General features: G+C 37.1%; 1 protein-coding gene across 1 annotated transcript; it reads left to right on the top strand.

Moving 5' to 3' along the window:
• Positions 1–15,947: 15,947 nt before the first annotated feature.
• On the top strand, positions 15,948–69,872 carry LOC140136914 (DNA (cytosine-5)-methyltransferase PliMCI-like). The gene is given in 39 exon segments (XM_072158566.1): positions 15,948–16,110; positions 22,824–22,872; positions 28,120–28,181; positions 28,829–28,874; positions 29,481–29,885; positions 29,888–30,135; positions 30,622–30,795; positions 32,458–32,524; positions 33,192–33,275; positions 33,512–33,621; positions 33,979–34,097; positions 34,826–34,918; positions 36,077–36,144; positions 36,146–36,241; positions 40,561–40,638; positions 41,041–41,144; positions 42,531–42,699; positions 43,259–43,356; positions 44,892–45,021; positions 47,376–47,459; positions 48,338–48,462; positions 49,349–49,454; positions 50,652–50,876; positions 51,964–52,022; positions 54,144–54,270; positions 54,975–55,074; positions 55,077–55,205; positions 56,014–56,132; positions 56,489–56,560; positions 57,311–57,440; positions 58,224–58,375; positions 58,900–59,028; positions 61,799–61,945; positions 63,065–63,382; positions 63,955–64,042; positions 64,045–64,120; positions 65,383–65,623; positions 66,719–66,835; positions 67,212–69,872. Coding segments are annotated over 39 exon segments (5,004 nt in total). The 5' UTR covers positions 15,948–16,057; the 3' UTR covers positions 67,419–69,872.
• Positions 69,873–72,089: the final 2,217 nt, after the last annotated feature.

The raw sequence follows: 72,089 nt of genomic DNA, 5'->3' as shown, positions 1-72,089 counted from the left end.
TTCTAATTGTGATAAATTCTGAAATATGGTCATGGGAAGTACATGAATGTTGTTATTGTCTAAGATTAAATATTTCAGTGTGTCCAGATCTGTTAATGCATGTGGCTGAATGTCATTTAAACTGGTGTTAGCAAATGATAGACCCAAGACAGTTGGTTCATAGACAATTAAATCTGCACTGGTCTTATTAGTACTGTCTGTAATGCACAAATACCGCCATTCTCGATAACCTAATGTACATATGCAAGACAAAAGACACTCACATTCACACTTGATAATGTGAGCAGTCACTTTAATAAAGAAAGGTCTGATTCTATATGCCTCATGCTGTTCCTCCTGCCTGACAAGATTTTTATATATAGTTAAATCACACACAGCAACGTTAGCAGTTAAACTTTCAAAACAAGTTGACATATTTACATCTTTAGCACGTACCTCAAGCAATATCTCAGTGTTCTGAAAATGGAATCTGAACTCGCTTCCACTGATAGCTACCATGCATGGAACATAGTCATCTGACACTAAAGCATATTGACCTGCACACTGCTGGGTTTCATTTCCTAACATTTCTATATAGAAATAAGAGTATACAGTGTTCAGACCTGAATGTAACATTTTGACAGAAAGAGCTGTACTAATTCCAGTAGTAACCAACACACTGCATTTGTGTGGACCAGTAAATGCTTTGAGATTGATGGGATTGGTTGAGACTACTAGAGGTTGATCAATGTCACATGCATCAGTAACACTGAGGACAGCGGTAGATGAAGGTGTGATTTCTTGTGTATTTATGCCAGGGGCAGCAGGAGATATGGTTGCAGAAACAAAATCATCATTTTCAGTAGAATACGATGAAGGTAAATTTGTTGATTTGGTTTTATCATTTTGTTTCAAAACAGAGGAATCGTAAACATCAGATTGTTTTGACTGGTATTCTGTTTGAGTGACAAACTCTGGCATCATGATTGTGCTAGTTTCCAGAGAAGTTGTGTTTTCATTGTCAAGGGTTCCTTCACAGTTAACATTTATGAACAAAATCATGAAAACAAGTGTGAGGAATTCTCGCTTGTGAACAATTTTTTCAAGCTGACGGTGACGGTGTGGGAGCATTATAATATATGGTGAATTTATAACAATTTAGTAAAAAGAATTTGTTGTTGTAAGGCGTATTATGTAATTCAAGTTTAGTTATGATCTGTTAGATATAAGTGACACAAACTAGCTCAGAAATTTAAAAAAAACTTACTGCATAAAAGTCTCCTTCAAATAAAAACAAAATTTGACTTACAAGTACTTGTATTATGATTTCTGAACAACAGTACATATAAAAATACACCATATACTTGAAAAGAACCTCATGAATATTCAAAAGCTATAAATGCTGGAGTGTGCAGGACTTGGCTTTGGCATTGGTGCTCAGTAATCTTGAAACCCAGGCTCGTTCTTTAGTTCACAGCTGTGGAAGAAACAAAAGGAAACAGACAGAGTGATTCATTAATGAATGCATTAATTACTCAAAGTCAGTATCACCCTCATATTTATGCTGGTTTCATACTTTCTGCCGCTTGCCGCAGAGTGGCGTAACGCTTCATCAACGTTGAGCGGCAGCGGCATGACTCTGAATTTTGTTCTCCGTATTTTGTTCTCATACGTCAGAGTGGCACCGCTCTCAGTTGATTTGAATTTGGCGGCAAAATGGTGGAGTGATCGATATATCGGCTTGTCGCTGGTCACCGCTAGCGTTTCTGGTGCAACTGCGCAGTGAAGTAAAATCACCTTCAGAGCAGCAAAGCGGCAAGAAAGTATGAAACCAGAATTAGACTATATGAGAAGAAGAATTAAAGGGACAATCACAGATCCGTCCTCCGTCAATCTACACTATTCCCCACACATTTCATTTTGTCTGCACTTAAAAATAATTACTAATGCTACACTGCAAGGAATAAGCTAGAAAGCATAGGAAATTCCATACAAATTCAATAAGTGATGTGATCTTACAGAGAGACATAACCTTTCAGTTTTCTTCATATTGAGCAGTGTTTGTAAACACTGGCGAGGGTCTGGCACTTATATTGATAAGAGAACACAATGCATATGACCACTTTCCATATTCAATAGCCATATAATTGCCCCCAATAGAACTGTGCACATGTTACTGAAAAAGCATAGATATTTTAGAAAATGATATGTGTAAACACTACAAATGTGACATCCTTTGCAGGTCAGTGTCATCTTAGTATCATATCTCTCTCTCTCTCTATGTGCCATATCCAGTGACGTGGGGCGACCATGGAATGCCAATCCGTCTTGTTCTTTGCCAATATCAACAACAGTTAATGAATTAGCATGGGTCAGTGTCATCTTAATCAACTAGCTGAATACACCATTTTCCACCCTGATGTGGCTGCTGTTGAGGCAGCTGTTTCGCTCACATATCTATGCGGCATCTTTAAGCATGTGCGTGTGTACACCATTGCTTTGAGCAACGTGCACATATCCCGAGTATATTTGGACAGGTGCCATGCGCCTAGTGAAATGTGCACTGATGTCACTGTCATATCTGGGTGAAAACAGCTAATGAAATGAGCAGATATATCACTGCCACATCAGGGTGAAAAATGGTATTGTGATCCAAGTATAACTTCAGCACCATGCCGTTTTTAGAATCAATTCCACAGCTCTCACTAATTATACAAACAAACATAAAACTTACATTTTGTCTATTTTGTCTTCTTGTTGAATTGTTTCCAGGGAGGAGCACTATCACAAGTCAGGAAATTCTCTCTCTGTATAGAAAATAATAATAACAAGCACACTAAATAATTTGACCCAATGAACACAGTTTGATGTATACTAAAAGTCATAGAAAGAAAGAAAGAAAGAAAGAAAGAAAGAAAGAAAGAAAGAAAGAAAGAAAGAAAGAAAGAAAGAAAGAAAGAAAGAAAGAAAGAAAGAAAGAAAGAAAGAAAGAAGGAAGGAAGGAAGGAAGGAAGGGAAGGAAGGAAGGAAGGAAGGAAGGAAGGAAGGAAGGAAGGAAGGAAGAAAGAAAGAAAGAAAGAAAGAAAGAAAGAAAGAAAGAAAGAAAGAAAGAAAGAAAGAAAGAAAGAAAGAAAGAAAGAAAGAAAGAAAGAAAGAAAGAAAGAAAGAAAGAAAGAAAGAAAGAAAGAAAGAAAGAAAGAAAGAAAGAAAGAAAAGAAAAGAAAAGAAAAGAAAGAAAGAATTGATGAATGTTGATTTCCCCCACCCCATGACACTGATGACAGGCACAATGTTGATGAAGGAATGATGCAGTAATGCTGCAATATTATACTTAACCCTACATGTACTCTAAAAGGTAAAACAAAGTATAGCTAAACACAACGGATTGATGAGAGGGCACACAAGCAATTGAATTAAAATATCACAATGATTTGATCTGTTTCAGCAAAATCGGCATTCCTACATTACAGTTGACCTGATCTTCAGCTTTGAGGAAAAAAATGTTATGAAATACAATAAAAAGACACTTTTGTCATTACTTGAAAATCATACTTTTAATTTTCAAAAGTCATATATTGTGCAAATAAGTTTTGTCTCTTTTTAAAAATAAATTATACATTATTTCCCTGGAAAGGGTCATTATGTAATTTGATATAATGAGTTAATTTGATAGAGTAACCATGGTAACTTGTTTGGATTTAATCACTTAATTTGATTGAGTAACTGACACCATGACACTAGAGAAAACAAAGTAGAATATTCTACAAAAACCGGACCTTGACAGCCGCAAAAGCATTATGATTTCAATGACTTTTAAATGCTACATTGTACCAAGGAAGAGTTGTACTGATTTTTTCTTTAAAGCAGCACCAAAAAAAAAAAAAAAGCATGTATGCTTGATTCAAGTATACCCGCTGAGGTAAAAAGTGTCAGTTGCATTGGCTGGTAGCTGCAGACACACCCTTGCCTGAATCTACCTTTTAGCTTGGGTTGGGCTTGGATGTGCCTGGGTGGTGTAACACTGTTTTGTACACTATGTATGACTGCCGGAGATACAAATTATACATCCGTGCCACAGGGCCCCCACAAAGTTGGGGTGGAGAGGCATGGTTCCTCACAACCAAAAAAATCAAAATATGGTGCCACCAATGTATTCAATGATTGCATCAGGGTTAACCAGAGGGGTGTGCTGACCGTGCTCGTATGTCATATTTTTTGCACCGCACTGCCCCTCAATTGTGAAAGTTTAGTACCACACTAGAGTAAGAATTTTACTTGAATGAACACAGCAGAACACGATCATATTTCACAGGACAAAATGTGGGCGGGTGAAAATATTGATCAAACCAATCAAAATATATTCTCGGAAATACCAACCAATCAGGCACAAGTTGGATTCACTTCCGCTTCATGCAGTTTATACAGACATTTGTGCTGTCTTCATTCAAATACAATTCTTACTTTAGCTGCAGGTATAACTTAGGAACTTAATGGATCTGTACTTACCAGGAATTTTCTACTTGCTTTTGAGTCCCACTAAGTCTTATTTGTAACTCCACGTCAGCTGACGTGTCTACGATGAACAACTTCTTTCCTGTGAGAGAGAAAAACAATAGCTATTTTGTTCCTTGATTTTAGTTTAATTAACAACTAAGTACATTTATTATCCCGACTATGTTTGGATGGTCTAGAGACCAAATCTCATTATCAGATGTGCTACAAAACATGATACAGTTCATTGCTCATAAACTATGTATTACACACAGCTAAAAAGTGAAGTATTATCCAAATTACAACACTATGTCTTGGATTAATTTAAAATTTGATACTACTATTTAAAAGATTGGTGACAGTCTATGTACAATTTTAAAACAACCTTTTATCAGTCCAGAAAATTGCAGGGCAAAACTAATATGGATACACCATTTTTATCATATTTACAGTTTACAGAGGGGCCTACATGTTAAAAAGGCACAATATTTTGCTAAATCAGTATTTAACTTAGATCTGTACTTACCAAATGTTCTACTTGCTTTTGAGTCCCAATAATGCCAATCTGTAACTCTCCAATGTCTAAGATCAGATGAGCAACTCCTTTCCTGTGAGAGAAAACGAAACATTACTAATGATAATATTTCACTTTTTTGCTATGTATTAATTGTATACTAGGCGGTTACCCGTATTTCGCGGTTCTCGGCTGTCATGGTTATTGGCTTCTTAACCGTAGGTCTGACGAACAGGTCACCGTGGAAACTTTTTTTGTTAGTCCAAGGTCCACCCACCCACCAAGTTTGAGCTCAATGGGAGCAATTTGAAATTGTTACCTTTCTTGACCTATGACCTCTTAACCGTAGGTCTGACGAAAAGGTCACCATGGAAACTTTTGTTTGTTAGTCCAAGGTCCACCCACCCACCAAGTTTGAGCTCCATATAAAGGGCAGCAAATTTTTACCTTTGTTGACCTATGACCTCTTAACCGTAGGTCTGACGAAAAGGTTACCGTGGAAACTTTTGTTTGTTAGTCCAAGGTCCACCCACCCACCAAGTTTGAGCTCCATAGGGGCAGTTTGAAATTTTACCTTTGTTGACCTATGACCTCTTAACCATAGGTCTGACGAAAAGGTCACCGTGGAAACTTTTGTTTGTTAGTCCAAGGTCCACCCACCCACCAAGTTTGAGCTCAATGGGAGCAATTTGAAATTGTTACCTTTCTTGACCTATGACCTCTTAACCGTGGGTCTGACTGAAAAGGTCACCGTGGAAACTTTTGTTTGTTAGTCCAAGGTCCACCCACCCACCAAGTTTGAGCTCCATAGGGGCAGTTTGAAATTTTTACCTTTGTTGACCTATGACCTCTTAACCGTAGGTCTGACGAAAAGGTCACCGTGGAAACTTTTGTTTGATAGTCCAAGGTCAACACAATGGCATGGCTAGATTTGCCATTTAAAGTATTTGAAATTTGACTTCAATTGAACTTGACCCCGTCCTTGACCTTTGACCTTAAAAAATATAAACTCGTTCTTCCTCATACCAAGCTGCACCCACCCACCAAGTTTGAGCCCCGTATGACCTACGGTGGCCTCACATTAGCAGTCGCAGACAGACAGACAAACAGACAGAGAATAGCGTATTATTATATAGATATGAGCAATGAAGTCTTTTCATGTTTTGTAGCACATTTGAAAATTAGATTGGTCCCTACCTCTCAACAACTTAGGATACCTCATACAGTAATTAACTAAAATTAATTAGCCATTTAATTTTAGTTAATTACAAATTAATTTTTACAGTTTGAGCCTACATATCCACACCACACAAGAAAGCACAATCACTGTATCAGTCATTTGCTAAATCAGAAAATCTAAAAAATCATTGAAAATTTGATTTTTTTGCATAAAGAGTATCTTGTGCTAACATACCATGCAAGAGATGAGACTAAATACAACCTTATTCGCCACTTGCACGGTTCCGCCATTATGCACTATGTGCGGGGAGAGCCTCGAACTGGCAGCATACATGAATGGGAATTGAACCAGTCATAACATTCTGTGTAAGGTTACGTAATTCTTCCTTTCATGGATGCTGCCAGTTCGAGGCTCTCCCCGCATATAGTGCATAATGGCGGAACCGTGCAAGTGGCGAATAGAGAGGTAATATTGTAACACTACTATGCACCACACCCATACCTACATGTATCCGGGGGCGTGGAGAGAAGGATTTTTCCTCAGCAGACCTGGATACCAATATGGAACACACTTGGCCATTAATGATTGGCTAACGCCACACAACTTAATAATGGAAGCCTACGTCATCCTAACAATGTACTCTTGAAATGCTGATTGGGTAATGGCATATGATCACGCAAAGAGCATAAATTAAACAAAGTAGGCATACCCTTTCTCCCTGGGCTTTCTCCCTTTGCTGAGGACAAGTTGCTTTGTGCTACAAAAAATCTTCCAGAATATTAACAAAATGATTTTCTACTTTAGAAATAGTAACAAAATTTTATCAGACTGTTCATAAGCTAACATGGTAGAAATTATATGGAAATTGAATACTCCACTCAATCTTTATGTTGTATTAGATTTATATAAAAAGTACATTTTAAAAATTATATAGTTGCTTTTGTTTTGAGATCCAGCAAACAACATACAAGAAATTTGTCTCTAATTGTATGGACAAAAAATAAAAATCATCACAAATCAAAAAACTTGCAAAGTTAATTCACAAAAACAGGCAAAATGTTTACTTACTCAAACTGGATGGTCTAGATGACTTGCTGTCCTTTGGATCCAGAATCAAAAGAGATCTCACTTCAAAACAAAATGCTGTAGAGTTTAGAGTGTACTATTTTTATTGTATTTTATGGTGATTTGATGTACCACTTTGATGCTGAATGATTCCCAAAATTAAACGATTGGAGTGATGCATTGGTGTCTTGTCATCATGAAGAGGAGAGATGCGACTGATCACCCACCTACCGACACCAGTATTTATGTGTAACCTAACACCTGGCGCCCAATCCTGTCATTGGCTATTCCTGTTGAAATCCATACCCCCTATGGAAGACATGACATTAATCTTCCACACAGGGAGTGTGAATTTCAAATGGAGTAACCCATTCAGGTAACTCCATTACTCCATTTGAAGTTCACACTCCCTGTGTGGAAGATTAAAGTCATGTCTTCCATAGGGGGTGTATAGATTTCAATTGGAATGGCCCAATCCAGGCACCATGTAATCTGTGAAAATTATTCCCTTGTTGGAATCACTGTTTATTAATTTTGGGCAATCTGGGAAGACACTCACCCACACATACGGTACTGCAAATAGTCCAGACCCTATAGTTGAAACCCACAATTTCACATTTTTTGTGGGGTTTTTTCATCAAAATTCTGACATAGGAAGAGCTTATTTAAAAAAAAAAAAGCATTTTCAGCTGTGCATTGTGATTGTGTGCGATTTTTTTTTTCAATGTTTCAAAAGGTACATGTTACTGAGTATGCAGTTGTCCAACCAGTGGTGGCACAAGGGGGGGGGGTGTTGCCGTTTGAAAACTTCTTAGGCCAAACAATTTTTCGCGCCCCAAAATTACGTCAAGGTTTCTCATATGAATTTCAGAAACCTGTTCTAAAGAAATCACTTCCAGCGACTTCCCCCAGACTCTTTTGGGTATTATTTTCATTTAACCCAGCTGCCTAAAGACCCTACTTTGACTACAAACCCACCCACCCCACCCTATTTTGTGTACCACCCCCGGTAGACGATGACAGCATGTTATTATTAATTGGATTTGGACGCTTGAAACAATACACCGGAAATTTGTTGCATTTACATGCTAAAGTTTTTCACCATGACCACCATTCAATTAGCTTATTAAAAATGATCTTGTTACAAGTAATTTTACCCTTGTTTTTGTTTCGTGATGATGGTATCAACACTAAAGCTGAGTTTATACTCCATCGCTGAGCGACGAGCAATTGGTTTCTAGCAAATGAAGTATTGCGCTTTTTGTTGCGTCGGGCAATGCATGCTACCTCATTGGTTAAATACCAATCGCTCATCGCTCAGCGATGGATTATAAATTCTGCTTAAAAGTCACTGGTAATTTGATGAGTTTTCATGCTACAGTTTGTCAGATCATAAAGCTAGCTAGTAGTCAGATTTATAGCAAGATGCAGTTAATCATAATATTACATGTAACTTTACACTTGTTTGTGTTTTATTCTAGAAGCAACACTATAACTCTTTGTCAAAGTCAAAAGAAGTCTCTGACAATCACAACATTATGCCTAATAATTAATGGGTTTTTAGCGGATTCTTCTGGACAAAGTACCCAAGAATGAGACATGTAGACTGTAAGACCGCCCCTTGCCTACTGATGGCTCTGAAAAAGAGTCGTTCACTGAAGACTGCCCCTTGTCTACAGAAAACAAGCAGACCTCGCCTATCTGCTAAATTTGCCCCTTGTCAACAGAGAACATTCAGAACATGTACTGTATATACTGTAATAGAAGTATATACGGCTTACCAGGAACGATTTGGTCACTCATGTACCCATTTTTTTTGTTATTTTTCTTATTTGCTCCCTTACTTTGTTACCGTGAAGCAAAAACACATGTACTGTACAGAACATAGGCGTGAAGATCCGGGGTAAAACCATTGCAAACACTTTCTTCAAGCTAGGGGTAGGGCTTTGGGGAAATAACAAAAATATTAGGGGCCTACCCGTTATGATAATGTTGACAAAACTTTTGCAATTTACAATTTTACGCAGAAATGAATGGTTAATTTTTAGCAAATTAGCAAATACTAAGGGCCTCACCAAATTTTGCAAGGAAGTTTGGACAATATACATGTTATTTATTTTACTTGGCCTTAATATTTCACCATGATTGATAAAAAAATTTAGCATGTGGTACACCAAGTTTGAATTTTGCCAAAAGATGCTATCTTGGCACTCACTTCCTCGTAATGCGTTGGGAATCCGAATGTATTTCTTGTTATTTGTCGAAAATGTGTCGAAAATGTGCCAAATAGCATTTCAGATTTGGGTTGCAGTTTAGGAATTTATGTTCTAGATTAACATGTAAATTGTATATTTGAAAGATAAAGTCATAAAAAAACATTGATAAAAAAGTACAGTAGTGTGGGCACGGCATAAACCCCAAATTTGTGTGGGTATGTCTCCCGGCTTGAATGAATGATATTGAATTGATGTCCCAATATTGATGTTCCAATATATTGGACAGTGGACTGCGGAACTCAGTCTTCAGTGAGAGTCAATCATACGTCACTGTTCAGACTAAAGGTTGTCACAAACAAACGCCTGTATGTTTGTGTCACAAACAAACGCCTGTATCATCAGTTTGCATGTGCAATTGTGCATGTGTGATGTCTGAGCAACCTCGGATATTACTGGAACTATACCATTCAGCAAATTACTTCAGCAGTGTTTGTCTGCTGTCTAATTATCGCGTAAAAAGAACTAGGTCATGCATTGCTCCGGGGTACTCAAGTTTGGTTTTGGTAGGGACGTGCCATTGAGAATTTGAAAGTGGACCCATAAATATACCAATTTTTCAAGAAATTTGGACCCATTGATATACCAAAAGTCAAAATTTTCGGCCGAATTTAACCCAAATTGTCTTAGTTTTTACAAAATTTTGGGGAAAATTTGGAAAATTTTGGCTAGATTAAGGAAAAATTGGGCCATTTTCCGAAAAAATTGAGAAAATTTTGAAAAAAGGACCCATTCATATGGTCATTTTCACAGTAAAGGGTGTAACTTTTGATTTTTTGGGTCAAAATTTCAAACCACTTCAATATGTTTCTGTTTACTGTAATCATGCATAGAAGCAACTCAAATTCCAGTAAAATAATGTTTCAAGGCTTAAACCTTTTGATTTCTGATAAAAAATGGACATTTCCATAACATTTTGGTTAAAATCTAAGAAAAAATGTATTTTACATAAGCTCAGAAAATTATGACATGAAAGCTGGAATACATGTGAAATCCCATTCCAAAGTAAGTCAACAGATATAAGTTAAATTTTATACCATGTTTTGCTATGTTTGTAATTGCAATTTTGAAAATTTTTAACATCAAGGGTCATTTGCAATGGAAATTTCCCAATCTTAAAAATATTTTTAAGTTTTAATTGGGTTCCTAAAATAATTTGAATGTCTAACTTCATGTACAAATACTACTTGATGAAAGGAACCTCCCAGCCAAGTTTCACAGAAATTGGAGTTATTTTTAGAATTGGCAATTCAAGCGATTTGTGTTTCGGAGGCTTCAGTTAACAACACAGGTGATCATAAAAGTAAAATATTTGGCTAACTACTACAAGTTGACATGAAAAATAGGTAAAAAATATCACAATTACTAATTTTCATGCTTTGCTTCTAAGTATTGAATTTCAGTTGTGACAAAAATTAAATTATCACAGCAAGTCATTTTTATTGTTTCGGAGGCTTCATGTTAACAATGGTTAAACATTGCAGAAGTATTTTTTTTGAAAACAACACTGTTGGGATCATCTAAGCTGTTATTTTCTTGTGTGTATTGCAGGGTTCCCGTTAAGGATTTAAAAATGTGCGTCATGTGTGACGCAAGTTTGCTGACAAGGTTGAAAAAACTTGCGTCCAGACATATTTTTGTAAAGGCCCATCTGAAATTCACGATCAATCATACCGGAAACGCCATGGAATTTCATGATCAGAACGGCAGCCCCTTGTTGCTAACACACATACCCGTACCCCGGGTCTAAACTTCATCAAATGTTGATTGTTAAAATAAAATAAAAGTGCATTTTCGCTGTGATATTCCAACTCCAGTCGCTATGATAATTTTTCTAATTTCTGTGTCAGTTTTGGTCGGAAACGTGGTCAGAAACAGCTGCAAAAACATGCGCAAATTTTCGTACTTTTACTTCCGGGTTTCTTTAATTTTAAAACGGGTTGTTGATGCTATAAAAGCTAAAACACGCGCTGCCACAAATAATATAAAAAAAGGTTATCATTTGGATTTTGTCTTTAAAATTGCTTTTATTCATCGTAACAATAATACTAATAAAGGAAACATAGATTATTTATGAGAAAATAAACTTAAAACATTAAAAACTGAATATTGTCAGCTTGTGATAAATAATTAAATAAACGTCATCAATCCAGCAAGCTTTGTAAACAAAGCATCAATGGGGACTTTCCCATCAAACAGCGATCGTACGGAAAGCTTGCAAAAAGTGCACGATTTCCTGACGTTGCATTTACAAATATTGCAGAATTTACTACAATTCTTAAGCAGGTGGGTCAAAATTTTGGGGCTTTTATTATCTTAAAAATATAAAAGAATAAAAATGTCTTATTTTTATCATCAATTAATGATTAAATTTCGAAGTTTTGTCTGCGTCCACATGCATGTGATATGGACGCAAAATACTTGATTAGCCATGTGAACTTGCGTCCAAATTTGTAAAATACGCGTCTGGACGCAATGACGCACACTAACGGGAAGCCTGGTGTATTGAATCAATGATTCTATGTGGCAGATATTGTAGATTTATAGCATGTTAACTTTTTCACCCATTTGTTAAGTATGGTGTTTTTTGCATGTGAAGCCTCCGAAACAGGCTTTTTGGGTATCAGTATATTTTTCAAACATTAACCATAACATCAACAATTTTTTAAATTTATGACATTCTGCACATATCAAGTAACAATTACAATGCAGATAACAGTATGAAACACCAATTTAGATATGCATAGATGATAATTAATCTTATTGTTGTTTCGGAGGCTTCATTTGTTTCGGAGGCTTCAATTGTTAACGGAAAGTTTGTATTGGGTCCCATTTTCAAACGGTGATATATATCTCCACAATTTAAAAAGAAGTGATTTGAAGATCTACTTTGCTACATTTTGATAAATAGATTGGATGAGCTCTTTTATTTATATTTGCCCAAGCTTGCTGAACAGTTTGTTTCGGAGGCTTCAAAAAGTTAACGGAAAACGGCTCTTTGAAGTCAAGATTTTATAAAAATTTTGAAAGCTTGCAAATCGACTAATTTTGTTACCCATTTCAAGTTAAGATATCAACTGTTATGAATCAAGAAGAAGTGAAGAAATAACCAAGAATTATGAACCAAAGTTATACCCACAAAGTTTGTTAACAATTGTTAACGGAAAATGAAGCCTCAAACGACAAATCTCAAGTCCGATTCTCAAAAATACAGGGCTGTTCACAATTAAATCTAATGTGGCAGTGTTTACTGAACATATGACCGTATTTCAGGATAAGAAAAATTATCCATGAACTAACTGAAGAAAACGCAGGTTTTACAAAAATGTTACTGTTTTTATAGTTTTTCAAAATGGCAATATTAGGTACATTTAAGCCTGCTAAAACTGAACGCAATAACTCCTGAAGATGATTATGCTACCCAAGGTAGCTGCTAACTAGATGACTTATGTGGCCAAAAATCATGGAATTCTATGGCTTTATTAGAAAACTACGGATCAAAATGTTAAAAATCCAAAGTTACACCCTTTCCATATACCAAAATAGGCTTTGAAAAAGGGGTCATTGATATACCAAGAGGCTGAAAATGCTACCCATATTTGAGGCACGTCCCCGTATGGTCATCTGTACTGAGTACCCCCGGGCATTGCTACACAACTTGGTTTAATGTGCATTCACATACACACTTAGCCGTCCGGTACGAAGAAATCGTTGCTCAAAAATGATTGCAAATTACACATTTGTAATCATTTTCACCACAAAATATGATATGAAAACACAGGTGAGCGATATATGAATATATGGGGAGGTGAAACAGGTTGATAATTATTGTCAATATTAATATTTTGCGACATTTAAAATTAAAATAATTAACACTGAAGACACCCTATGGCACCTAACTTGAGAACAAGTCCTCAAACGTTTGAAATTTGTACATGTAGTTACTACAAGTACAACTGGTAACGTGCATGCTTTGAATTGATGTTTCCTTCAACACGCTGCCATACGGTAACATATAACAGTCTTATACGATGGACAGATAGTATCAGTTTGTGACTGAGGACAACGTTTAATTTCCTTGTACTACTGTAGGAAAGTGCTATGACATGACAAACCGTGAAAACGGTTTTCAGTTTTGGCTTTCTTTACTCAAGGGCTTTAATTTCTTCTTCTTCTTCCTTATAAGTGCCTCCCTCATATGTATGAGTATTATCGCACTGCGTACAGACAAGTTGTACAATTTTATTTTTTACTCTGGAACCTAGAGTAGATGAGTGTATTTTGAAGTACAGTCAACATGACCGGGATGATCCCCTGCTCTTTTCGAATAGCCTGTGACGTTCTTTAACGTGCACACTACATTAATGTGAGAAAATATGCATGTACACGGACCGACAGCTTAAAGTGCCCTCCGAAGCACTAAGCAAGTAGAGTGAAGTGTCTTGCTCAAGGACACAAAGAGCCGGACCTGGGATTCGAACCCTTGACCCTTGGGTTCACAGTCCTATGCCATAGCCTATGCCTTAACCGCTAGGCTATATAAAATGATGCAGTTTGATGGCAAATTTGAATTCACCTTTCATACCTACATGTACACTATCAGTCACAAAGTCCTGATCAGTGTCAGTGATAGGCATGTACATACATTGTATCATGTATCATTTTGTGTATGCATTGCAATTGCAATTCAATTTGAATAAGCTTAGGCTAATGAAAGTTGACTCCCAGTTTCCCGTTACCCGACTCCGGTCAGAAAAAAATGCCGATCAAATATTTCATTATTTTCCATTATTTCATTATTTCACATTTTTCAAGTTTTTAAGAAAAAAGGATAGTTTTAATGTCATCTTTCACGTCCGACACGTATTTTAAGCACTTTTACGCCGACCCTGACCGGCCCGAATAGTCTTTGCAAACGCTGGGTTAAACTACGTGGTAAAATGGCGATATCGTAGGGCGCATTTACTGGAGACTAGGAATTCCCTGCATCTAAGTTTCTCCTACCACTAAATGGATAGACCGAACACAAAGAGAGGCAGCCAAGTTCAAGGGAACCAGCGTATGAACAAATATGAAAGCATTTCTACCGTGCACTATGTAGCGCTATTATAGACAACATCAAAATAAATAAAATAAACAAAATTTGAAGTCAAATTTATTCTGCTTTTCTTACAAATATTTATGTATTTAATAAAATAAACTTATAAATAAAATGATTTATTTGTCAATTTCTTGCATGGTTGTTTTATTATTAACACGTGCACCCTGTGATGATTTTTACCAGCAACCTCCAGTTTGTGCAAGTAGACAAACTAATTTCCGTATAAATATTGCTTCCAAAGATGTGCTAGTGGAGAGTAAGTTTGGTTTGTAAAAAGTAGTGTGCAATAGAACACACAGACACAGTGTATTTATATGGAAAAGTGGTTCTCCAAAGACTATCATGGACTTCTGGTGCTTTCATATATATATGTTGCACAACCTATAGGTTAATTTGAAGATTCCAAAGAAGATGTGCTTAATTAAAATTTGTTTTGAAGTGAAGCATGGTCATTACTAACCAAGGCTTATATTAACCAGGCACCCAGGCTATTTTTACCCCATGGTTGCCAAGTTTTGGCTCCTGGTGTGTCCAATATTTTACACTACAACTATAGGACCAGGAGCCATCTTTGGGAGAAGAAGCTCATTTTAGCTCCTGGTCCATGCATACTTAATATAAGGCCTGTTACTAACTATACTTTATTATTTTATTTGGGCCTCAAAACATAGCATTCCGTAATTAACTTTGCACCGATAATGAAAGTTTGAAAATAATGAATAATGAATAATGAAACAGTCACCTACCCAGTCATGAAAAACTATGTAACGGGAAACTGGGGATCAACTTTCATTAGCCTTATAAAAAAAAAAAATTAAAAAGCCAAAAAGTTAAACTTATTAAACAAGTACGTACCTGCACGGCCAGTCAACAGTACCCTTTCAGAATTAATAATCAGATCTTACACTGATATAGAAAAATAAACAATACTTGGATAAACATGTAAATTCTTATATTTTACTTACGGAATTTTATTCCAGCCGCCACTCTTGCACACAAAAAGGTCATCTTATAGCCTGATCAAAGCTGGTCAAAGGTTATGTTATTGTCGGACTATCACCGATTCTAAATTTTGCAAAGGAAGAAATTAAAATTGTGTTCAATATTTTGCATTCAATTTCTGATATAAAAATATTTTTGAGTGATAAAAATTGAAAAATCAAAGAAATACATATTAATTTGATGACTTTGAATGAAGTTTCTTTCGATTTTTATAACATTGTAAAGACTGTTGTCTTATTATTTTCACGGTGGTTGTTTCTACACCCCTATAAAACGTACAGTGTTCCAAAACATCCGCTGAAAGTCCGTCAGATTTGGCGCGAAATGTGCGCATGTTGTTCCCTCTTCCGGTTCTCTACGATCATTCTCCAGCGCAGTGTCGTGCAGTAGGCTGTTGATCTGACAAACATTTTACTGCATTAGGCGTTGTTGAACTGAATTTACCCTTCAAAATGCCATCCCGCGTCGTCGAGAAAGCTGACATCCCATCCAAGGTTTTGGACAGGTGAGAATTTCATATTAAAAATAAATATCATTCAATTCATTTACATTTTGAAATGAATGAATTGACATGCATACTCATGTACTTCATCATGTTCATGACTTATCATACTACACACACATGACGTGACACAACAATAGTAATAATATAATGCACATTATTCATGTTATTTAAATGTTTTATTAAAATAAATTTTAAAAGCTTAAGCTTTTCCATATAAATCAGTACATGAGCAGTGATGATCAAATGCAGCAAACCTTTGACGAGCGCTATGACTGTCCAGCGAGGTCATGTCACACTTCCGGTGTGACATGTCCAGAACTCCCATACATTTTCGTAAGCGACAGACAAATTGCAGAACAGCGTGCCAATTTAAGCTTCCTGTAATATCTATTGCACATAACATACGAAGTCACAAACTTACAAACTTGAATATGAACTTCAAATACAGCAGACCAGCTCATTGAGCTGTTGGCGATCTTTTCTTTTAGACCACCCGAGTTATATAAGGTTAAAATTACAATTTTACCAAATTAAACTTTCACAACAAGGTTAAACATGTTCTTAGCTAGGAAACAGGACGGTTCGCACCCTTTCAATTTCGGACCCGTGCACTTTCGCCCCCTTTCAATTTCGCACCCGTGCACTTTCGCCCCTTTTTAAACCGCTGGGTAATGTGCTGCTGTTGATTGATGATGCACGATCGATCGCTTCAACTCCCGGCGGTACAGTGGGGTGTTCTATGTGTATAGTATTGGTTGACTTTTGAGTGTTGATTGTCTGTGTTTGCAGTACCGGTACTGGGTTCAGCGTGTACAAAAGCAAATAGTATGTTGATGGACTCTCCGGTTCGATTGAATTTAATAGGCCTATATTATTACGATATATTAAATGTGCTTCGACTAAAGATTGGTATTCATTATGTTTTTGATTTGTTATTTTGTTTTACTTAGGCCTATTTTATTTTATTTCATTTCTATTTTATTTTATTTTAAGCCTATTAATTATTTTAATTTATTATTATTATTATTATTATTATATTAATTATTATTATATTATTGTTATTAGAATTATGTTACCTTATTAGTACTTTATAATAGGCTATATAATTTAGTATTCAATTATTTATGGCCTATAAGGCCCTTCACAATTAATTCTTAGTTTCCTGTTTCAAGTTTGAAAATAAAGGATGAGGCGACTTTTAATTATTAATTATCTATTGATTAATAATTATCTATTACTTTCTTTATTTTGAAAATGTGGTCGTGACTATTATCAACAGTCCATTTGGTCATTTTGACTAAGACTACGGATTTAATTATTTTACCTTTATAATTGATTTTGACATTAATATTAGTAGGGGACTCTACAATGTTCTTGTTTTATATTCATAATCAAAGTTGAGATGATCAAAGTCAGATATTAGCAAATAAAAGTAATTAAAAAGTCAATTAAAAGGTGAAAATACCTTAATAAAAATAAAATAATTAAATATTTTTCCATTCTTGATTTTGGACGCGCGAGGGAAACAGGAAACTAAGGATCAATTGTAATTGGCCTAAAGTATAAAATTTATAGGGCCTAATATTGATATGGCCAAAAATATGATGGCTTATAATTTATCATTTTATCCCATCTTTATGTTGCCGAATTGATCTTCTTTGACATGACACTAATGGAAAAAAAATATTTAGCAAATTTCTCAAAGACAAATGCGCACAAGCAAAACAAATGCCTGCAGCAGCTTTGCGATAATGCTGTGCCGACTTTCACCACCTTTCTTCACCATGAGTATTACCTGCCACTAGTACGCCGAAAGCGCCGGGCGTGACATGGGTTCAATCAATGCAATGGTAGCCTACGGTGACTAGGCAGTAGCACGCATATATTCGCCCCAGAACACACCCGTACCGGATCGATTGCTTGACAAGTCTCCGGACCACGCGGCCGCGTGATTGTATAAAGTGTGACTCCTTCAACCCATTATGTAATGAATGACTAACGCGAAAGCGCCGGGTATGGTGTGGGTCCAATCAATGGTAGGGTACCGTAAACAGACACGCAAAAGTGCCATATGCCTCTTGACGTACGATCGTAAAATATTATTAATCAGGAAAGTTTTCTGTTCGTTTTAATGAGAGATGTAAATAATGAACCAAATGTTTTAACTTTTATGTCTTTTAATGAATGATGTATTTTGTCTGTGTTCTTAATTAATTTAATATATATTTCTACAAGTGTTACGTAAATTGTATAAAACAAAGAAATGTCAATACTTTTAATGAATTTTGATATATTTGATGTATGATTTTTTGATGTTTATGCATTTTTATGTTTTTAAAAAAATCTTACATATATAGGGCTTATGTATAAATTCTACAAATTGTTATGTATATTGTTTTTATGACACAGAGCCCCTGTAATAGCAGATTTATCTGAAAGGTAGCCCTGTATAAATATGGTTTTAATAAATAACATAAAGTAAATAAACAAATTTGTGGAAAAAATGCTATCCAATTCTGCATTGTAAATGATTGACATTTATGTGTTCATGATTCATTTTGTTTACTGGCCTGTCAATCACGGACTCATTATGACGATGCTTTATTAACACCACGGCACATCTTATATCTTAATCTGCTTAATATGCCGACAATTTTAAGGCGGGATGTTTGAACTCAAGATGTCAATAATGTAATATAGCATCTATTTCTTAGATAATAAAGATCGTGTAAAGGAGATGAATTTCTTTCTTTATTTTTCTTTTCTTTTTCCTTTTTTTTCGTTTTTATAGTGCCTTTTTTCTTCTTTTTTTTTAATCAAGAAAGCTGCTTTGTCTTTTGAACCCTGTTTTGTTTTTGGATGTTGCTGCACATAATAAACAGTTTTAAACAATCAATTTATTTCTATCAATTAGATTTGTTCAGTTCATCTTAATTTCTTTGGATTTCGTTTTTTCTTTCCCTGTCTTTCCTTTCTTTCTTTTTTTTCGTTTGCATGATCAGGCTGTAGGGGTCGGACGCATAAATGACATCTATCTTAAAGGAGTATTTCGTGATCCTAGTATCATCATTTTATGACATTTTTTAGTAGACATGGTAGATATGCTTGAAAAATCTTATTCCCAAAATTTCAGTTGATTCCGATTTTGCATTATGCGAGTTATGCATGACTATGTACTGCTCCATAGGCCACTGTTGTAATTTCGTTCTGGTACACCAGAACGTAATTCAAAATTGACGATATTTTTGCTAGACAAATTAAATCTGCAAGAATTATTTTTTGGACATAAACATTATGTAGCCAGAGGTTTCCAGTGGTATAAAAATCATTTTTTGGAGAAAAGTGAGGGCTAATAATAATAATAATAATAATAATAATAATAATAAAATAACTTTATTTATACACGGTAAAACATGTTCAATACAATATTGATCTTCCACATGTCCGTGTGGATATTAAAACATTACTAAAATATAAAATATAAAAGTTTGTTAAAAGATAATTATAATGCAAAAATGTACATAGACTAATACAATATTTCACTAAGAGACAAAAAATTTAAAATAAATGAATATGATAAAAATAATCTGCATTCATCCTCATATCATTGTTATTCTTCTTATTATTATTATCATATTATTATCATTATATTATATTATTAAATAAACTTTGTTTATATTATTAACATTGTTATTATTATTATTATTATCATATTATTATTATTATCATCATATTATATTATTAAATTAACTTTGTTTATATGTTTTGTGTTACTCCCCCATTGGATGTTGTGCCATACTTTCATTGTTTTTAATTTTATCCATTGCTTGTTGACACTTGTATCCTTTTGGATCCATCCTTTGGTCGTCAGTTGGAACAAATTTTCACTGTTTTTATACATATTATAATTAATAATTAAATATAAATTTATTATTATTATTACTATTTATTATTATTACTATTTTTATCATTGAATTCTAATTATTTCATTATTTTGGGTAAGCCTGCTGCTAAAATATCTGGCCTGTAATATATACTGAGAAAAAAATCGTTCCTCTATTTTGTTATAAAATATCCTTTCTTTCCTTCCTTCCGGGTTTATCATGACTTAATAAGTGCATGCCCGTCGGCCCCAGCACTATAAACATACTACGCCGCACCGCCGGAGTTCAAGCAATCGATCGTGCATCAATCAACAGCAGCACAATACCCGCGGTATAAAAAGGGGGCGAAAGTGCACGGGTGCGAAATAGAAAGGGGGCGAAAGTGCACGGTCCGAAATTGAAAGGGTGCGAACCGTCCAGCATTCCTTAGCTATACCTTTTATTTTGTCGAACAAGCTTTATTTTGTTCCAAAATCCATGTTTTTATCGCAATTTTTGACGTAAAAGAGCTGAATACTAAACCGGTGATACAAACTCCAAAACTTTCGCGTAGCACGAGCGCTTGATGTACGCTCGTTTTGACGGTGATTTACGCTCGCGTATCATCAAGCATTTTAAAATGCGTTTGACAGTATTTTACTGCATGACGCAATTTTATATTTATTCAAGATGGCGAATTTCTCTAAAAACACGATGTATTTTTCTTTAAAAAAATCCCCCATTTCACACATTCTTTGCCACTTTTCACCCATCTGATCATCGTTTTATGTGACGGAAGTGATGCTGATTGTATGAAGGTATGTTTTTTGCTTTTCCGATCATTTTTAAATTGTTCTTTGAGACAAAAACTTCTTTGCAGAATAGGCTGTTTTCACATGTTTTCAAAAAGTTGTTTTAACCTTGTTTTTTACCCCATAATTTCCCTCATATATCGAAGCCCTGCCCTCCTTCCAATACATTAAACCTTGACTTCAAAGTGTTTGGCAACTGTTTAACCTTGATGCAAAAGTAAACCTTGATGCAAAAGTTATAATTTAGTCCCTATATAGCGAGGGTGGTCTAAAGGAAAAGATCGCCGAGCTGTTAATCATTACCAATCCTTCAGAACGTTTTACTCTTGCAGCTGTTTGATGTAAAATGCGACTTCGCTATCTCCATTTTCCCTATCGAAACTTCAGGCGTTGTTTACAATTTTACCGGAAATGTGGGAAAATCGCCAGGCCTTCTTCTGGAAATGCGCAAGGCATTGTGGGAAATTGTCAGAGCTGTGCACGTTGTGTAGCCTAAGTTCCTTGGCCCCGATCTCGAAACAATAAACATGGCGGAATAAAATGACCGTGCGTAAGCAGTAAAGGGACTGGTGGATGTAACTCATCGGTCTGACAAAGTCAGGTCATTACGCATCATCAGAGTTGGTAAATACGTCATCTGCTTTACGCCATTGTTGTAGCCGAGAGAGCAAGCCTGAGGTCTGGACACTTTTCGTGTTCCGGACACAAATTTGTCATAAATATATTGGCGATGTCCAGTATTTAAGGGCACTTTTATGATACAGATACGTTTGCTTGTGATAGGGTAGATTCGATAGCTGTACAAATTGTACAAAATATCAATTTGATAATGACCTCAAATTGTTTACAAAAATATATTTTTCCATACATTGTCATTGTATCCAGTTGTTTGACGTTTAGACACTCGCGACTACCGCGATGTTGCAAATTCGGAGCTATAAAAAAAAATTTGCGTACGGTGCACAGTTCATAAATTCATGAAATTTCCACTTGGCAACAGCAGATTGCCTCAGCAGCCGATCAGAGACAAGTGCGTCCAACGCAGTAAATATGCAATGTATATTGTATACTTAAAACATGCACATTAGTTAGTCTTGAACTGATTATTTTTAAAATATAAAGCCTATGGTGCAATAACCATGTACCCCGTGGTGAATTTATTGGCAAAGATTTTTGGCAGGCCAAAGGGGGAGCAAGCATTTTTTGCAGGGGGGACAAACGATTTTTAGTAGGTTGAAACGGGGAAGCGGTCCAAGGGTCAGTCGTTATTTCTATAGATTGGTATTTTACATTTTGCCTGTTTTATGGAGATGCTAATTTCTAGTAATTGAACTGTATTGCATCATAAATTCATTTGTGTCCATGCTAATTATTAGGCATGGAACTTTAACTTTTGCCAATTGGGCAAGTAGTAGGTCAAAAAATTGACATGTCCGACCAATATTGTACTCGTCCGATAACTGCGGCTGCTAAATCGCGATCAGTGCAGTTTTTTGTGGGTCCATTTCCTCAGCATGAAAGATGCGACAGCTGCCGTGTGTTTTTAAAATCCATGATTTTGTGTGTATAAAGTCAAAACATTTCGCACTTTGGGCACTTTCTCATGATCTCACAACAAGGTAGTAAAATCTCAGGCTATGTTAAAATATAATTTGAGAAAATTTTGTGTCCTCATTTTGTCCCTAGCCCTCATCATCCCCTTCCCCCAACATATCAGATTCATGAGCATCAGCATCAATTAAAAATAATGTTGTCCCAGTTTGCACCTGTTCATCAATTATCTCGGCCTTGCAAATAAAGAAATAATTTTGTTTATTTTTCAATGAGATAATACTACCGGGCGGTAATAGTTAAAATTGTTTTTTAAACAGAACATCAATTTAATATGCAATTTTTAACAGAATATTTTCTAAATGTTTGTTTTTTGTTTTGTTTTTGTTTACAGTTTAAAATTGTTTTAACAGAACATCAATTTAATATACAATTTTTAACAGAATATTTTCTAAATGTTTGTTTTTTGTTTTGATTTTGTTTACAGTTTATCAGAACTTGAAGATGACCTCAAGGATGGATGTGTGACTGAAAAGGTATTTTTCTGGCTCAAACCATTAAGAATTTTCAATGAAATTATTTTTTCTTGTCGACATGTCGGAAACATTTATTGGCAATTTGTATGTGGGCAATTCCACGGTAACTCGTGCTACACTTTATGGCGTCCTTTTACATACTTTGTGCTCCAGCTTTTTAAAATCATTTGATTGGAATCTGTATTTTTGTATTTTAATACCCAACATTCAAGGCTAGATCCTCATAGTATTGCTAAATGAATACAACTTTTGTATGTTTGGGACAGCTGCGAAAAACAGTAACTCGTGCTACGAGCAGAGGACATGCTAAAAAATCAGCTGCACCTACTGGCGTTTTACAGACCCAGTTGCCACTCAGTTTACAGGATGGTTCCAATGTCGGAACTGATCCGCGACAAACTCAAGTGGTGGTCCACGACGGCCAACCTGAACATACGGGTCAGATTTCCTGCCCCCCTCCCTCAGCTTACCATCACGACGGACGCGTCGAAGATGGGCTGGGGGGGGTCATATTCAGGATCAGACGGCTTCGGGCCTGTGGTCCCCAACGGAAGCCAAGTCTCACATCAACTTGTTAGAACTCTGGGCGGTAGAAAGAACGATCCAGGCGTTCAAGATCAGTTGATGGGTTGCAAGTTCATAGTGCAGTCGGACAATTCGACGGTGGTAGCATACATCAACAAACAAGGAGGTACAAAATAGCCCCTGTTGTGCATGCACACGCTTCGCTTGTTGAAGAAGTGTCACGATCGAGGAATGTCACTCAAGGCTATCCACATAGCCGGGTCACAAACATTCTAGCGACGACCTCTCTCGAGGTCGAGGTGCGGGCCCGACAGAATGGGCACTGTCTCCTCAGGTGGTCCAAACCATCTTCCGAGTAATGTTTTATCCGACAGTGGATCTGTTTGCATCAGCAAGCAACCACCAACTACCAGTATATTGCTCCAGGATGCGAGATCCAAGAGCACTCGCGGTACACCCACTACACTTGAACTGGAGAGGAATGACGGCATACGCATTTCCTCCAATTTCGCTGCTACAGAGAGTAATACAGAAAATAGCCAGCGAAGATTGCAACATAATACTCATAGCACCCTTTTGGCCAAGGCATCTATGGTTTCCGCCCATGGTGATCCTTCTCATAGGTACACCTCGGCTTCTTCCACAGTTACCAGACCTCCTGAGACAGCAGGATCTCGAGACAGTGTTGCCGACCCTTCAGCTGGGTCATCTGAGGTTAACTGCATGGCCGTTATCAGGCAACGCTATGAGGAGAGCGGCTTTTCACAAAAGCTGCTAACCTCATCGCCCACGGTAGAAAAGACTCAACACTGGAATCTATTCTGGACGTCTGGGTCGATACTACAAGTGGTGCGAAAAGACAAATTGCTCTCCTGCCAGAGCAACTCAGTCTCAGATAGCCGACTTCCTCACGGAAGTGTTCGACTCTGGCTTACAGGTAGCCACAGTTAGCAACTATAAATCGGCTATCGCAGCGATCCATAGGGGATTTGAGGACGGATCAACTCTATATAAGAATGACTACATCCGTCTTCTCCTCAATGGCATGTACAATTCTCGTCCACCTAAACGTAGAATCGTTCCTGCATGGAATCTAAGCAAAGTTTTGGAGCTTCTCAAAGGAGCACCATATGAACCGATGAAATCTGCCACGCTACGAGAGATCACTCTCAAAACGGTCTTTTGGTAGCGCTAGCAACCGGCCGTCGAGGTCGGAATTGCAAGCTTTATCGTTCAAAACTCTTGTTTTTTCACGCAATGGCGTCTCTATGACCTTTAAAGTAGGTTTCATAGCTAAAAATGAACGCCAGAGCGTTTCAACACGGGTCCATCTTGCTTCCGAGGATTGGCACTAAGTCATCCGTGCGAGAAGATAGACTATGGTGCCCTGTGCGGCTATCGAACACTATATTTATAGGACCAGTAATATTAGGGGATCGACTGACCAACTTTTTATAACCCATGCTAAACCTAACAAGGCAGCTTGAAACAGACACTAGCACGATGGTTGGTTTCGCTCATAGTAGATGCTAAAGCGTTCAAGGAACATGTGCCCCTGCGGCACATTCTACTAGAGCAGTTTCAGGCTCGTGGGCATTTCAGAAAGGGGTCACTCTGAACGAGATTTGCGAAACTATATCTTGGAGCACCGCCTCTACGTTTACTGATACATATCTGCGTAATGTCGGAGAGGAAGACTCCAGGGTCAAGTTCGCTAAAGCAGTCTTGACGAGGACTTCGACTAACAGACAATAAGGGTAAGATAACAATTAGCATTAATGTCTTAATCATTGATTGTCTAACCTTATTTGTTTTCAGGAATGACCAGGTCATAAGTGTATTGAATAACTTTACTTGTAGACATTCTTGAAATCCTATTGTCTTTTTAGTCTATGTTTTGCTTTTTAAGCAATTCTTGTTTTTGCTTTTCAAGCAATTTTCAGGGTTTTTGCTTTTTAAGCAATCTTCTTGGTATCTTGCTTTTTAAGCAAAATGGGATTTTCCTGACCTCGCGTCTAAATAACAGACCGCACCTCTACCACCTATTAGCGGGGCTAGTCAATGTTAATGCAATTTGTATTTGTATCAACATTGAAGGTGGGTAGTTCTATGTATAAGTATGAGTAAAACAAGAGTGTTTTTTCATACTAATAATAGAAGTCTACCCACCTGAATATGTTGATCACGCCTCCCTTAACCCCCTTGCGGTATGTTATTTCTCTGGGCGGTGGGGAGTGAACAGGATCGTTGCGCATGCGCTCAACTCAAAGGGCGCCGATAGGTCGGTCTTAGGGACAGGTCAGAAAAATCTCTGTGTGAGAGGGTTTTTGTGTTTCGCATAATCGGTAGATTAATGCAATTTGTATTTGTATCAACATATTCAGGTGGGTAGACTTCTATTATTAGTATGAAAAAACACTCTTGTTTTACTCATTTTTATTTTGATCGTGTCCTAAAGCAAAAAACATTAAAGCCCAATTGATTATATGATAAGTAACTGCTATGCTAAGGTTTATCTTGGTATAACTTAAAAAGTTTTGTCCCTCATAGTTTTACATTGACTGGCAAAAAACATGGTAACTCGTGCTATGGTAACTCGTGCTACAGTTTGTCCGGCCATATACAAAATGGTTAATGTTCTTTTAAATGTCAAAGTTTCTTGATAAAAATTCCTCAATGACTGGTATATTATCAAATAACCCAATCTATGTACATATAACCAAAGTATACTTTGATATAACCATGATAACCCCCAAAATAACCCAATTTATGTACAAATAACACCAATACAGTGCATGTATCAGCATACAATGTACCACACACATTACATCCCAGCATTACATAGTACCGTACTTTAAATCCCTTGCTCCATTCTGTTTGGATATTTCATACATTGTAGGGCTTAAATTTCAACAGTTAAATTGAACAGTCATCAATTGATAGATTGATAGGTTATTTCACCCTAAATTAGAACACAAAACTTGTAATGTTTGTGGTTCTTTACAATGATCGGCTCTGTAAGTTTCTTTAAATTTAAAAATTGCTTTCTGAGGTACCGGTAAATGTTTGGTCATCTTTTGGTTGAGATCATTTCCTGTGATTTCCTGCTTGGTGCATTACTGAATACAGTTTGCACGATTTCAATCACTTCACCTGGAAAATGAGACCCATCATACTCAACAACATGAAAAAATTTTGTATCAATCATACAAATCTCAGTATCAACTTGAAATGTGGCTGTGGATTTCCAGTATCTATATTTCTTGGGCTAGATTGGGGGGGGGGGGAACTAAAAATTTGGTTGCATCATTTTGACCAGGTACATGTATTTATTAGTAATGGGATATACTAGAGCATTTTTTTAAGAGAGACTGCACAAGTTTAAGTCTTCGAGCTTCAAAAAAGGGACTTTATTTTGGTAAAATTTGGTATATTTACACTATTTTGGCGCATGATCAGGGTGGAACGGGCTCCTTGAACCTTTTCTCTATCTTTGCCTTCCATATTTTTACTTTTATTTAGAAGGGCACTTATATCTTTAATTTTGGGCCCCCACGCATGTGTGTTCGCCTGGTTGTTTCTTTGTTCGGCTGCTCGGGCGGAAGCAAACTGATTAATCCACTGTGCAGCTTCAACACAATAATCGATCAACGACATACTTGGTATACTATGCCTATGCCAGATAGATAGATAGGTATGGTGATAGGATATGGTGGCTTGATGTGCTGTATAGTTTTGTGTTATGTTATTTGTATATTTATGAATATTAATGAGCTTATTTGCATATTTTGCCCACTCTGCAGCTTAAATGCATTAATAACCAATCAACTTCAAACTTGGTTTGGTGATTGGATATTGTGACCTGATGTTTGTCATGTTATTTGCATATTTATGAATATTAATGAGCTTATTTGCATATTGCATATCATTTGTATTTACAAAACATTGTTATTTACACACTTTTGAGTGAATGCCACCCTAATTACGAACCACGTAATTCTAGTTTGCCAGGGGGAAATGCAGTTGGGAGATACCTCTATTGCTGCCAAGTGGTATTTTGCATTACCTTTGCTGGTACAGGGTGGAAGTGGGCTATGGTAACTCGTGCTACATCGGTAACTCGTGCTACTGGTAACTTGTGCTACAGTTTTTAAGGGGTCATTATTATGTGGTGGATAGTGTTTTGTATTTCAATTTCTTATTTTTATTCAAGGTACTACTAGTAGAAGGAAAATAATAAGTGGCATCAATTAAATTGCCAACATTTTGTAAATATATTAAAAAATGCATCTCTCGGTAACTCGTACTACACCATATTTAGTGTTATGAAAACACTATGAAAGGAAAAAATTAGCGGGGGGGGGTATTTAAAATGTGATGGATATTTCTTGAAGACCATATTTCATAGATATAAAATGTATCAAATTAAAAAGAAAAGTGCCCCTGTTTAATAAAATAGGCCCACTTAGAAAATATCTAAGTTGAACAGGATTTTTCCACTAAAAATACACTCTGCGAAGAAATTATTTTTTTTAAACAACATGTTAGAAAAATGCAGAAAAAAGTTTAGAACTTGAACATTACATCTGTTTGGAATAATATGAAAGTTAACAGAAATACATAGAGGCAATTTTATTTTTTTGAGTCATGTCCACTTTTGCTTGGAATTGCCCATAAAGAATTGATGCAAGTACATGTGTGTCTCTTTCTTTTTCATCTCAGGGGTACATCAAGAAGAAATGTAAACTGCTACAGAGTCATCTACCCTCAGAGCTACAAACTGGGTATGTATGGATGGTGTGAGAAATTATCGAAAATATGTATTTTTATGTTGAAGGATTTTCATTTGGCATTTCCAAATGTTTTCAAACAGAATCATAATTGTGGAATTCCATGCCTTCCTGGGCTTCCCTCCCCAAACATTTGTGACTGTGGACAGTCTTGACAACATGCTCATCTATCAGGTCACAGTTCTTTCACCCCAATACATTAGCACATTCATTGATTGACCTTAGACAATTTGGGTACAAAAACTCATACTCTGCAACTTAAGGTCAAATCTTTATTAGTGTTTTATTGAGGTTATTGAACTATGGCATTGGGATGAGGCCATTGTGGTCCATGATAGTGACAACACCGGTTGGTGCCAGGAAAAAAGGAATGGAATAAATGCACCTTTTTAACAAAAATTATTAAAAAAAGAAGTTATAAACACTTAATTAGTGGTTATTCAAGGTTAGAAGCCGTACTGCTACTTTAAAAAACAAAACAAAAAAGGGCAATTTTCTAAAGAAGTTGCTAGCCATGCCTGAATGTTGTAGCAATGGTAAATCACTACCAGCATACATTTTAGCAATCTTATTTGTCGCACGCTGCCAATGCTGGTACATGTATGAGCAGGGCATTAGTAACAATTTCATTTATTTCACAGGTTGAAGAATTTGGAAGAAGAGTTGAAAGAAGAGGAGATTACTGAGGTAACTAAAATAAAATTTCAAAACTGTTATGCCCCCCTAACAGAAAGTCTCAAACATCGCATGCATTGCTATGTGAACTCCAATTTAGCGCTACACTTTGGCCCTAAAATTCTTTTCTTTTTTTTCTTCTTCTTCTTTTTTTTTGTTGGCCTTATTATACCATGGTAACGTTGTGTCTGAAAATCTGAATTTTTCTCATTTTTTAAATGTTTTCCAAATTATGTTAAATTGCAAAATATTTTTTGGCAAACATTTTGACAAAATATTTTGTCAACACTTAATTGCATTAGGTTTTCAAAAATGTTTTATGAATGTCATTAAAACGTATTATACCCTTTATATAACCCAACATTGAAACGTTTTCTGTAAAACTTTATGTTTGCTGGGTAATTAGATAAAAATATTTGAAACATTAATATAAAGTAAAAAACAAGAGAGTGGTGACAAACTGAATGAAAATAAGCTTGGAAGAATAATGTAATTTTTATGGACATTGCTTCTTGACCAATTTTGTACAAACTACAAAGGGTGTCACAGAAAGCAAAAAAGTCATTTGTTAAAAAATATGTTCGTAAATGACTTGTTATCTCTATTGTGTATTTACAGAAAGGGTATTTTGTCAAAGCTAACACCCTCCTCAGCAAGTTTATCAATAAGAAAGTAGAAGCACCACCTACTGAAAATGGAAAAAAGTCCAAAAAGAATGGCACATCCAATGGAAAGTCTACAGTGAAGAATGACAAGAAAGAGGACCAATCAGAGCCTGCTAAGAAGGACCAATCAAAAGATGAGAAAGTAGACCAATCAGAAACCAAGAAAAAGGACCAATCAAAAGCTGAGAAAAAGGACCAATCAAAAACTGACAAAAAGGACCAATCAAAAACAAAAAGGACCAATCGAAAGCTAACAAAAAGGACCAATCAAAAGTTAAAGAGGAGTGTCAATCAACTCGGAATGATGCAAGCAGCCAATCAGAAGATGATATGGAAACAGATACACCTGGCTGTTCAAGCAATGAATCATCCAAAAAGAAAAGGGGCCGACCCAGGAAGGTCAAAGGTGAAGAAGAGGTGAAAGAGAGTGCAAAGAAAGGGAAGAGGAAAGTGAAAGCAGAAGATGAAGAAGGAAAGACGGATGAGGAGAAAGAAAACGACGAAGCAGGTTCCCCGCCTCCAAGCAGCAGCAAGGGTGGAGCCAAGAGAAAGAGATCACCCAAGGTGGATCCTAAGCAACCTAGCATTATGTCAATGTTTGCCAAAGTGTAAGTACCGGTAATGAATTATAAATTTTCAAAAGAATGTTTACTGTATGCATGCTCAAAACAAGTTCAAAAAAACTTACTTTCAATACAGTTGAATACAGCCGTTAACAAACACCAATTTTTGGTCACAGGAGCTACTCAGTTCTAAGCTATTGTTAAAAGCAGCTCATATAACTTTTCTGACTGTTAAATGGGTTGACAACTTAATGAGAAGTTCAAGATGTCTGTAGCTTACTTAATGGCTTTGTTTAATTCCCACTTATTTTTGAGAGAAAACGGAAAAGAGAGAATCCTTAAAATCTTTTACAATAAAACAAATGACTCATTTATGTTTGGCTTGCACAAAAGACACTAAAAATCATGACTGGTCTAAAAGTTCAAACACAATCTTCACTTGGCCCAGTCAACATGTTTGTTTGCCTTAAAATGATAACTTAATTGCCAGACAGGTCCTGATAAGATTTTCATTTTAATATCTAAATACAGGCCTGCTAAAAGGAAAACCTGCGATGAGGATTCCTCAGCTGGCGCTAGCAAAGAAAGCAAACAGGAGATAAAGAAGGAAGATGAGGGTCGGGAGGAAAAACGTATCAAGACGGATGCGGAAGATGGAGAAGATTCCGCCGCAGAGAAGATGGAGACAGATGAAGAACAGAAAGAGTGAGTTGTATAATTTGAATTCATTTTAACCTAGTGCAGTCAGTGAGTTACAAGGCAGCTTTATCACATAAGACATCTAAAATTTCTTTAAACGCATACTTGTCTATAATATGCCAGCACTCATGGTGAACATTCCCAATTTGTGGCTGCACCTAACATGCCTTAATGAAATTAGCACTGGCATTAATGACAGCACTGGACTAAAAAAAGCCCTGTAGTGGAACAAAGAGGCCAACTGCAGTGGACCTGCGGTTCTTCCTATAATGGATACGCCTCTATCCTTAAGGTCATTGGGCTATGTTTTTTGGAATCTATATACCCCTTGGAAGACATGACCAGGGACAGGCGATTTGCGCGGAACTTTTTTTCCGTGCAATTGGCTATTTTTTTTCCTATGGGCAGAGATACATGATTTGCACTGAAAAAAGAGTTCCGCGCAATTTGCTATTTTTTTCCGCGCAAATCGCCTGTCCCTGGACATGACCATAACATTGCCCAAACCAACAGAATCCAACACGAAAAACCCGTAAGCATAAGTGCATTCCATCTGATGTGATGACGCAATCACCATATATAGGCACGCTTTCCTTGGCAGGTCCAACGAAACCCTATGTCTGCTTGGCATGCGAGGGGTCTAAGCATCAATTCGCAGGGGTACCAAGTGACGTCTTTGTTCATCTTTTCTCCTTTTTCATTTGTTCTCTCCCTGCCAATTGCAAAAAAACAAAACCTCAGTGTGTTAGGATTATCATTCACAAGGGGGTGTAGATTTCACCCATTCAGGTAACCCCATTTGAATTTCACACACCCTGTTTAGGAGATTAAGGTCACGCCTTCCATAAGGGGTGTATGGATTTCAACTGGAATAGCCCATTGTCGTTGATAGTCCACACAGAGATACTATTTGTAATTGTTACCTCTCTATCGGTCATTGTCTCCACTTGGTATGAAATATGCCTGAAATGGCAATGGAATAATGTCTTTTTTTCATAATCTGTAAGCTAAAAGTATTAATTGTCAATCTTTTACACCAGAGAAGATTTATAAGCAGTCCCACGATGCTACTGAAAAATCCGGGTACTTGAGAACCAGTCTAGTAATCACAGAGTTTCACACAATTCTTCACTGTTGATTCCTGTTCCAAAGACACGATTTTCAAACACTCAAAATATGTCAAAAATTTGGGTTGATAAGCATTTTGAGATGATCCCTGAAAAGAACATCGGTACCCTGTTCAAATGAGCTCTTTTTTGTTACTATCGACCCACATTTGAATGAGGAATAAAAGTCTGAAAGTACAAGAAATCGGTAAACTAAAAGTAAAAAATTCTATTTAATGGACACAGCAGCTGTACGCGATGCGATCGATTTCGTACGTCGCGTATTTCAAAGTACAACGTGAACGCACGACCATGGATACAATAATGAAAATACTAACCAATCATGAGTGAGTTGGCAAGGTTTGATTCACTCGCGGGCGTTCATCGTACAGTGTACGCAGAGAATCACCACTCTGTTGACAGCTGTGTTGATTCAATTGAAATATCTAGTAGACTGGTTCTCAAGTACCCGGATGTTTCACTAGTATCATGGGATCGCCTATACATATGTAAATCTTCTCTGCTTTTACACTAAGTAATCTTGTTGTTTTGTTCTTTCCAGTCGTAATTTGCGAATCAGACCACAGAAGGATAAGGAGTACATCCCAGCAATAGGAGTTGTTGATAAGGTAAAATAAGAAATCCCCACCTTGTGTCACATAACATTTAAATGCCAAACTAAAGATAAATTTAATTATAAATATCCATTTTTTAGTCAATTATAGCATGCCTTTCTTTCAAGAATTGTGGTGGAATTCAGAGAATGTACTATGGCAAAGATTCTTGAAAGTTTAAAAGATTTGTGTGACTCAAATTCTATTCTTGTAATTTTCACTGCACAATAGATCTATGCAAGACTCAAATGATTCTAGGAAAATTCTTTCCCAAGAATCAAGATTGATTCTCACATTCAGGGTTGCCAATTTCCACAATGTGCCCCAATTGGGCGACTTTTTAAAGATTTTCCCTGCGACTTATAGAAGTTCCTGTTCCATAGAAACCAATGGCTAAGAACAAACTTGGGTGACTTCCAAAATTTTATGTCATGCAGGGGTGTGAGAGTTCGATTAAAATCTGAATTCAGACTTGTTGATCTTGATTTTTACCTTTCGGCACTTCCTCTCTACAAAAATATAGGAGCTTTCCAAATTTTAGACTTTTTTATCTGTGGTCACTCACACCCCTGGTCATGGTTAAGAGAAAAATTGGGAGACTTTTCGGTGATTTGGAGCTGAAAATGTTTGGCAACTATGCTCACACTGTAAAATAATTCCAAACATTTGTAATTCTATGCAGATGCCACCAGCTCGCTGTCGTGAATGCCGTCAGTTGCTTGATGATCCTGATCTGAAGATCTTCCCCGGAGACCCTGATGAAGCGGTAAGCCATAGGTTGTCAGCCATGTCTCTATCGCCTGATGCTACCCAATGCTATCTATTACACCTTTGTTTTTGCGTGGAACAACTCTCTGTTTTCCATTGTCTGCTAACTTCTCATGATCATAATATAGGTAATATGGTATCAGAACTGGCTTATACTAAGTATAGACTCCTCAGTTATTATAATCAATTGATATCATTTAATACATACATGTATGTGTTTGGTTTGGTTTTCAGATAGAGGAATTTGTAGCCTTAACTGATCCAAGGTTATCATTGCTATCGGGAGATGAATCGGAAGCTATGAGCTATGATGAAAGATTACAGCACAAAATTACTAATTTCAGGTAGGTTTCTATGAAATTAATTCAAAATGTTGATGTACTGAGGCTTGGAACTACTTTTATTTATTGTTATGAGTTTGATAGACTGCCAATAATTGGTGAACAGGGGATCAGCGCTTCAGCTGCAGAGGGCAGCATATCAATTTTTAACGGTGGTCAGCATGATTTGTGAAAGAGTGGCATACAGGGTTAGCTAATGGACAGGAAAAACCTTCTTTGTCATTGGCCCTGAACATGTTTAAAGTAAATCCAACTATGAAATCTCTTGGTAGTTTTGTTTTAAACATGTTCAAGGGCCACAAGTAAGCCTACATAGGTTATTCCTGCCCATCATCATAATTGTGTTTTTTCTCGTTTTAGTGTGTATGACAAGAACACCCATATGTGCGCTTTTGACACTGGTATGATAGAGAAGAACAAAGAGCTATTCTTCAGTGGACATGTCAAACCTATCTATGATGAGAACTCAAGTACTGAAGGTAAGAGAAGTTGTCTGCTAAATTGGAAAGTTTCAATTCAACACTATAATTCAGAAATTGTTTTGTAACGTTGGGTTTTCCCAGTTGAAATCATACACCCCCTACAGTCGGTCTACTCTGAAATACAAAGTACCGATGTACACATTGTGCCGACTTTGAAGGTACGCATACCTGCAGCAGAGACGCAGCACTACGCACTGTGTACACACTGTATACGTGCACATTGTCACTTTGTACTTCAGAGAGGACAAACTGTATGGAAGACATGACCTTAATCTTGCACACAGGAAGTGTGAATTTCAAATGGGGATACCTGGAGGAGTGACTCCATTTGATATCTACACCCCCTGTGTGGAAGATTAAGGCAAACTAATGTCTTCCATAGGGGGCATATAGATTTCAACTGGAATAGCCCATTTCTCCTACTAGTCTTATCTACAATCAGGAGTTGGGAAGATTTCATGTTGTTACTATGAAATCATTTTCATCTTGAGACGTAACTAGATGCTCGAAATTTGCTGATAAGAATCATGATTTTCAGTTCCTCCTTACCAAATTGGGCTGTTTTTCAACAATCTCTTACTATACTAAATTGATCCATTTAGAATTTAACCTAACCCTAGCAACTGTGTATGGTTGTATGAAAGATTATCTTGACTAATGATTTCCCGCTTATGTTTATAGTAGTATCTGTATTCAAATGACATCTCTTATTTTTCTTTCTTCAGGTGGTATACCAACTAAAGCATGTGGACCAATCAATGAATGGTTTACTGCTGGGTTTGATGGTGGAGAAAGAGCGCTTATCGGATTCAGTACTGGTAAGTAATTAGTCGATCTCTGTAACTTGCATTCAACTTTTGTGAAACCCTAGTTAATTTATGATAAGTTGTTGTTACACCAGTGATCACACTCTTCAATTAGATGAAGGACTGGAACACTACAATATGCAACTTCCAAATCGAGATTGATTCTGTGATGCGAAATCATTCGGAACTCAGAAATATTGATTTTGAGATATAGCCAAACAAAAGATATATTTTCTTCTGTTTTCTTTTGTTTTGGAAACTCTTTTATTGCTCATATCTTTGGAACTGGTTGTTCAATGTCTATGGGGTTTTCTGCAAAATGCAGCTTTGTAAACTGAAAATGTAATATCTCAGAGTTTCGACTGATTTTGCTTGATCGCATCACATAGGCAAGTGTGAATGATGACTAACTTGACTATAATGCAAATTCAGATTGACGTCTTCAGCCCTGAACCACATTGGTATTAGGGGGAATTTTGGCCTAAGATATGTTTTGTGTAGGCACTCAATTAGGCAGTATGAATAAAAACATGGTGGTTTAGTGGTGCACCATCCCGGAAGTCATGTAATGTTCTATGGGCGTAATGTGATACACAATTGTAACAGGATCAACGGGAATGAGTCACATGTCAACACAGTCAAAAATGAGTTTTACATATATGTTTCTAAAGAAGGTATTTAGAGCTTTCAGAAACTGAAAACCCCCATTTTGATATGACTTTTCTTTGCAAAGCTAAGTCAATTTCTGAAAACAATATAAAACAATAGAATTTTAACACTTTCTTTACCAATATCTCAATCAATATTAGCGACATCGAACTCATTGCCCTTGATCATGTCACAATCGGGAATCCAAACCGCTTGAACAATTGAACTCGGAACTAAGAATGTTCGGGTTATAGGCCTCGATGTGAGGTTATGTTGGACAATCCACCTTTAAATTCATGTTTAACCCCCTGAGCACTACCTGCCGATCTAACATTGCCTCTGATTGGTCAATTACATGATATCAGAATGGAGCTTTGCAAATATTTCAACCCAATTTTTTTGCATGGTGAAATTATTCTAACAATGTTGCCGATTGGTCCAATTGATAATGAAAACTTCTTTTTGGCCAATCGGCAGGTAGTTCTCATGGGGTTAACTTGTTTGATCTGTTTAAATTGACAGCATTTGCTGAGTACATCTTGATGGAGCCTTCTGAAGCCTATGCACCAATCTGGAAGGCTATGCAAGAAAAAGGTCCACATGAGTAAGATAGTGATTGAATTCCTCAGGAAAATCCTCAACAACAATGAAGATGCCGAGTATGAAGATCTCTTGAATCAGCTAGAGGTAGGAAGGTTTTAGTTGTATGTCCTGTCCTGTCTTGTCTTATGCCTTATTTTGCCCTGCGAAGCTGCCGAGTATGAAGTTGTATGCCTCGACTTATCATGTCTTTTCTTATCTTGCCCTGTGAATGTGCCGAGTATGAGGATCTTTTGAATCAACTAGAGGTTGGAAGGTTTTAGTTGTATGTCTTGTCTTGTCCGGTCCTGTCCTGTCCTGTCTTGTGAATTTGCAGAGTATGAGGATCTCTTGAATCAACTAGCGGTAGAAGGATGTTGTTTTATGTCTTGTCTTGTATATTCAGTGTTTGAAATTTTTATGCCTCTCCCACCGGAGGTATTATGTTTCCTGGTTGTCCGTCCCACACCGTCGTCATCCCTATATCTTCGTGTTAAAAATTGCCGTGGTAGTACGATAAATCCTCACGTTTTTCAACAACTACGCATGGTGATTTTGAGCTATTTTGTTCGAGATAGGCCGTATGACTCAGGCTATGCATACAATTTGAGATTTTGAGAGCCGCCACACTGTTTCTATTCTATGTTTTACGATTTTCGCATGATCAGTATATGGCTGGCCGTAACCGCCACAACGTGGAGCTGCTACGCGTAGCTTACTTTTCGCTTCGCGGAGCTAAATTGACCAATCATGTTAGATCTTTTCATTACACGGAGCCAGTTGATGCATCATCGCTCCAGAGAGAAAAACTCTTGCCAAAATTAATGTTTACTATGTGGATTTTAAATGAATCGAATGTAAATAAACCACAAACAGTTGTACAGGATCAATACCATTGTTTGATTAGTGTATAGTCAATGTTACCTTGCATGCATGTGCCATGTGTGTGGCGTGTTTGTTTGTTTGTCTACTGTGTCAGGCCAGGATCACTGACACCCACGGTACTGATACTGTCATACTATCACGGTGATCATATTGTTGAATGTTGTTGACTTTAAAATAATCATGATGCAGTCATGTCTACAGTAGAATTCACCACGACCTTTGAAGGACTTAAACCCCATTAAAAGCTATTAAACCAAGATAACACTCAATGAAAACAGCTCAACTATGTTACATCAGATCTTCTCTGGTTAAATACACACTGCACTTGTGTCTGTTTTACCTGTGCAATGAACAATGAGCTGGTATTATAGTTTCAGTTGGGTGAATGATTATAAAGCGAACGCAAGGTAACAATACTGTCTGGGCTTTTGTTTACGAAATGAGACAATAGTCTGCTTATTGTTAACCAGCGTTCTTGAAAATGATAAGCATATTGGTTTGCAGACTTAACACGGTTTAGAAATAATTTGTTCATATTTTTTGGTGTTATCTGTCGTTTACATATCCTTCCTAAAACACAAAAGTACCAATATTTCCAAACACCTAAATTAGCTAAAATTTAGGAAATGTTACAAAACTATATTTTCTAGAATTTCAGAGAATACTTTAAATATTGACTGGTAATTTTTACACAGTGACGCTCATATAGGCAATGGCATAATACTTCTAACATACACTAGGTCACGCGTCAATGGTGAGCGCACTGAGTATTGTGTATAGGAAAACGGGCAGTACCGTAACTACAGTATGTATGGCCTACTACTAGTATAGATGAGGTGACCTATGATGTCACATGTTTACATTCAGACCGCCCTCTGTTGTTTCAAAGCAGGCAAAATAACACAGAAGTGTCTATGACAGACCACATAAATCTCTTTAAAACTCAACTTTTAAAAACCTTTGAAGTTTTGTGTGATATTATGTATATAGCTTGATGCATTTATAAGCAAGATTGATACCATTTTTTGTATTATTTGCTTTGAAACCAAAGTTAATGAATAAAAATCAAATTCTTCCATGTAAACTATAGTGTTTTGTGCCTGACAGTTTTGATCGCAGACCAACAGAGGGCGTATCAAATGTAAACACATGTCACCTCATCTATATAAAGTAAATCCGAACTGGTTTGCTGAAGGTCGAATTCCGCAGGCCACGCCGCGCAAGATGTACAAATCAGCTCCCGGCGATACACTGCAGATCGCAGAATTGTGTGCATGGTTTACCACCACTCTGCCTAGCTATATAGTTGTGTACAATACTATATGAGTTTCTTGTGAGTGCATGTCCATCTTAATAATAAGTCGGTTCGTACTTTTCATAAATTACTTTTTGAATCATAACTATCGTGACCGAGGATATCTTGCAACTACGTGAAGCCTCGCCTGGCAAATTCTTAATGACTAAATTAAGCTTCACGTAATGAGTAAGTCGTACTTGATTGGTCAGTTTTACCTCCGAGTAATGAAAAACTCTAACATGATTGGTCAATTTGGCTCCACGGAACAAAAAGTCAGCTACGCGTAGCAGCTCCACGTTGTGGCGGTTGCGGCCTACCATATCAGTATCCCATATGATATTTCTATTGTAAGAAAATTTTATTTGTTGTCACGTAAATCACAGGTTTCGCTTAAATGTACTAACTGGAAATTAAATGTACTAATTAGTGAGGACCGGTATTTTGCTGTGGATATGTTTAACTGCAATTTGCGGGTAAAAAATTTGAAATCCTGGGTAAAAATTTTGATAATATTCAACTCTTTGAGAAAATTATTTTATAAAGCAATGCTGGTAAAACCAGGTGCAATACAATGTACATTATTGACACACTATCACGCTCTTTATCTTCGTCAATAATAGAATAATCGATTTCAATCGAATTGAATGCATGAGTTTGTAGTTGACTACTGAGCGACCTAAGCGATCGATTGCTAGCCAATCAGATAGAACTCCTTTTCTTGCGTTCAGTGAAATACCACTCGCCTGTCGCTCACTACCACTCGCCTGTCGCTCACTACCACTCGCCCACCAACGGAGTATTAAATTTATATTTATCGTATAGGACGTCGACGGTGTGCGTCCGTCCGTCCATCCGTCCGTCCATCTGTCCGTCCGAGCTTGCGGGTGCAATTTCTCGTAACTGGTAAGATGTACAGTGATGCAATTTGGTGGGGGGATGGTCGTTGGCGGTCTTCAAATTCCAGTAGGTTTGGTTAGTGGGTCAAGGTCATCTAGGGGTCATCTGAGGTCAAATGAGCAAAAACCGTCGTATGGGCATGAACCTTGGTATACAGTGATGCAATTTGGTGGAGGGATGGTCGTTGGCGGTCTTCAAATTCCAGTAGGTTTGGTTAGTGGGTCAAGGTCATCTAGGGGTCATCTGAGGTCAAATTAGCAAAAACTGTCGTATGGGCATGAACCTTGGTGGGTACTGTAAACATTTAGAACCAAATTTTTTTGAAGGTCATTTTGGGGTCATCTGGGGTCACATAGAGGTCATCTGAGGTCAAATAACTTAAAACTGTCGTATGGGCATGAAACTTGGTGGGTACAGTCAACATTTAGAGTCAAATTCTTGGACGGTCATTGTGTGGTCATCCGGGGTCACCTAGGGGTCATCTGAGGTCAAATGACTTAAAACTGTCGTATGGGCATGAAACTTGGTGGGTACAGTCAACATTTAGAGTTAAATTCTTGGAAGGTCATTTTGGGGTCATCCGGGGTCATCTGAGGTCAAATAACTTAAAACTGTCGATGGGCATGAAACTTGGTGGGTACAGTCAACATTTAGAGTCAAATTCTTGGACGGTCATTTTGGGGTCATCCAGGGTCACCCAGGGGTCATCTGAGGTCAAATAACTTAAAACTGTCATATGGGCATGAAACTTGGTGGTTACAGTCAACATTTAAAGTTAAATTTTTGGAAGGTCATTTTGGGGTCATCCGGGGTCATCTGAGGTCAAATAACTTAAAACTGTCGTATGGGCATGAAACTTGGTGGATACAGTCAACATTTAAAGTTAAAATTTTGGATGGACATTTTGGGGTCATCTTGGTTCACACAGGGGTCATCTGAGGTCAAATTACTAAAAACCGTCGTATGGGCATGAAACTTGGTTGGGTACATTCAACATGATACGCCTCAAGGTGGAGGCATTGCGGCCGACGCTTTGCGTCGAGAACCGCGCAAGCCGAGAACCGCTCTAGTTGTAAATGCAATATTTGATATTTTTGAAGAAAAATAATAATAAATGGGTATTATCAACTGTTTCCTTTTTGTTTTATTCATTTGCTTATTTTGTTTTGTTTGTTTGTTCGACTCTTGTTTTTTATTGGATGTGTATAATAACTGTTTCTGTTCAAAAATGATATTTTAATGGCCTATATCTCACCTATCAGTCAGGGCCTGAAAGAGATATAGTGATACATAATAAAACTTCAAATTAGTGTCATTTTAACAAATATTTTTATTATTTTCTTCCCAGACCACAATTCCACCTGACAACTGTAGCAAGTTAACTGAAGACACACTGCTACGACACTCACAGTTTGTAGTAGACCAGGTAAGCTTACAAGAAGAAACTTAATGTAAGCATCGAGAAAAGAAAAATCGTTTTTTACTCCCATCCCAGAGATGATGTGTACATAATGGAGATGCTGTGTAAATAACTATGGGTTGTGAAAGTGCATGGCAATATTTTATGACATTAGATCATGATAGCCATGTTTAGTAATAAAAGACCTTTTTACAGTCGGTTCCGATTAGGATAATAAGCCTGATTGTTGGCTACACTTGCCTGTCTTGTAAGAATGCCCCGGACAGCTATCTACAGCAACCCACTTCACCAGGTCACTTGTGCCTGGCCGAAGTTTTGTCAGGGTTATCTTCCAGATTTCTGCTGTTAATGCCTTGATATACTTGAAATAAAGAAAATGAATTTTGTCTTGAAAATTCCTTACTCTAGGTTGCGAGTTTTGATGACGGTGCTGATGAAGATGAGCCATTGTTGATTACGACACCCTGTATGCGTGATCTTATCAAATTAGCTGGTGTCACGCTTGGTAAAAGGTAAGCAAATTCAATACAAAAATACCAGTGTACATATTTGATTTGAGTTGTTCCATGTTTTGTAGTCATCAAAATTAGTCTCCTGGGTTGGCATGATTTCATTTAGCAAAGAGTTTTGCCACTTCATAAAATTCAGAAGACATTCTATTTCTAAAGCTGAATTTATACTCAATCGCTTTTGCAGAAAAGCGATTTTCACGCATGCTCAATGTTTACTTACATTTCCAGAGCGTCAAGGCGATCAATCGATTCAAATCGCGGAGGCAAAAACGACGTCGCTTTTGCAAGTTGAAGAAATCTCAACTTCCCAGCGATATCGCTTGACACGTGAATGCGTCAACCAATCATATACAACCAACTGGATCTATTATTTTGCTAATTAATTTACCTTTCTCAATTTTTAACTTTTGATCATGAATTAATTCAAAGCAATAATTATTGACAGCAACTGATGTTTTAAAAATGTATTTTGTGGCATTTAGAATATTTTAATTGTCGCCTGCAATCGCTATCGCCGTGATAAGTATAAATGCAAAAGCGACGGGCGATGCATCGCAAAATTCGGCGATTGCAAATCGCTTTTTCAAAAGCGATTAATCGCATCGCTCGGCGATCGAGTATAAATTCAGCTTAAATACTTTGCCCTAGCATGGCATAATAAGATGCGAGGCAAAAGTAATATATGGGCGGATTTCAAAAAATAGATGCAGACCAAACAGACTATTAATTATTCCAAGAAAGTTATATTGTATTTGGCCACTGAGAATGAGACACTCATGACCATTAAGGAAGTCTCTGGCAATCATAACATTAGAAAAATAATTATCAAGCATGAGTCACATGGTTTTATTTAAAACAAACTCATATTGGCCATAAAAACAGCTAGCTGAATTTTGAATATCACAGATTCGTTTTTATGGTCACTGTGAGTTTGTTTTAAATAAAATCATGTGATTCATGTTTGATAATTATTTTTCTTTATTGCCAGAGACTTCCTTTAAATATTCAACAGCAAACTGCAGTAGTTCTCTGTCACACAGTTGATTGAGCTCTGGACAAGATATCTAGAATACGCTAGTGCAATCCCCACAGATTTTGTTCACTCTTGCAATTTATTATATGTGTACGGCAATATCAAAAGGATGCTCTTGTCGGCTGCTACATGTGTCGTCTGCTGACAAGTGCATAATTTTAATATGGATGCACACATAGTAATTCCTGCTGTTCCTTCACTATGGAAGTAGCTACAACTAAATCTGTTTTGGAACTAATTGTTTATCAAGACGGATAAAAGCTGTGTTGCCATCTCTTACTATTTGTTCAATCCGAAATAATAAATTGCATTAGAATGCTTGAATCTTGAATCCCGCTAATTTGTTCCTGCAGGCGTGCTGTACGTAAGGCAGCTGCTCCAAAGAAACAGAAGGAACCCATGCAGTCCTTTGCAACGGTCACACCACTTGTACACAATATCTTTGAGACATTCTTTACTGGTCAGATTGAGAAAGATCTCAAATTAAACGCTCCACGCAAGACGAGGTGTGGCGTATGCGAGGTAAGTGTCAGGAACATCCCATAGTCCAAAGGGTCATTTGTCTGAAATGTGTTAAAGTTAAGGTTTAGGGCATTTTAGGTTTGGATTATGAATAGGGTTATGGTCAGAGTTAGGATTAGAGTCAGTGTTATGTATTGGGCTGGGGTTAGGATTAGGGCTTACGTTTATGGTTTATCACAGTCACTAAGTTCAGGACTAATGACCCTCCTGTGAAATTGTTGTACAATCTGCTATTTTAGTTACTGACGTACAATCCTGGTTGCGATGATTATTTCTATATTCAATTTAGCTAATTTAGGGTTCTGCACCTGAAAAGCACTTCATCCCTGAATGATGCTAAATATGGTTTGTTAAGCGTGTCTTGCGCACTTGTCTGAATAATGTTTTATATTATCTCATTTGTAACTTTTAATTTTTGTGTGTACAAATTTTTGGGTGTAAAAAATTTGTGTGTAGCTTTAATTTTGTGTGTGTTTCATTTGTAACTTTAATTTTTGTGCGTAAATGTATTGGACAGAACCGAGTTTTCATGATTGACTGGTTGTTTTCTCATTTTCAGGTGTGCCAAGCCCCAGACTGTGGTAAATGCAGAAACTGTAGAGATATGGTCAAATTTGGCGGTTCTGGGAAGTCAAAGCAAGCCTGTGCAGAAAGAAGGTAAATATATATGAAGAGAGAATGGAAAGAGGTGAATGGAAGAGAAAAACAGTGGAGAGGAGAAATTTGGAAGTCATGGAAGATCAAAACAAGCATCTGTAGAAAGACAGTAAAATTGAGAGTGGAGGAGAAATGGAAGTCGGGATCAGAGAGAACTTTGACCACAGAATTAGAGAAGGAGAACCGGGACTCCCTATACCGCCACATACAATCGCGCCGTTAGCTATGGGGAGAAAATTGGGGGTATTCAGGTCCTTGCCGACGGTGCTTGCGGAGACAAACGAAAACAATCGTAAGGCCTCATCTGAAGCATTGTCGTACTTTCGCGTGCTGGTTGCATCAAGTGCGCTCTCTCAAATGCGCCCCGTGTTCTATACTTCATCGCCCTCTGGAATCACTGAAGAATGCAAAGGTCAATGCATAAACCAGATAATTGAGATGAGTATCATGACCGCCCGTTGTGAGAATCGATCTTGTAAATTGCCGGTACTCGATGCTATTGTTATAATTGACAATAACTTCTCAAAACCACTTATGACAACACAAAGGGAAACTGACCGCATGAAATTGCATTTTGCAGTCAAAAGTATAAATATAAAAGAAAACATTTGAAATTGTTTCACCTTGTGAAACTTATTAACAACAAATCATGATAAAATATTAATGTCTAAAGAAAGACATGTTTTTCACATTATAGATATATATTTTGAAATTGAATTTAAATAGTAGTATAGCTTTATTTGATCATGTTGAAAAAAACTAATACCACTTTATCTCTTTATTAAAAAAATCCAACATCATGAATATTCCCACCTTATTTTTAGGTTCTAAAAAGTATTTTAATTAGAAATATTTCATATCTATAAAGATTCCGCTCAAAGTTCCAAACTATTCTTCAACTCAACCAATTAAACATTTCACTGTCCTTTATATAAACATTGTCTGCATTAGCATACTTTAGGTAGGCCTATGCCTATACTGCTGATGCTTTAATTGTTGTATCATTTAATTAGCTATTAAAAATTCAAGAAATAATTTCAGACGGTAAAATTAGGAATCATTTCTGTGAATAAATAAAAATGATATAGACTAGTCCAGTAACGATCGATGTAATCGGTGATCAAACTAATTGACCACTTGAGGAAAGCACTTGAAATTTGCCACCGCCAATTGCTGTTTCAATACACGATCGATCGCGAAGTCATGCTTCTTCAATTATTTGCTCGTCCAGGTCTTTGAATTTCATCGGGTAGCTCACCTCGTCTAGTACAGGCTCGTCTCGGGCAGCTCTCATGGGTCTAAAACGCAACTGTCCCTTACATGACAACAAATGCCTCAAGCGCATTCCGAGGGAAACCGAATACCCCCAATTTTTGCTCCATACCTGTATCAAGATGCAATATGGCGGTCGAGTCCTGGTTCTCTGGTTTTAATTCTGTGACTTTGACGCAACTTTCTCATTTGTTAAGCTGTTTGCCTATCAGCAATTATATAAAGTACAAGACTTTACTGGACCATCTTATTCAATATTTCAGATGTCCAAATATGGCTATCAAAGAAGCGGATGAGAACGACGAGCTTCAAGAATCGGAAGAAAAAGAGAACATCCCAGAAGAGAAGCCAAAAGGACGTAAACTAGGATCACCGATTAAGAAGAAGAAGAGGGTAAGCTATTGGGATATTCCAGTTGACATCCATACGCCCCCTATGGAAGACATTAACGTAATCTCAAACACAGGGAGTGTGAATTTCAAATGTGGTTACTTGAATGGGTGGCTCCATTTGAAATCTACACTCCCTGTGTGGAAGGTTATGGATGTGTCTTCTGTACATGTAGGGGGTATGGATTTCGACAGGAATAGCCTAGTTGATCAAATACAGAAATGACGTATTATTTGAGTTATTCAAGGAATATAAACCAAGGAAGAGAATTCTAGATAGGTAACAACAAAAAAGCGCTGTTCTGCGTTCCGATGGAAGTTTCAAGTAGGTTGGGCTTTTTCTGGAAAAAAATCTGTAGATTTTTGGCAAACATATTTTCTAAAATTTTCAGCCAAAATTTTGGCCCAAAACGGCTGATTTTAGCAAAATTTAAATAAAAAAAATAATTCTCCGAAATCGAAATGCAAATTCTGGGTCGGTCGGGCCCGCTTACCTTTGATAATGCAATGGTGGTATGTTCTCATGATAATAATGACTGACACTTGGGCCCGAATATGTTGTGTCAGGAAGAGGATGGCCTCCTCCACAGTCTATCAAATCACCTTTTTAGCGAAGAATATTATGTCTCCACTCGTTATGAACTAATAGCTGCATGCTAGTTTGTAGATGGTAGATCATAGAATTACTATTACTACGATAACGCATATCAGGGGTGTGATTTGTCTGGGTTTTTCCAGATTTTTTGTGCTCAAAATTTACGCAATTATATTGATTTTCAGCCAGTTTTAGGGTATTTTTGCCCAATTTCACATTGTTTTTCTTGATTTTCAGGATATTTCACAGGCTTTGAATCACACCCCTGACATATTCAAACATAATCAAAATATTTAATTGTCGATCATAAGAGCACATAACTACTGCGTCAAGCGCAGCTTTTGTGGAATAATACAACCATGACCTTGGCCTTGTGGTAGCTTTATTGGGGGGAGTGTGGATGTTGAAAACTTAAAATATTTCAGAGTTCGCAGGTTTTTTCCGCAGGTGGAAAAAAACATGGTTTTGACCACTTAGCAAAAATACTTTTTGCCAGCAAAAATGGCAAAAACTAAAAAAGTGATAAATGGTTCACTTTTTTCATCTCAGAACAAATTATTAAGTTACAAAAATACTTTCCTGAGTGTAACAAGGCCAGATTTTGTAATTATAAGTAACATATTAAGAAATAAAAGGAATGGTTTTCATTGATCACTAGTGCATTAAAACTGAAATGCGGCATATCAATTTCAAAACTTATTCATTTTAAGGACTTGATGAGACAAAAAATATGTTGAATGATTCATTGAAAGATGTGTGTTACTGTTTATGAGCTTTCAGTATTTTTAATATTTGATTGAGTCTACCAGTTTGGGCAATTTTTGCTGGTTTAAACCATGTAAAACATGTTTTTGCCTTTTTGCCAGAAAAAAACGAACCCTGAAATATTTTCATGTACTTGACTCTGTTGCTTTTCGAAATGCGAATTTTTTTTCTTATTGTTTATGGTTTCTTGAAACTTTTAATGCAAACCAGAGCAAGGATGCTGAGGTCTTAACTTCAGTTGATGAGGATGAGTTAGAATTTGAATATGTCACTCCAGAAACACGCAAGAAACAGGTTTGATAATACTGCATGTGTGTGTGGTTCTGACTAGGATAACATGTTAACGTGATTGTGATGATACATCTTTTTTGGTTTAGAAGCTGTAAAGGAATTTGCTGTGTGCTTTTGTAACAAATTCACAAAATGCTTGCTGTGATATCTCTTGCACCTGTAAAAGAACCTATTGAATGTCAGCCTAGTTGTATGCCATATTCGCATATGCCTCTAAATGAGGTTTTGAAGAAAGGTAGACACCCTCCACAAAAATATTACAGTAAATTAGTCTTATAATAATACATGTTTGTACACCTGCCCGTATCAGTAACATAGTTGCTCAAACTCCAAATAATGTTTTTGTGGAGGGTGTCTGCCTTTCGTCTCTTTCGTCAAAAAACCCCCCTGATTTAGAGGCATATACGTTTGTAGATTGAATTCTACGGGATTGCATCAATTGACGTGCTCACTGACTCTGCACTATGCAGTTAGGAGGAGTTCAATAATACTTAATCACACTCACTCACTCTGTCGACTTCTGTCGGACTCCTATAATGGCTCTTCAGATATATCTGTCCTGCATGCAGCTCCGTATTTTGTTTGGTTCTGTCCAAAGCACCCAGTGGATGATCTCATAAAATCAAATTTCCAACTTAGCGCAATTTGCACTGTAATTGAACCACATAAATCATTGAATGTGTTCGCATTTTCATTCCCCAATGCAGACGACAGTAGAATGGGTTGGTGACCCTATCAAGGTTGAGGGCAGCAGAGCTTACTTTTCAGCAGCGGAGATTGACAGTGAAAAGGTAAAGCAAATTTAAAATTTCATATAATAGATTCTTGTTCATTGGTTTCTGTCATGTGATCACAAATAAATTGACTATTTTGGCCTTCTCTGGCCTAATCATACCCTCCAAACAGCTGATGCACAGTTATTACCCTATAATTATTTTAATGTTCCTCAATAAATATTTTCCTGTGGCTCCTTTCTTCAGATGATGTAAGGTTTCCTTAGTCTAGCTTTAGGAATAGAACAATAAAAAGAGTTCGCAATTCTACCAATCAGGTGCACATATTCTTGGGAATACGGAAAGTACTTCATACTCCTTTCCAATTCAAACACAGATCTAATTCTCATATCCAATAACAAAGCTCATCAAGAAACCCAAATCTGCTTGCCCTATCCTGCAATCATCTGCAGAAGAATAGTATAGTAGAAATTGCATGTGAATGAACACAGCTGCAAACAGCGTGAGGATTGTCCATGTACACTGTGAAGAGCAACTGCGGGTGCATAATGGGGAAGTGAATCCAACCATGCCAACTCACTCGTAATTAGTTAATATTTTAATTATTGTATCCAGGGTTGTGTGTTCGCGTTGTAGTTTGAAATATGCGACATATAAACGCAGTCAGATCAAGTACAGCAGCTGTGTTCATTCAGATGCAATTTTTACTATATTTCCAAATGCTTCACTAGGGAAAATACTGAACATCTTTAACTTGGTCCACCCTAGTATAAATTAAGAATAGATATTTCTGTATAGGAAATAGATATTAAAATTACCTTTGTACCCTAATATTCATAGTCATACTAACCATAAAACATAACACCATGCAAAGAGTTTCTATAGTTATGCCCTGCATTGTCTATGACTGTGTTATTTCTTTACCATTACTTCAGATATCCATTGGTGACGATGTGTTGGTGCATCCGGATGATCCTACCCAGCCTATGTTTATTGGACGTATTGGCTACATGTGGCAAGAAGAAAGCGGAGAACAGATGTTCCATGCTGCATGGTATCTGTAAGTAACAGCTATTCCATTTAAAATCCGCACTACCCCTGTGCAAGATTTTTGAAATATCTACCACAGCAGGAGTATGGATTTTGAATGGAAGTAGTACATTAACCAACTTGATTTGAAACTAACCCTCCCCTATGTGGAAGAGTCGGGATGAATCTTTCTTGGAGGGTGTATGAATTTAAAATGGATCTGCCTAATGTGTTGATTACATTTGAAATTCGTACTCCCTATGTGGAAGATATTTCTCAAATCTTCCACAGGGGTGGTGTGGTTTGTTGGCACGCTTGATTTACCTTCACCTCCTCTATGCATTCTAAGAACACTCGAAGTCAATCTTATAACAAATTGGTTGTTCCAAGGTGGAAATTGTCTTCTGGGCAGAGAACATTTCATTATAGAGCTATTCATGGAATAGACTTCCTTTTAATCTCTGTGCCAATTTGGATTCACTAAGCTTGAATGAGTTCAAGAATGCCCTATAATTTTGTATGTATTTGAGACATTAATAAGGAACTTATAGCCCTCCTCATTAATTTGTTAATTTGAACTTGTTCTATATTTCCATGTTTGTATATTAATTATTCATATTCTTATAATCATGATAATGTTATTTGTATATCAATGTTTTATGTATGTTATCAGGGCTTCCAGGGAGAGCAGTACTTTTGTATTGATGGAATTTTCCTGAATAAATAACGAATAAATAAATAAATCCCTACGAAAATCAAGTTGAATCAAAGTGTAAGGTGGCTCTCCCATTCTCAATTTAAAATGGCTAAAACCTGGAGTTTCTGCTAAAAGAGGTTTACTATACCAGCATTTATTTTATCAGCAAGTGATTTTTGTTGCATGTTTTTAAGTGTTTTGTACCCTTTTCCTTCTCCAGACGTGGCACAGAGACTGTCCTAGGTGAAGCCTCGGATCCTCTTGAGTTATTCCTTGTTGATGAATGTCAAGATACATACCTAGCTTCCATTAATAACAAATGTAAGGTGAGTATTACTGAAGCACCTGACCAGAAATCTGAAGGTCCAGGGTTCTATCCCATGAGGGCATGGTAGGGAGGCTATCCCTAGGTGGTGAAGCCTCGGATCCTCTTGAGTTATTCCTTGTTGATGAATGTCAAGATACATACCTAGCTTCCATTAATAACAAATGTAAGGTGAGTATTACTGAAGCACCTGACCAGAAATCTGAAGGTCCAGGGTTCTATCCCATGAGGGCATGGTATGGAGGCTATCCTAGGTGGTGAAGCTTCGGATCCTCTCGAATTATTCCTTGTTGATGAATGTCAAGAGGGGACTGTCCATAGGCGAAGTCTCTGATCTTTGTTATTCATTGTTGACAAATCTCAAGATACTTATCTTGTATGCCAAATGTAAGGCAAGTTTGTCTGAAGTCACTGACTGGTAATCTGAAGGCCCAGGGTTCTATCCCATTAAGGTGTCAACTGAGGCTAGAATCAGTGATCCTCTAGTGTAGTAGTTGCTATGGGTAACAACTAAGACCTTGGAGATCTCATTGCAGGGTTCGCAGGTTTTTTGCCGCAGGTGGAAAAACCGTGGTTTTAACCGCGGTTTTAACCACTTGGCAAAAACAGTTTTTGCCGGCAAAATGGCAAAAACTAAAAAGTGATTTATAGTTCAGTTTTTCATCTCAAAACAAATTATTAAGTTACAAAAATAAGTTCCCGAGTGTAACAAGGCCAGATTTTGTAATTATAAGCAATATATTAAGAAATTAAAGGCATGCATTTTCATTGCTCAAGTGCATTTAACCTAAATGTGGCATGTATAAAATTCAAAACTTTTTATTTCAAGGACTTGATGAGACAAAAAATATGTTGAATAATTCATTAAAAGTTTTGTGTTACTGTTTATGAGCTTTCTGTGCCACTTTTTAATATTTGAGTGACTATATGTGAGTTTTTGCCATTTTTGCGGTTTAAACCAGGCAAAACTGGCAAAAACAGTTTTTGCCAGGTTTTTGCCACTTTGCGGCAAAAACAGGTTTTTGCCGGCAAAACCGAACCCTGTCTCATTGTCTGCTTGGAAAAGGTCTCAAGGGTTTACTAAATAATGTGCAGGTAATGTTGATAAAATGATTCAAAGTTTATGCTCTTCATAGCTTCAACTACATTTCAATATTGTGCCTGGAATGTCACTCTACCGAATGATTCCTTACCACAGGTGATCCACAAAGAGCCCTCACCAGACTGGTTCGATATTGGAGGAATAGAAGATCCGGAATCAGACAACGTCATTAGCGAGGATGATGGCAAGACATTCTTCTATCAGAAGTGGTATGAGCCGGATTTTGCAAGATTCATTGATCTTCCAGACACAAAGAGACCCAAGGGAATCCCTCGTCATCGGTTCTGTCCTAGCTGTGTACGACAGGATGAATTACATGAGGTAAGTCAGTAAACTGGAGAATCCTTTCAATTAATGCGTTTGGAGTAGTCATGGTCGTTCAGTTTCAAAAAAGTCATTTTTCATGTTCTAGATTAGGGGATTAATGACACTCTTTGCATCGTAACTCAAGAACCACAAAACCTACAGAAGTACACTTCAAAATAATCACAATAATTTTCACCAGAGGTCATTACTATTTATTCATCCAATTCAGAATAGCTAACTACTTAACTGGCCTTCAGGTCTTTTGCATTAATTTGGAGCAGACAGTAATGGCAGATTTTTATGGTACAGAGTGAATGAAACCCTTGAATGTGTTTAAATGTTGTGTTAGGAAGTTTAAAAATATTACTGTTCATTTGATTCGTAACCTATTGGTATGTTTTCTATAAAAAATAGAAAAGTTTAGGAACAGAATAGGAACTAGTTTTATGAACTATACTTATTTTGTTATCCTTATTAGTCATCAGTACCTATTGTCTATCCTCTACTGATTCCAATGCATACACAAACTGTTGCATAATTGAACCAATATTCTTATTTAGTGGGAGGGGTTTGTAGATAAATAATCTGATTGGACAGTTGCATGATCGGGTGTTTTCTATCAGACTGTATACGACCCTACATCATCACAATTATTGATAATGCGTAACAGGCTTGTAGATGTGTGTTGTATGTGTTGATAGTAACTTGATCTACTCAAAATAATGCACCTTCCTGATGTACCGTAAACGTTCGCCTAATGGCGCTATGGGCTCCCTTGACATAAGTGGAATTTTAGGCACAACCTAAAAGTGTCCTCCTGTAAAATCCGCACCAGCAAATTAGGGCACGGAACCTTAATTCTTGTTGGGATTTCAGAGTAGGGAGCTCTCTATCTGTGCATAAAATCTCCCCCAAGGCAAAGGAGCCCAGGTGCGCCATTAGGCGAACATTTACGGTATATCACACAGTAGATGATAGTAGAAAAATTCCTGTCATTTTTTTTCTCTTGATTTAAAGTAAGAAAATCTTGAGAAACAAATATATCTATTCAAACATATATGTCTAGATGACAGCAAAATGTTCAATGTAATTATTTCAACAGAGAGAAACACCAAAGGTGGGAGAGGTTGTTGAAGAAGAGAACAACAAGATGTTTTACAGGTAAGCTTACAAAAAACCAAACAACAACATTGTTAACAAATCGTACAGAAGAGACGCACTTTACATCATTTCACTGATTTTGATCTACTGCAAGGCAAAGCCATAACAGGTGGTATGCAATTGTCTTGCAATCTTTGTAGACATGAGGGTTGGTAACTACAGAGAGGTGATTAGAAACAGGAGGGATGAAGGAAATGCCTCTTGTGTCTACAACCTTAGAGTTTTCTTATTATTACTACAGATGAGTTGACCTCAATGTTTATCAACAAAGGCATGGGACTGGTATATCGATATGCTTGAGTGAACCACATGCCACCACACTGTTCAATAGCCTTATTGTGATGTGGCGGGAGTTTTAAAAATACGAGCCATGAACAAAATATGATGCCCGCGCATACTGCCAGGCAAAAAACAATGGAAATTGTGATGATGCGGGGCGCATACTGCCAGGCATTGACGTCAGAAGTCAACTCATCTATAGTAACAATAGCAAAGCAAGCAAAGGGTAAGAAACATGCAGGAGAAAGACAAAGGCACAGAATTTGAAATAAATTTAATCTGAATCTGAAAAAGGCATGGAAGGAGAAAGAGGGGTTAGGTAGGGAGACAAAGCATAGGTTGGTGTTGCGCGTCATGTGGCTTTTTTACCACCTTTGACCCTGCATTGGGCTATTCCAGTTGAAATCCACACACCCCTATGGAAGACATGACCTTAAGGAGGCTGTGTACTCTCAGACATGCATGTAGTAAAAGTGCAATAACTTTGTAATTATTCGCAAGAAGACATATAAAAGTATACATTTTATGAAGGCAAGACATCAATAAATCTTAATATAAATACAGATTTGGGGTAAAAACAACAATTATGAAGAAAATCACAAAACAGTGAGTTTTTGGCAATATTTGTTAGGTACATCATAACAAAAAAACACTCTTTCCAAAATATTTTATTTTGTTTTTAGCTCAATCTTGAGGCTCCATTCCAAAAACGTTTTTTTTATTTTTTTGATATTGGCCTTATTTTTTGAGATATTGACCATATAAGGCATCAAATTGAACTTTTTAAAATTCACAAACGCCTATTTGCACAAAATGATGCCTAAAATCGGAAATTGACCAAAATATAAAAAAGTGAGAAAACCGTTTCTTGAGTCGATCATGCTTTTTACGATGATCATATTTGCTTACCTATAGATGCTGTATTTATTGAGTTATCGTGTACCTAAATCGTCATTTTACCGAGAAAATGAACATTGAAATAATGGCCGTTGAAGTTTAAAGTGGTCACATTTTGCACTTTCATCGAATCTACGCAGGAGAATGCGGCAGCTTTTATTTTTCTACCTTACATTACATAAAAATCGGGTAAATCCACGGCCCCTTGAGAAGTTTGAGCGAAATCCATTCATAACTTGACATTTAAATCGGGGCCGACGGGGGAAAGAACTTGAAAAACCCACATTTTATCAGCTAAAACGGAGCCATTTGACCACTAGGTTTTTGTGCTTCCGTGGTGTTTCCATAAGATGCGTCGCGTATGCGTAGCGTATTTGTGCGTTAACAATTTGCGCGATACGCAACGCGATGCATTGTTGCGCGCGTGTACCCTGCTGGTACAACAAAGATTTTCTTTCCTTTTCAATTTCAAACACGAGTGGAATAGTGAAATAAAATCCTTAAAATATTGCAGTTGGAGTTTACAAATCTGGATTTTCATTCCTTGTATTTATAAAAAGCATAACAAAGTACAAACATATCAAAAAAACTCAATTTTGCGAAAGAAACAGTGTCTAGAGTACACAGCTGCCTTAAGCTTCCGTGAATTTCAAATTGAGCCTTTTTAGGTAACCCCATTTGAAATTCACACTCCCTGTGTGGAAGATTAAGATCATGTCTTCCATAGGGGGTGTAGGGATTTCAACTGGAATAGCCCATTTTTTAAAAGAGGTATCCTAAAAGCAGTTACAAGGAGTGTATTGATTTTGAAAAAAGTACGCTATTGGAAAAAATGCTAGGCTCCTTGCGACTGCTTAGTATTTACACCGTTCTGTAACTTTGTTTAAAAAAATACATATATTTGGTATGTAGAACTCATTAATGTCCTCATTTTCCTTGTTTCAGCTCATGTCATTTACAAGGTGTGGAGTACAAGCTAGGTGATTCTGTTTTCCTGATGCCTGATGCATTTACTTTCAATATCAAACCTAAAGCACCGCCTAAGCAGGGTGGTAAGAGAGACAAATATGATGTAAGTATATTCCATCATTCTCATTTATCATTTAGGGAGCATAGGGCCAAAAAAAATATTGTTGTGTTGCCCTCAAGTGGAAAAATGGGAAAGTTGGGTCGGACGGTCGGATTTTTTTTTCTTTTCTTTTTTTTTTTTTTTAAACCTTCAGTTTTTAAAAATCCCCTCAAATATTAAATAATGCTTCTTCAATTAGGGACATTTGTCAATTTTGACTTCTGGATACCTGTTAGACATCAATTAAAGACTAGTCTTTCAATAAAATATTAATTTTAAGTGAAAAACATTGATTTTTTGAACAAATCTGTACAAATCATCATTCAAAAAAAAAAAAAAAAAATTGCGACCCTGATTTTTCAGGATTTAGGGTCGGACGGTTGAGGGCAACACAACAATTTTTTTTTTTTGCCTAGTGGCAGAGCAGAACGGGCTCCCCAACTCATAAGGTTGCGGGTTCGAGCACTGGCACCGCCATGGCCCACAAGGTGTTGATTGTATATTCGCTGTACAATCCAAACCTCACACATGACCATTTAATCACCAGAATAAGGAGCAAATTTTCACCAGGTAGTCAAAAATTTCATATTAGGTGTTGAATTTTGACAATATGCTATTTTTGTAAATCGGCCTTCGTGTTGGTTTAAGTTATTTTGTATTTCAAACATTTGTTACCATACCTTCATTATTAATCGTGTCTTAACCAGGATGAAGACCTCTATCCAGAAGTCTACCGTAAGAGATCTGAATACATCAAAGGCAGCAACTTGGAATGTCCGGAGCCTTTCCGTATCGCTCGTATCGTCAGTATTTCACGCGCAAGAATGGAGAGGATGTTAAGGCTAGGATCAAGAAATTCTATCGTCCAGAGAACACTCACAAAGGACGTACTGCAAGCTACCAGGCTGACTTGAATGTGCTCTATTGGAGTGATGAAGGTAGGATAGAAGATATTCAGGAGTTTATTGTTATAGCTTCCGTTGGGCTAATCCATTCTCCCATATGGAAGACATTACCTTACTCTTCCACACAGGGAGTGAATTTCAAATGTGGTTACCTGAATGGATGACTCCTTTTGAAATCAACAGGGGGTGTATGGATTTAATCGGGAATAACACATTTTGTGATTGAAGAGAGTTTCCTGTTCAGGCCAGTAGTATGTCTGTATGTCCTTTGTGAATGGGGGCACAATGGGCCCAGTGTCTTAGCTAACCACCCGTCTGGGAGTTTGCTCCTGGAACAGGCAAAATTAATGCCTTTGACAGATGCTGCATTATAATTGTATGTATGATTGGCTGTTGACTTTTTTAGTAGACCAGCTTTGCAAAACAAGGCCATAGCAAGACATATTTGAACTCTTTGAACCCCCAATGGGCTGTAGAGGTCTGGTAAATGTTTTAAAAGGTCAAATTAGAACAGGGATTTTTATTCAAATGATGGGCAAGCCTCAATTTCTAGCTAAGACCCTGAATGGGCCATTCGCAAATTAAAGGACATACTACTGGCTTGTACAGGTGAACAGCAAACAAAGAACATCAACTCAGTCAGCCAGGATGTCATAAAACTACCAACTTGCAACTTAATGCTCATTTCGTGGTAGCAGTTCAGTAAAATAAAATACCATCGGGCTTATACACAGTATTTCTAATGTTTATGTACATGTTTATTCAAAAGTTTTCTTGTCATCATTTTGATAAGCACAATAAATTGTTACCAATCTATCTTGTGATTTTGTTTTCATGACAGAGGCTACCATAGACTTTGCTGGTGTACAGGGTAAATGTACCGTCATGTGTGGAGACGATCTACATGAAACTGTACAAGAGTATAGCAAGGGAGGACCATATAGATTCTATTTTCTTGAGGTAAATAACTGTATTCATGGCATGTACACAACGCCACACACATTGTAAATACTGGCAACCAAGGACATAAACCTCCCTTATTGTGTGGTTATGTTTTCAGTATCCATGTACATTGTATGGACCTAACCTTACAGTGACGCCTGCGGTCAATTTTTGATATTCAGAAATTGGCAACAATTTCCCGTACAGTTCTTTATTGGATTTGCGTGTTTGCCCAGAAACATCTAGTCCCTCCAATAACTCGCCTCATTTTGAATGTTGTTGTCAACGTTTCTGTACAGATTCTACAGTGGTGATCAATAGCTTGATCTTTAGGTCTCTATTTTTTTATAATAAATTTGCTATTTTTTTCACAGGCTTATGATAGTGACACTAAGACCTTTGTAGATCCACCAAGTGAAGCTCGCTCAAGGAGTAACAAAGGAAAGGTAAGAGAAATGTCTCGGTTATAGATTTGTTGGAGATAATAATTTCCATGACATTGGCATGACAGTATGTGAAGTTGTACAATTAGGCTAAAAATTGTTGACTTGCCCTTTAGGTGCTGACAGGCAACACCTGGATCGGTTGGTCTATATTTGTTTTTGTAATTTCTGCAAAATACAACGCAACACCTAATACTTTGCGAAGAGAATTTGAGAGAAATTGAATGCGAATGCGCTTTACAAATATACTCATTTTCAGATGCAAATTTTATGCGCCATAAAATGGTGCCATGGGGAGAGTGGAAGTCTGAATTTAATCTACAGATGTTCCAATTGATTCAAACTTTCCCCCCAAGTCAATAAATAAAATATCCCAGTAAGTTTTCCACTGCCTGGGATTGAACCCAGGACCTCATGAACCAGAAGCAAGAACTCTAACCACCGAGTCAGACACTGTCTTAAACAAATTAATTTGTGCCTCTGGCATCACTGACTGCACTTGGCAAAAGCATTAGGCTATTCTAGTTGAAATCCATCCACCCCCTATGGAAGACATGACCTCAATCTCCCACACAGGGTGTGTAGAATTTAAATGGAGTCACACATATGACATTCAGGTAGCCCCCATTTGAGATGCACACTCCCTGTGTGGAAGATTAAGGTCATGTCTTCCATAGGGGGTGGATGGATTTCAACTGGAATAGCCAAGTATTACCTGTAAAAGTGAGTTTCATTTATATCTTTCTATTGTAGGGTGGTAAGGGAAAAGGCAAGGGTAAAGGCAAAGGTAAATCTACCTCAGAGGAGGCTATCAAGGCAGAACAAGAGGAAGAGGTTCCTATCAAGAAGCTGGCATGTCTCGATATATTTGCCGGATGTGGAGGTCAGTAACATTGGATGTGAAGGGAGGAAATCTAATCCTTTTTCCTCAAGACTAATTTTTGTTAACTTTATTATAAAAGATATCAGCATGATATTGCATTTACATAAACACAAATCCGACTTGACACATTCCTACACACACCTCACTGGCGGCCATAACTGGGGTCCTTCCATCCATTTAATGTGACGCCAGTATCACAGGCGTGCAACGTTTACCGCTCCCATGACGCGGCGCAAGTGCTACGTGCTCTGATGCGCTTGCGATAGTGGGCGTCTTGGATCGCAATCCAAACGAACTAAGCTAGTTTGGCATGGATGGCCCCCAGCTATGACTTAATCCTGACCATCACTTGGCTCTTCGGATTCGTCTGTAAATATGCACATAATGCTTGCAACTTTCTACTGAATAAGATATAAAGTGTGTCAGCGTAATGTTTAATGTTTCCCTCCTGTGGATTTGAGTCATTTTGAACAATTCTTGTGATAAATGAACTTGTTTCCTAATGAACTTGTTTAAAAAACCAAGCATGTGAATTTGAGAACCATTTTGATCGACTGAAGCAAGATAGCGAGAGGCCGACAAAAACCTCTTTACATCCACAAGCCAAATGCATTTCCAAACTCAACATTAAAAGTATATAAAATCATGTTTGATCCCCACCTCCACAGTCAGGAACTTTCCCAAATGGGAAATATTTAGCATCTAATTCTATCTAGATGCAAATTGTATATTATTGCTTTTAACTAAAAAGGGAATAATTGTCTGATGTGCATTCAATTGCAGGTCTTTCTGAAGGTTTCCATGAAGCTGGTGTCTGCGAGTCAAAATGGGCTATAGAGTTTGTAGAAGCTGCTGCTCAATCCTATAAGCTTAACAATCCAGGGGCTACTGTGTTTGCTGATGACTGTAATCTTATACTCAAAATGGTCATGGAGGTAGGTTGAATTGAATTTCCCAAAATCTCTTGTAAAGAAACTGGGGGTGGGAGGATTGTACAGTTTCTTTTGTGGCAATTTTTTTTTATACGGAAATTCTTCTGACAAAATTTTTTTATATGTGCCGAACTATAGCACAGCGTATAGGCTAGCTGCACTCACTCCCGTGGAGGCAGTATAAAAGTCGATGACCATTGACCTCAATGGCGTATACATGCTCACTCACACACAGAGAGGTCAATTACCAGGCTATTGTCAGTAGCCTTAGTCGGATTTCCCTCGGCTCATTGTGACAAAATGACCATGCGTGGCTGTGGATTCAACCTACCATGGCGATTTCTGCCATGAAGATATCAGGGCGATGACACTGTGCCATAGGGGTGTTAATGTTATGTATAGATTTCAACTGGAATAACCAGTTAGAGACATGGAAGAGCAACCAAAATAAAACCTGCTTATGTTATTGGTTACTAGATATAATGCCCAACCTATATTCATGACATTTCTCATTTTGAATATTTCAGGGTGAGAAGACTAAGAATGGTCAGAAGCTTCCTCAGAAAGGTCAAGTTGAGATGTTGTGTGGTGGTCCACCATGCCAGGGATTCAGTGGCATGAATAGATTCAACTCAAGAGAATATTCAAAATTCAAGGTAAGGTATAGCAATATAGGTAATTTCTGCACACCCCCAAAACAAATCAATTGTGTTACAAGTAACAGTTTCAAGAATACATAGTTGAGACGAGCGCAAAGTATTTTTGCGAATGGTCTACTTAACTAGTTCACTTAAGGGGGTACTACACCCATATGGTAAATTTGTGACTATTTTTGCATTTTTCTCAAAAAATAATTATACACTGGTAACAAAATTTATGTATATTATTGGGGCAAGATATCCAATTACTACACTGAAATTTCAGTGACTCAAGACAAGCGGTTCAGTATATATGAGAGGAAACGAGGTACATCCTAGCGGTACCTTATTTCTGATCATAAATAACAAACCGCTTGTCTTGGGTCACTGAAATTCAGTGTAGTAATTGATTCCTTGCCCTATAATATACATAACTTTTTGTTACCACTGTGTTATTAGTTTTTGAGAAAAAGGCAAAAATATACACAAATTTATCGAGGGGTGTAGTACCCCCTTAAAGCCATATTATAACATTTCTGTAAAAATAGATTAGTATTTATTTTCCATAAAATGTTAGCTTTTACTGTCAGATCTGTCCCCTTTTAATTTATAGCCGAACAAGTGAGGTAAAGCATAGAAAATTGGAAGTTACTACTAGCGCCCATGCATGTTACTCCTGCGGTTGTAATACGGTACGATCTTCGGGGTGTGTGTGTATGTGTATCCCGCACGCAGTGTACGTACTGTGCATAGGTGTTCGACTAATATTTCCATCGTAATAATAAAACGCTGGTTCCATCCTTTTATTCAAAATCTCGGATTTTGACAAAACTACAACACCTAAAGTCTTGATTTTTGCAGAGTTATTAGTATCTTGATTGACTAAAGTACATTACAATCGTGTAAAAATCAGAATTTAAAAAAAAATCGAGGGCGTTCTCCTCAGCAAATGGCTTAAAGTGTTTGTAGCTTGCATGCCTTTATAAACAAATAACAGTGCTAGAATAAATGTATTTACCAGTATAGGATCTTTATAAAAATAATTTTCCTATGCATGATAGTTTGATTAACTTCGGGTTTAGTTTTAAAATGGGGAGGGAGTGGGTAAGCTTGTAACAAAACTAGTTATATTTGTAGGGCTTTAAGTTAGCTCAATCAATAAGGCCATTCTATGGTGCAAAACATTGCGGGTTCAAACCTTGACGGTGTCATAATATGCTCTTGTGGAAAAATTGTGTTGGCTTGAAATTCCGCTGGACAAGGATCTAACTACTAATTGTCTTGTCTTGTTGTAAGCTGTACTGTGCAAAGGTCAATTGTGGAATGCGTAGGGTGTGCACTCCTAATTAGACTATGCAATAGTTGATTTTTGATAAATAAAACATGTTATTAATCATGATGAAAGCATTCAGTTGAACTCGATATTATACTGATATTTATTACATCAAAATACTAGTATAAAATTGTTATGAAAAAGTTTATATAATTATATTAGTGACAGTAAAAGTAAAGTATACGTAGGCTTATATTATTGAATGCAACATCATAATGTCATAATTATATTAGCATTTCAATACTGAACAATTCTGATTTTAGAATCTACCAGTTTATTAATCGCGAAAGTCCCAGTTAAAAATCGACTATGGACATTGCATTTTAAACGGAGGCTGGCATTTTCAAGGCGGGCTAGCGGGTACCCGCCTAAGATTACATTACCGGGCAGGAAATACCCTGCCCGGGTACCAAATAAAAAAATAAAAAATGCTAGGATCATTCATGGTTGACCTAAAAAAATTTTTTAAAAAATCGAATTGAATGCATTTTGAAATCATTAATAGAGTATGACATGAATACAAAGTATCAATTTTCATATTAAAAATACAAAACATCTTGACATTTTATTTATTTATTTTTTTTTTTTTTTTTTTAGGTCAACCATGAATGATCCTAGCATTTAGGTCTAGGTCCAAGGACACTACAAAACCGGAAAAAGAAAAAAAACCTTAAAAACTTTTTTTTTGATTTGGTACCAGTTACCCGCCCGAAAAATGCGACGGGTACCGGGTACAAAATTACCCGAAAATGCCAGGCCTAACACAACACTGTCAATCATACTTGTTTATCAATCCAATTTAACCGCACATACAACCTGGAAATACAAGCATGGTACAAGATGCGCTCATGTTCCCGCCAACACAAAGGCCGCATAGTTGTGTACCATGTAGTTATTAATTGGTAATGGTAGGTGCGTGAAGGATTTAAAACAAAACGAGATCTGGGCGACCAATCACAAGCCAGGTCCATTTAAAGATGCATTACATCATGGCCAATTTTAGTAGGCCAGAAATCTGACAATCTCATCCATAGAAGCTCATAGACAGCCGCGTGTTAAGTATGTAAACCACAATCCAAAGTCAGTAGTCCACTTGGGTAGCTAACAAACAGGGAGTACGGTGACTGAAAAGATGATCAGTTGTGAAAATCTATCAATTGTGCACAAATTAATTAAATCGGAGTTTTAAGTTTAAATGCAATATCCAGAGTATGCACAATGGGCAAGTGGACTCCTAATCTGCGATGTTGTTAAATAGTCAGCAGCAACCTGTAAAGTGTGCTGAAGCTTGTGGATCAACATCTAGGCATTGTGCTGTGGTAGTGCACTATAAATCACTGTGCTTTTTTGTTGTTTGTTGGTTTTTGTTTGTTTGTTATATACAATTTTACTATACACCTTAGCTGAGTAAATATGACTTAACATTATTGTATTTTTTTGATTTTCTGTCGACAGAACTCCCTTATATCATCTTATATCAGTTACTGCGACTATTACCGACCCAAATTTTTCCTTCTGGAGAATGTACGAAACTTTGTGTCCTACAAGAAGAATATGGTGCTGAAATTGGCTCTGAGATGCCTTATACGTATGGGATACCAGGTATGATGGTTTAGTTTTGTACTTACTTGCTAAGTTAGGGTAACCAAGTCTAGTGTCTGACCGATCAGGTCCCTATCTGAATCGGCCGATTGGCCGATCAATTCCCTCTTTGATCTGCCGATTCGATCGCCGTTCACTGATTACCAATTCCCCAATTGTAAACAATGGCTGCCATCGCCATGAGTAAATTTCACCTGTATGTTGAAAGGGTACTTGTACGCAAAGTATTACCATAATTATGTATGCTCTGAGCACAAAAATACACTCCCGTGCTCATTTACAATACTTAATTTGACCATGATTCTAAGTTCAATTTACCTTTTCCCCCTGATATCCGAGTCCGTCGAATCATTCGATCGCCCCATTTTAATATTGTGTTTACGTTCAAGTCAGTATTGAGTTTTGCACACGGCCCGTAGCTCTCTCCAATCTGACACGCACGTGTGTAACCCGGAAGTGTTGAGTATTGCACACAGCCTGTAGCTCTCTCCAATCTGACACGCATGTGTGTAACCCGGAAGTGTTGAGTTTTGCACACAGCCCGTAGCTCTCTCCAATCTGACATGCGCGTGTGTAACCCGGAAGTAAGAACTACAATTGTACATGTGCATGCGGGGAATTACCTGATTATCTCAGCTGCGTGCCTGAATCACGGTATGATTATATGTTTATCGCCTACAAAGCTTGTTCTTTTGCTAAATTTCGCTTGATTTAACTAGTCTAATTCAAAGAAATATACCAATAAATGAATACTTGTTAAGCTTCAACAATTACTTTTGTGATATTGGGTGATCGGTGCATTACATCGGCGGATGAAGGAAAAATCGGCCGATGCAGATCACTACCGATAAGCTAATAATCGGCCCGATTCGAAGCTACCGATCTGATCGGTCAGTCTCTAACCAAGTCATTACAATTTCATATGATCAAAACATTTGTGTACATAAATATTATGTAGCCAGGTTTCCAGTGTATAAAGATCTAAACTTTTTTAGGGAAACGTCAGGGGATAAGGCTGTGGATCACAAAATACCCCTTTAAAACGTGATAAATTTTGAATTGAAATTCAAGTCGGAACAAACCAATAATGTTGCTGTGATTTTGTTTGCGTGTGTACAGTGCACATTCGGTGTCCTACAAGCTGGTCATTACGGAGTACCACAGACCCGACGAAGGGCCATCATTCTGGCAGCTGCACCAGGAGAAAAGCTCCCTCTATACCCAGAACCAACTAATGTCTTCGCACCTAGAGCATGTCAACTTAGCGCCATGGTTGATGACAAGAAGATCATCAGTAACATCCAGTGGATGAGTTCTGCTCCGTATCGTACAATCACGGTACGGGATTGTATGTCTGATTTACCAGAGATACGAAGCGGTCATGCTAAGCACGAGATATCGTATGATGGAGAGCCACAGTCAGCATTCCAGACACAGGTTCGTATGCTGTAACCAGGGATGTAAATCTTCAGGAAATTTCCTGATTTCAGGATATTTTGCTTGGATCTTCCCTGTACAAAGTATAGGGAAATACACATTTTCAGGAAATGTTAAAACAGTTTCAGGAAATTAAGTCAGTGCTTGTTTTCATCCATGTGTAACATAATTTCTGCGATTTGTAAAGTTGTGTTATGGAAATAAAATAAAATATAGGGCAAACGATGCTTTAAATATCAAAAACAAAATTGGGGGTATTTTCCCCCGTCCTGAGAAAAATCATGTACATTGGGTGGAAATGACACCCCTTTTATCAAGCCTTGGGATCTCCATTATGGGGCCCATACAATTTCTCTTGTGTGTCAGCTTTATTTGTCTCAATAATTTGACTGTAACTACTTAATATTTATTTGGCTATTCAGCAATAGCAAACTATTATGCGCCTTGGTTAAAGAACCAGAACTTGAAAATTGAATAGTTCAATTTGGAATGTGACATTTTTCAAACCAAAATTTCTGATTATACAATGAAGAGAAACATATTGACAGCTATTTTTGAATATCAATTTTCAGATTCGTGGCAACCAATACCAGCCCATCTTGAGAGACCATATCTGTAAGGACTTGAACGCCCTCGTGGTGGCTCGTATGCGACATATCCCGACCGCCCGGGTTCGGATTGGAGAGATTTACCAAACAAAGAGATCACTTTACCTGATGGCACAGTGTGCAGGAAACTGTAAGTATACATCATTGAGATCAAAACTAATGTAGAAAACATCATTGGTTCAATGTACTATGGCTGTTGATGAACAACTGTACAGCTCCCCAATACACTTGGAGGAAATGAAACAAACACAATAAAAAAACATCTATATCAGGGGAAAACCTGCTACTTAATGTGACACGGTCTGGTCCATGGGGGCCAAAGGAGGCATTTTTGAAAATTGAGTTACTATAACTATTACCTTATACAAACATTAGGCTATCATATACTGAAAGCACTAAAGGTCTAGCATACTTGGTTCTGAAGTTATGAAGTTTTCTGTCTATTTTCTTATGTATTTTAGTGTTTTTTTACTCCATATTTTTGCCTTTATCTCAATTCCAAATTTGCCGCCTTTGGCCCCCATGGACCAGATCGTGTCACACATAGGAAACAGGGGGATGCCCAATAAGTGCATCCTTTGTGTAAGATATTCATGAGTTAGGTAAAGACTCCATTGAGGATTTAAGCAGCTCATGGAATAAAGCTGTGTAATCCCTCAAAAGAAGATTTCTGTGCTAGGCTAATTACAGGCATGAGAATTTCCCTTTTTTAAAGGAATTGCTTTTTTTCACCCCCAAATTTCTGCATTTTTATATCTTTTTAGCCTGTTTTGAGCATTTTTGCCATGATTTTACGCACTTTTTCCCCTTTTTCAGAATTTTCCTTTTTTTTTTTCATTGAATGTATTCTCATGCCTGTAATTACATCCAGTTTTACATGAAGTTTAAAACAAGTTTTAGGCACATCTTTTTAAAAGCAGTACTTTATATAGCATTACTTTATATAGTCCGTGAATTCAATTGAGAATTGTTCATAACAAGGAAGCGGACAACTTCAGTATTTAGGGGCCAAAGTTGACAAAGTTCAGTCTTTCACATAAACGTAACAATATAATTGCCTACCCCCAAGGTCAAACTTTTATTTTAAAGTTGAAATACCAGATTCGCTATACAGGACAGCATTAACCAGGGCTGTGATTCTTCAGGTTTTTCCCGATTTCAGTATTGTTTGTGGCCAAAATTTACGCAATTGTATGATTTTCAGCCTGTTTTGGGGTAGCCCAATTTCACACAGTTTTTCGATCGGGATTTTCTACTTATTTTAGGATATTTCACAAGCTTTGTATCACACCCCTGATAAACTCTCTTTGTAGGCTACAATTGCTTTGCGATCTACGCCTACAGACTTAAAAAAGGAACCTAACAAATCTTCGTTGTACTTTTATACATCAGACGATACACTCATAAGGACAAGAAGAATGGTCGCTCTTCCAACGGTGCTCTCCGAGGAGTCTGCTCCTGTGCTGAAGGCACTGCATGCGAGACAGCCTTCCGTCAATTCAACACACTGATACCATGGTGTTTGCCACACACAGGCAATAGACACAATCATTGGGCTGGTCTCTATGGACGTCTGGAATGGGATGGATTCTTTAGTACCACTGTGACTAACCCCGAACCGATGGGAAAACAGGTGCGTAAAATACTTGAATTATAGGTTAATAACTGCGCATAAGTTATTTAAAGGGCACTGTGAAAAATTGAAACATTTTGCCTTTGGAACCGAGGAATATTCCAAGGTCCAAAGCAAAATGTTTAGATTTTTCACAATACCTGACATATAACTGATGCAAAGTTATTAACCTAATTCATAACCGCTCATTTTTGCCTATCACTCAACCAAATCTCAAGATTTTATTCTCCGAAATTTGTTGAAATAAACAATTTTTATCAAAACTTCAAAAAGTCGAACAGGCTAAAACAGACTTGCCAATTACAGCACTGCGCAATCACGCCATGTGCAAATATGGTAGTTGCGTGCACGTGAAGTGTTCTGCCGCAACAGATGCACACACACGAAAGTCATTGTACCACGTAAGCATACGCGGAGGTCATTGATGGATATCAATAACCTCCGCGTTGGTCTGTGTATATCATCTAACGAGCAATTTGATTGGGACGCACATATGGCGTGACACACCGAGGTTATGAAAAATGGAATCTGTATTCATTGGTAACAATATCTAGAGTATTTCTTTTCGGAAGTAACCTTGTGGTTTAGGGTAATTTGAAAAATACTCGTAGATTATAAGATATGGTTGATGAAGAGCATTCTCAGAGCACTCAGTCAGAGATGATTAATTTCTGCTTGTACAGTATAGAAGTACAAGCAGATATGAAAACTTGTCTTTCAGCTTACTGAAGGGCCCTAGAGTGCTAAAGAAGAACTTGATAAATATGGAAGGAAAGAGTGACACTGTAACACAATTACACAGGCTTATCTTGCTCATGGTTTTCATGCACTAACTTTCAGGTAGAAGATCATTTCTTTAGTAGGCAAAATAGCCTTTTGATATGATTTTCCCCTTCAAACATAACCTTCAACTTGACTACCCACAGGAGATCATTTGTTCCATACTCTGCAGGCATACAGCTTCAAACTAAAGCTTGCGGGATGCTAATAACTATCTTGGCACCAACCCATCAGCGTTATCCAAATAGATAACTGCTGTTAATGCATAGAATAGCCTTGACATTTAAAAAAATGTATTTTCCCCATCTTTTGCAGGGTCGTGTGTTGCATCCAGAACAACACCGTGTAGTGAGTGTGCGTGAATGCGCTCGATCACAAGGCTTCCCAGACACATATCGCTTCTTTGGTGGCATCCTGGATAAGCATAGACAGGTTCGTAATTCTCATGTTTCGCTGTATTTTCCATCCTTTGAAGTAGCTTGTATTTCATGGCACTGTACTCATATTTCCCTGCACTCTAGAACTCGTAAACAACTATTTCGGTACAACCCTATCCCTATGATATGCTAAGTAACAATTGTTCGTAATGAGACATTTATGAATGAAGCAATTGGTAGAAAAATAGCGGGAACTTAACGAAGAAATGTCACTCCTTGTGTTGGTCTAAACCTAAGCTTGCTGCTTATCATAACAAAATTCCTAAATTCTGAGCCTTGGAAGAGTAAATTCAATTTTATAATGATAGATATAGTTGGTGGACAATGATTGGTCGATGCAGTTCATGTTATTTTTGTCTTATCATTTGCAGGTTGGTAATGCTGTCCCACCCCCCATGGCTAAAGCTATTGGTTATGAGATCAAGAAATGTGTGATCGCCAAAGGTAAGGAACAGAAGACAGAGACAAAGGAAGAAGACATCAAGGAAGAAGACACCAAGGCAGATGTCAAGAAAGAAGACACAAAGGAGGATGTAAAGAAAGAAGACAATGAGGAAGAGACCAAAATGGAGTCGTAGATTTTGAAACGATTGACAATATTCTAGCATGAGAGCAAAGGTTCAAACTGTTTTAGCTAGAAATCAGGATATGCCATCATTGCACTGAAATGGACTGTCAATGTTGACCATACCTTTATGCTTTAGCAGCATACTTTAGTGAGTTCAAATATGTCAAGGGGTCAATACAAGAAGCCATATCTGCAATAGCTGCCCTATAAATATTTGACAATTTCTGTATTCTATATTGTGTACCTCTAAATGATATGACACCTGGCAGCTATTTCAGATGGAGCCTTCTAATGTGTTAATATGGCCTTCAGTTTGAACTTACAGCAGCTATAATGGGCTATTCCATTTGAAATCCATACACCCCCTATGGAGATATGTCACAGGGAGTATGAATTTCAAATAGGGGTTACTGGAATGGGTGATTGCATTTGAAGTCTGCACCCCACCTGTGTGGGAGTTTAAGGTCATTGTTCTTGTAAAAGTTGTATGGATTTGAACTGGAACGTAGCATTTGTCAAAAACATTAATTATCCTGGAGCAAACCAAAATGATGAACAGATGGGTGCTTAGCATGGGTGGATGGGTGCCTATCCACTGCTTCATTGCGCTGGTCGCAGTATAAAATTGTGCATATTCACGCACAGGTACAAGAGCTTTTTGTCGGCATGCTTGCAGCGCAACTGCGAAAAAGCATTGATGTTACAAACAAACCTAGAATTGTTAGGAAATGAAATTATTTACAACATACCTGCCAACTGTCCTGTTTTACCCAGATATGTCCCACATGGATTCCATTGACCATCGTTACAATCTCATGGTAGCCCGCATGTTTATAATAAACCTCATGTGGTGCAGTTAAGGTGGTATACACCCCTTAATAAATTTGTGACTATTTTTGCATATTTTTCTCCAAAAAATAATAACACAGTTATGTATATTGTAGGGGCAAGGAATCCAGTTACTACACTGGAATTTCAGTGCCTCAAGACAAGCGGTACGTTATTTATGATAAGAAAAGAGGTACCCCTAGAATGTACCTCATTTCTTAACATATATAATGAACCACTTGTCTTGAATCACTGAAGTAATTGGATTCCTTGTCCCTATAATATACATAACCTTTGTTACCATTGTGTAGTTATTTTTTGAGAAAAATGCAAAATTAGTCACAAAATTAAACTTTCTTTGGTGGATTCTTAAATGCAATACACATAAAATCGAACATGGAAACTACACAGAACTAAATAATTTATAAAGTGCAGTTTTCATGCATTTCCCAATCTCGTAAAAGGAATAGTGTGCCGATCAGATTTATAATCACAGCTGGAAATGTCTTGTTTGTATGTTATGATTGTATTACAAAAACAATTAGAATAATCACACACAAAAAGTGTATTTAAGTATTAATACAAGCAGTAAACATTTTGAAATGATATCTAGTGAGACTGCAGCCAAGCTGTGGCTTACAAAAATGAAGGAGCTCACATGGTGATATATTTATGATACGGCCATCTTGATTTAATAAGTTCATCTCGAAGCCCCCTGCGCGCATTAAAAATAGCCAGCTTTTTGCACATTTTTTTTTCCGCTGTTTTATTTGTCTAAATCCACCACACAAAAATCTCACTATGACATCGCCAGACATCAAAATAGCTGAAATCATAAATCTCAATGAAATCTTGACCACACTGTGAAACATCCTTGAGAGATGAAAAGGTGGTCTATTCTGGTCAAAAAGTTGGTCTCACAGATAAAAAAAAAAAAAACCCTGAAAAAACAGCATTCTGCATAAGGTTTTAAACCTGGGAAAAGCTTTGATACAAACTGTTATATTAAGATGGCCTAAATGTCAAATTTTAGTATGAAAACAAGGTTTGTACAAAACTGAAATTAAGAGTTCAAATATAAATGAATTTATATATTGATGCAAGAGTTGCATAATTTTCTTAACATTTTGAGAAGATACCAAATTACATTATTGAGTTTAAAACTTGCATTTTTGAAGCAAATGTCATAACGTAAAATTATTAATATGTTCAATTTTTAAATGCTGTTCATGTGAAACTTTGGAGAATTTTGTGGTATATAAATGTACATAAATCAAACACAAGTGAATGAAACATATTTATTGCATCATTCCACATCAGAGGAGGTTTAAATACATTCCCACAATGCACTATGATTGGGAAAGTTGATCAATATAACCTAATTTTAAAGGCAAAGTCTCCATTATCACACACACAAAATGGTAAATTTAAAATGGGAGCCAACAAGCTAATAGCCGAGAAAACATTCATATTGTCCCACTGCATTAAGTCTCGATGTTTTGAATGTCAAATAAAAGGATGAGAACACCAGATATTTGCACACAATCCCTGTGCAAGATATGGTCAACTGTACCACATGTACAAAAGGCAGACATACCAAGGTCAGAAACCTCATTGGGTTATGGGAATGTATTTAGACATCAGGGAGTGGTAGTCTTTTTGAAAATGAGTAAGGAACAAGGAATCTTGGAGAAAGTGATTGAAATAACTGATTGGAACAAAAAAACCCACTTATTAAGTGAAGTTATATTCTTGATATTATGATGGTTTTCAATTTTGTACAGCTATATGTAAATAGCAGTAATGGTATTCATTATCCTTGTATAGTCAAATGTACAAAGTGGGTCGATAAAAATGGAGTTCCTGTCTTTGAACCATGTTATATATTAATGTTCTAAAAGTATGCGAGAGAATATCTTTTTGGCAGATTTCATCTGATATTTGTTGCAGTATTCTTTGTGTTTGATATAATGTGGTCCTTGGCATCCTTGATGCAAGCATTCAGTCAGTTTTGAGCGTTAGATGTAATCATATGTGACTCCTCGCCACAACTGAGCCCGGATGTCGCCAGTGCCACTATTGAGATATGCTCCATCGAACTTAACAATAAACAATAGGAAAGAAAGGATTTATTGACTGTTTTATCGATTTTTCACTACTTAAATGTCAAGTACTATAGACATGATATACATCATTTTAAAGCTAATTTCAAGCAGAATATTTTGGTTGAATAGCTCAAAAATGATGATTGGCGACATCCGGGCTCAGTTGTGGCGAGGAGTCACATATATATGAGGTCATGTCTTCCATAAGGGGTGTATAGATTTCAATGGAGCAGCAAATAACCACTTCAGAAAAGGTCCAAATGTAATGTCATGGAATTTAAATCCGTTCTTATGGACTCGGATACCAATGTTTGCACAATATTTTTTCTAGGACATGTGAGCACATCGGACATTGAATTACATTTTGGACACGAGGAATGTCCTTCTGATATCAAATTTTTTTTTTTTTAATTCGCAAAATTGAAAATGCAAATTTTATGGCTAATTATTTCATATCAGAAGGACATTCTTTATATTCAGAGTGCAATTTGATATGTTTGATGTGTTCTCATGTCCCAGAATAAATACTGTGCAAATGTTGCTATCGGATCAGGTCACAAATTAACTAAGGTAGATGGCCCATTCAACAACTCTTCCTATATCTTTGTACAGAAGCCAAACATTCCTCATGAAGTAATCATGTGAATTAGACAAAGGGAATCAATCCGGGCATCTGCGTGATTTACTGCACAGTCGCATCATCGTTAAACAGTGATGAACAACGGTGAAACAAGATTGAATCTCTAAATCATCCGTCCAGTTTCCAGGATATTTTATTGCGAAAGGATATTTTGTAGTACACTGTAGCATACAAACCTTACTTGTTGGTGATTCATTGCAGTGTTAGCCATAATATACTATTTACACTGGTCATTGACAAGGGGTATCATGCATGACCATGGAGTGTCAAAAAGCACCCTAAAGGGTGTCATAATAGTGCAAAAAAAGTTGTAATAGCTGCCTTTTGTCATTTTAAATTTTGTAGCACTTTTAACCCCTGAGCACTACCTGCCGATCTAACATTGCCTCTGATTGGTCAATTACATGATATCTTCATTTTAATCACCAATCAGAATAGAGCTTTGCAAATAATTCACCCCATTTTTTTAACAATGTTGCTGATTGGTCCAATTGATAATGAAAACTTCTTTTTGGCCAATAGGCAGGTAGTTCTCATGGGGTTAAAGCAGTGGGACTTTCGATGCTCAAACCAAATGGCCAAATGTGATAATCATTTTGTCAAGTTTTGAATTTCTGCAAATGCACTTTCAAAATTTGCCATGAGGCAGCCATTCCTAATACAATTCATTCATTTGACAAACTTGACCATCCACTAGTATTTTTGTATTCATGACATATTGTGTAAATAGAACACATACAAATAGACAAGACAATGTTATATGTCTGTATATTTCTAAAATATCAATTAAGAATTATATATAATATTTTGATAGTTGCTACATGTAGTTGAAAAGTTGGAATTAAATTACAGAATTGTGTAATTGAATTCTGTTGTTGTGTTTTGATTAATGAAGTAAACCCAACTATATTATTATTCCAGGGCGAATTCCCAAAAATTTGAGCTTTGTCTCCCCAGTCAGAACCAAAAATCATATATGAAAATCTGACCTTTGGGGAAAAATCCAAATTTTCAGACCCCTTCCCCCAAAAAACCCCATTCTGGTGTAATCCGGTGAGGTTTTTTGTTGGTATACAGCGCTCAGCTTCAAGGGTTCTCTGGTTCTGAT

The sequence above is a fragment of the Amphiura filiformis genome, chromosome 17, assembly GCF_039555335.1.
Source record: "Amphiura filiformis chromosome 17, Afil_fr2py, whole genome shotgun sequence".
In the NCBI taxonomy this organism is placed as follows: Eukaryota; Metazoa; Echinodermata; class Ophiuroidea; order Amphilepidida; family Amphiuridae; genus Amphiura; species Amphiura filiformis.
This window is presented reverse-complemented; position numbering and strand designations above follow the sequence as displayed.